At 39.4% G+C, this 64,573-nt stretch overlaps 2 long non-coding RNA genes across 3 annotated transcripts; one reads left to right on the forward strand and one right to left on the reverse strand.

The window, feature by feature from the left end:
- Positions 1 to 4,301: 4,301 nt before the first annotated feature.
- LOC135295618 (uncharacterized) lies at positions 4,302 to 43,319 on the forward strand. The gene is made up of 3 exons (XR_010357747.1): positions 4,302 to 4,395; positions 12,373 to 12,523; positions 43,045 to 43,319. It is a non-coding gene; the product is annotated as an uncharacterized LOC135295618 (long non-coding RNA).
- A 2,951-nt stretch (positions 43,320 to 46,270) lies between these two features.
- Positions 46,271 to 55,472, reverse strand: LOC135295619 (uncharacterized). Of its 2 annotated transcripts, XR_010357749.1 has the most exons (7): positions 55,309 to 55,472; positions 50,543 to 50,586; positions 48,700 to 48,783; positions 47,985 to 48,062; positions 47,307 to 47,416; positions 47,115 to 47,199; positions 46,271 to 46,413 (listed from the first exon to the last, which is right to left on the reverse strand). It is a non-coding gene; the product is annotated as an uncharacterized LOC135295619 (long non-coding RNA). The 2 variants fall into 2 exon arrangements; XR_010357748.1 differs by lacking the exon at positions 50,543 to 50,586.
- Between the last annotated feature and the right edge of the window lie 9,101 nt (positions 55,473 to 64,573).

Genomic DNA, 64,573 nt, shown 5'->3' on the forward strand with positions numbered 1-64,573 from the left:
CTTCAGAGCCAAGACTTTTTAAGACCGACTAGTGATTTGGAGTTCTTATGTTTTATATGCCTGGCTTGAAGCACTGTAGAGGCAATTGATTTTCAGAGGAATAGCACTCAGCACTTTGTAGAAATCCAGGCCCTTCATAGCACTTTCAGAGTTATTGAATACCTCTGAAAACCTGGGCCCAGGTCTTTGAGCTCAGGATCTGACAGGGAAAATCTGGGTGCAGTTTTGCTCCACTGGCTCCCAGGTGAAGCTCTTCAGAGGAGAGAGGTTTTCTTCAGATATCTCTTCACCTTCTCATGCTCCTTTTGTTTCTTGCTCTGCTTGGGAGCTGGGAGGAATTGGCACAGCTTTTTAGAGGAAAATAAAATGTATGATATATGCTCCTTTGGACCCCTGGAAGTATGCTGAAGTTCAACTTGAGATCACAGGTATTTGGGTGGAAAGCAGAATGACAGAGTATTTTGAATTTCTTATCTTGGATAAAATTATAAGTTGATTTATAGAAGAGGAGGAGCTCTGTTTTCTAGCCAGTGCCTTCTTCTTCAAGTCACGAGTCAGAGAACAGGAAGAACTGAAAGCAAGGCCACAAAGCAAAAAGAGTTGTATATGTACACACTCTCCTGGGATACAGCAATCCATCGGGGAGTGCAGGCAGGGAAAGGTGTGTGCTTTCTGCCTCACATCCTGGATCATCAGGAATCACATCTGACTGCTCTGGCTTCCAGCAAGATGGGGCTACAAATGTTTTCAGGCCACAGTGTGGGAATAGCCAGAGAGGAATAAAGTTTAAAAAGATAAACCTGTCTGCACTCCAGTAATTTCTAACAAAGTGAAGCGTTGAGAAAAGAGCAGTACCTACAAAAAGGGGATGATTTTTTTTTTGGTTGGGGGTTTTTTGGGGTTTTTTGTGTTTTTTTAGTTGGTTTTTTTTTTCCCTAATACCTAACAAACAAAGAAATCCTTTCACCAGACAAAACTGTCTCAATTTTTATCAGTAGGGATTATTCCATAATGACTGAACAGGCCTTAAGCTGGTCCATGTCAAGTAGAACAGGCTGAGAGTGAAAAATATAAATGGAGTGAAATAACACAAATCTTCAAGGGGGAGGGTTTCTTCAGGTTAGGAAAGTGTTGACCTTAAATCGGCAAATTAAGCTGTCAGTCTAAGATTGATAGGCATGCTGTGCTATACAAAGCTCAGTCATGGGGTCATGAGACTCTTCTGAGTGGGTTAACTCAGCACCTCAAAACAATCCAGATATCAATTTTATAGTTTTCCCAAGCAAACTTGTGGTGCAAAATGTGAGAGAAGATGAGGAGCACAAATTAAGAGCAGTACATTAATGATGCATCTATAAAATTAGGTAAATACACCAATCAGTTTTGGAAGAAAGGTTATAGAGGAAGTGAATAAGAATTGGGATTTCTCTAAATTTCAAGGGAAAAAGTGTTCTGATTTGTTATTCTCACTGAACTACTTTACTTTTTAGATATAATTATTTCACCCACATGTGCAAATTTGGACAGAATTTGAAAGAAAAAAAAAAACATATGCAAGACACCGTGTGGAAATTTGTGTGACAATCAACTCTACTTTAAACATTCTTCCAAAGAACCACTTCAGAGAGACTTAACTTAATCATAATACAAAGATCAGGACAAGGAATATCTAAATAATCCTAGAATTCTACTTTAAATCATTATAAGCAATAGCTTTCCTTCCTTCTCTCTGCCCCACTGCCATCACAAGAAACAGATTTCAGTATTTTAACATTAGATATTTGTCCCCATGCATAAAATATTTTTTTACAATATAAATCTGAATAATATTTATTGCACTAATATGAAATAATCTCCTTAAACATGCAGCATTGTGAAACTTTAAGTAGATAGAGAAAGTTTAAGAGTTTTCTTAGGAAAACTCTTCTTCTTCTTCTTCTTCTGTTAATCCTCTATCTTACCAACTGTAAGAGAGTAGAATAGAAGAAAAAAAGCAGCAAATCCTGTAATACTCGGTTACTTTTTAACTGTAGTGAACTTTTACTAATTTATTGCCAGAGGAGCTTTGCTTTTGGATGAGAATAAAATTAGTATTTGAAATTCATTATTATCTTCCAATATTATTATAATTATAGAAAATATATTATTACATATATCATGTTGTCCAGTTGCACTTCTAACATTTTACTTGGACATTTTGTTATACACCTGCTATCTTGGCTGTAAGTCCATAAGACAAAAGATCAAGAATTTTTCAAAATATTCCTTTCCTTTCTCAAAAAAACTTCAGTAAGAAAAGCCATGAAATTGCTCACTATGAAAAAACATGACAAACTAAATTTACTGACTTTTTAATGTCACCCTCTATAGGAATGTCTTTGTTCAGACATATATGGTGCTTTTCAAAGTATCAAATCTGGTTTGAAAAACTAAACAAAACACCAGTCCTTCAAAAATGTTGACTTGCAAGTCAGTGAAATTAAAATAGATGAAATAGCAAACTAGACACAAAGGTCTCTCCTACTTAAATCTGAAGGGTTTGCCTCACCAGTCAAATGGAAAAAAGTACAACAATGTCTCAGGCAAAGTATTGTAAGTGTATTTGCATACTAAGGAAGTATTTTTGCCAAACTGATCAACAGCTCAGCAGAGAAATGTTGATTTGACAGGTATTTCAGTACCAAGATTAGCCTTTGGTAAATTCTAAGGAAACATACTCATCTCTACCTCCTCAATTTCTAGTTCAATGCTTCCCATCACGCCATTACATGTAGCTCGTACATGTTGAGGCTGAGAATATTTCTTGAGAAAGACTTGCAAAAATGTATTGCCAAGATCATGTGGCCGAGATGAGGAAGAGGAAAAAGGAAAGGAAAGCACCTCCAGGTGTTCAACAGGATAAAGTAAAATTTGGATTTAAAATATTTTTTGCCAAATTCACACCCTCGAAAATCTTAGTTATGCTCAGCAGAATAGTGGTAAATGCACCTTAAAAAGCCATATGAAAGAGATTGTTAACACCTCAGAATGCTAATAAATTATCTCTTAATTCCACAAAATTTGTTTAGGTTAGATAGCAACAATATTGCTCATGCACAATTTGAAAAGCCAAATGCACATAAATATATTTGGAAGAAACAAAAGCATTTTAAGATTATCATCTCTTCCAAAGCACTTATCCTCTTGATCTGATAAAATCAAGACAAAATAGGCCTGTACATAATTCCAGCAATTTGAAAATTTTAAAAGATAATAGTGAATAAAGCATCACTTTGACATACAAGCAATTTTCTACTTTCTTTTATAAACAAAAATTTTAGAAAAATAGATTATTAAATTTTTCTTCTCTGTTGTGTCACAGAAAAGATAAATTAAACTTTTGAAATAACTATTAAGTAAACTATATGTCATAAATATTATTTAAATATTATATTAAACTTACAAGCCGCCATGATGCACAAAGGACTGGAGTATGTCTCCTGTGAGGAAAGGCTGAGAGAATTGGGATTGTTCAGCCTAGAAAAGGGAAAGCTTCATGGTGACCTGATTGTGGTCTTTCAGGACCTCAAAGGAGCCCACAGGAAAGATGGAGAAAGACTATTTACAAGGGCCTGGAGTGACAGGACAATGGAGAATGGCTTCAAACTGACGGAGAGTAGATTTTTTATGAGATTAGGGAAAAAAATCTTCCCTGTGAGGGTGGTGAGGCCCTGGCAAATGTTTTACAGAGAAGCTGTGGCTGCCCCATTCCTGGGAGTGTTCAAGGCCAGGTTGGATGGAGCTCTGAGCAACCAGGTCCAGTGGAACATGTCCTTGCCCATGGCAGGAGGACAGAACCAGATGACCTGCAAGGTCCCTTCCAACACAGACCATGCTATGATTCTATAATTCTAAGAGATCTGCAGCAAATATATTGTTCTTGATGTGGTCCAGCTAACTGGGCATGACAACAGGAAGAGTTACACTGTCCAACCACTGGGGAGGGGGCAGAAAAAGCCCCTGGCCCCTTTTGCTTACCTTTGCTATTTCCAGTCTGGTCCTAAGGCTTTACAGGAGGGGTTTGCAAAGTCTTCAGTGTAAATGAAGGTGCCAAGGGCCCCATCCCTGCTGAGAGGAGTGGAGGATTTCCTGCCCAGGGAAAGGGAGCACAGACAGAATGTCCATGTCTGCTTTCAGCTGCTCCAGCCACCCAGTGACCTTTAAGGTCCCTTCCAACCCAGGCCCATTCTGTGACTCTGTGATTCCATGGTTCTGTGTCCATAACTGTGTTTGTGCAGCTGCCAGGTGCCAACACAAATTGGAGCATCAGGCAGGTGGGGTGAGAAATTCCGTGCTACCCTGACACGGTTGTGGGTGTGCAAGAAGATTGTCCATGCAGAAGACAAAAACGCACAGGTGTGGCAGCACATTATTCTCTCAGCCTCTATTTCAAGAAATTTAAACGTATCCAAGCTGACTTAGATCTTCTCTTTGTTCTCAGGTCTGACTTGTAATCAATAAGTACTATTAAAATTAAATCACCTCATTGGCCAAATGCCAGGATCCACAGGATTGTGAAAGCAAAATATGCAACTAATATCACTCTCAGGGCTGCTCAAAATTGAAAGTAATAATAAAATATTGACAGTTAAAATGTAAATACTGAATTTATTTTGGAAAATTCAGCTTTAACTGTTCCTGTTTGTTTTCTCAACATTGCTGTTTTCTTTTTTTGTGCTGCTCTCCCTCTTCTATCTCTTATTTCTTATCAAATATTGGAGTCTTACCATTTGCTGTGCTGATGTTCAAGGCCTATTCACAGTGTATGAAAACAGATGCAGTTTGAGGTAATCATCTCATAGAATAGGCAGCAGAATTAACCACCAAAGTTTCCATGAAACATCAGAGTTTCCCTTCTGAATCAGAATTTTTAGCAGTGGGGGGTTTAATTTTTATTTTTTTTTTTCAATGAAGAAAAAAAATCTGTCTTGTATTTTTAATTTCATTCCAAAAACCTGAGAATATAAGAAACTTCTGAAAATGTCCAATTGCCAAAAGTTTTTTTGTGATCAATGTTTAAAAATATTTAGCAGCTCTCAAGCTGAGTAATTCAATTGTAAAATCTCATTTTTTATAATTTTCTTCAGAAAGATGTTAGCCAAACATCCAAAATGTTACAGTGCAATTTTAATGATTAATCACAAGACAGTAACACAAAGTCATCATAAAGGCCATGAATATTAACATTAATTGAGCAAGCAAAAAATGCAATTGATTTGTGTGAACCAGTCTGGTTGGACAATCTGGTAAACAGCAACAAAAAAAGGGGTATAAAATTCTTAGCTGGTATTTCACAAGAATTATTCAGCCAGTTTTTGCACAGAATATGGGCAGGGCTGGAGAAAATGAGGAAGAACAATTAAGCAAATGAATGCCCACCTCTGCAGAGCTGGCTGACCTAGGCAATGGCTCAACCTGGGCACCAATTCCAGTGAGCGCCGCCTTCGGAGGAGGGATACATGCAGCAGCTCTGGCCACTTGCATTTCATCAAGTAAATGCTGCAGGGGGTATAACCAGCAGAATTAATTCAGTTAGACTGTGTGAGAGCCTGCCAAAATCCTGTGCTTGATGGTTCACTTCTTCATGAGCATTTCCAGCAAGTGTGTCTCTAGTGCTAAGTGGCCCGGGTGCTGCTGCATGAGAAGCCACAGGAATATGCTGAGTATTGTAAATGCATCCATTTTGCACAGTCCATGAAATTCATGCTAATTCATCTGAGAGAAAAAGCAGCTCCTGTTCCATCACCATTTCTTCCAAGTGCCTTGTAGGAACCAGCAAAATCAATATGTTTCTGTAAATAAAATGTGAGCTATATCTGTGTGGTTATAAATTTGATAAAAAGTGGTGAAATTTAAACTAATAGCACCTTAATAAAATACGTATCTCTATATTGGCAATTATGTCTCCATGGCCACATTTAACTTGGAAGAAAATAAAAAACCTATGAAAACAAATATTTTGTAATGGGTTGGAAGCAGATGATCTTTAAATTCCAAACCAATATATAATCATTTACTACTAAGAGAAGGTTTTGCTTTTATGTTTGGCTGTTTTCTAAATGCATTTTGGTGTTGTTATTTTAGTTACATTTTAGCCATATTGAAAAAAGGCCTAGGAACCTATGCATGAGCAGGATCACAGGCAGTCACCTGTGGCTGCAGCTGTGGACAGATGTGTCTGGGTTTATTCTATCCCAGGTTGTCCCATGCTACAGGAGTGTGGATTTTTCTGAGCTCAGATCTGCACCCTGAGTCCAGCATTAAGCCAAAGAGCTGCAGCGTTACTGGCCCACATTTTCCATAGGAGAAGCTTAGTCCTTGCGTTCTGGAGTCTTATCCCGTTTTTCCAAGCCCAAAGTTAGTCACGCTCCAGTGGAACACCCTTCCATGTAATGCTGTCAAAAAGCTGCCTGTGGTGTTCAGGCAGTTTATGGGGTGTGTGCTGCCAGTGCCCGGAGCTCTGACCAGACCATCAGCCATGCTGAGCTGTTCACTGCCTCTCTCTGTCCCTGTTCTTGTTGCCACTTTGATTCAAGGCTGATTTTGATTCTTCTTTCTTAACTTCACAAGAAATGCTGCCAGCTCCTCACTAGTGTGTCCAGACAAGAGACGAATGTCTTGCAGCCATGAGGCAACCTATTAAAACACATCTGTTCCTTTGTTGCCCATCATGAAGTACTGTCCTCTCTTAGAAATGAAAAATCCTGTCAGACACTTTTATTTTAGTTTCTCTTATCTATTTTTCACTCTGCAAGAGTCCCCAATGACTCTTCCAGTGTAGCATTCAATTTGCATCCATTTGTAGCCAAAGAAAAAATTATCTCTGTGTTTTCAGTAGATGATAAGTCTGCCAGGTGCCTCTAGACCATGGCATTAATCAGTTTATGGGAAGCCTCAGCTAAGGCTGGCCAGTCACAGATGAAGTTATACAGTTTTTATATAAATGGACAAAGGCCAAAACCACCTCCTTTCCTTGGGCAAGTGGCATTTTGGTTTTGCTCACACCCACTGAAATACAAGCCACCAGTCCTCAGTGTTAACCCTATTTTGTTAAAGCATTGACTCCAAACTGCCCTCTGAATTGTTTTCAGCCAGTTTAATTCCGTGCTTTCTGCTACAGAACTTCAGCACAGTTAAACCCTCAAGCTGTCTATTAAGACTTAAAACCCCTGAACACTGAACAGTTTTACACATCAGTGCTTGTAAGGTACTTTGGTTAGCTGCATCACAGAGAAATAACTTGCTGGCTTCATTTCTCTCCTGTGGCATCTAATTTCCACTACACAGTATTTAAACCTATTTATTCAGTTATGGGTCTGATAGTTTTGGAACTGGGATCTCAGTATCACTCACATTCTCAAAGCCACCAGTTGTTATGTTTTCACTACATTTTCCAGACAGGAAAGCAGATTATTTCTGTATTCATGATGTTCAATCCATGTTATCAGGTTGTTAAGTTTCTCAGTGAAGTAAAAAAGACCAAATGGTAGCTCCTTGAAAAGGTGCTTTCTAAAGAGATTGAAAAAAAATCCTCAACCTGTGTTCTCATTTCAGAGCCCTGGCAATAATTTAGGCAGCAAAAATGGAACAAGCTAAATCCCCAGTAATTTTTTCCCCTGCAAGGAGTGCAGAAATATAGGATAAATTAAGTTGTAGGGTTACTTGGGTTTGGAGCTTATATGGACTAATACCAGCATTAGGAACTATTCTCTTTTGATGTCATCTTTCTTAGAAAAAGTAAAAGAATGCAGAAAAATATTTATAAAGGCATAAATTATGAACTTGTGGTAGGATTATACTTTGTCTGGTATTAGTCCTTTGAAAATTCACCTGTTTCCTGAAAAGTATAAACTTCTCTTCCAGAAGTGCACCTTCTGATCATAAAAAGCAGACAGATACACTTGAACCTGGTTATGTTCAGCTTCTCTCACAATGGTTCTTATTTAATGCCTCTCCAGGATTTTGTCCCATTGTCTATATTTCAGAGAAAGACAATGTTTGTTTTATCTTCCGACCCTGCAATAAAAATAAATTATTTGTAAGCATCACTTTTGGCACCGTCTGCCTTTTTCTGTGCTCAGCATAAATCAGTGAATGCTTCAGGTTTTTTTAAATTTTAATATTAATATGATCAGAGACTCACAAAATCACTTAGGCTGGAAAAGCCTTCAAGATCATCAAGTCCAAAATTTGACCAATCACCACCTTGTCAACTACATCATAGCACTAAGAGCCCAGTCTTGAACACCTCCAGGGGTGATAACTCCCCTACTTCCCTGACAGTTCCAAAGTTTAACAACTCTTTCCATGAAGAAATTCCTTCTGATGTCCAACTTGAACCTCTCCTCGTGCAACCTGAGGCCTATTCTTCTTTTCCTGTCACTTGTTGCATGGGAGAAGAGCCCTGCCCAACTTGGCTACACCCTCTTCTCAGGGAGTTGTAGAGAGGGATAAAGTGTCCCATGGGCCTCCTTTTCTCCAGGATAACTGCCCACAAGAAACACTTTCTCACTTTGCTCCTGCAAAGAATCCCTCAGTTGCTGTCTATGCATCCTACACTGTCTTTGCAAACATTTGCAAAGCAACAAACTGTAATTCTTGTTTTAGCATCTTTATTTGTATGATGCACATAGGCCTGACATTTGCTGTTTTCTACATTCCTCTGCAGGACTCATTTTCATCCTTGCTGCCACACACCTCCTTTATTGGTAGTTGTCTTGTGTCCTGTTTATTGTGGTTTTCCAAAGCCTCATGAGGTTCTGGACAGACCAGGTGGGCTCAGAATTCCCTCAGTAAGTGCAAATAGTGACAGGACAGGAGGGAATGGATTCAGACTGACTGAGAGTAGGTTTAGATTAGATGTTAAGAAAAAAAATCTTTTGTGTGAGAGTAGTGAAGCACTGCAACAGGTTGCCTGGGGAGTTGTGGATGCCTTATCCCTGGAAGTGTTCAGCACAAGGTTGGATGGGGCTCTGAGCAGCCTGGTCTAGAGGAAGTTGTCCCTGTCCACAGCGGAAGGGTTGGAACAAGACAATCTTTGAGGTTCCTTCCAATCCAGACCATTCCATTATGATTCTCTGAGGTTGGAGTTCAGAAATCAGGGCCAGTGTCAGAGAGTGGTGACCTGGTGATGGAGCTCTGCCTCACAAGTAGATATCACAGATGGGATAATCCTGTTGCCTGATGAATTAGAGCACTAATCACTGCCATTAGCATCAGTGTGCCTTCCTTTTCTTGCCAGACTCTAATGGCTTCCTAAGTGATTATTCCTGAACTCTTCCAACAGTTCCTTTAAAGGGGGACTTATCTGGTCAAAGGAGAACACTGCAGCAAAGATATCTACAGCAGTGTTAGTGATTTAGACTGTGCAATTACAGAAAATGCACACTTCTAGGCTGTACTTCAGCTTATTCTAAGTCGGATTCCTTAAATGCTTCTCTCCAATGCTTGTACAAACCATTCAGGGAAACAGCAACAACCTAGGTATCTGAAACCAAACAAGAATTATTAATATTTCCAGATTCCTGTGATGAACTCACAGCAAAATTTGCCTTATATATAGCCTTATATCAGTTGTAAGTTCTTACGTGTTTTCACTTCTCTCAAGTCTTGTATGTTTCAATTTTTTGACATGGGATGCAAAATCCACAAGATTTGTACAATAAGCAGCTTTCCTACCCACTTTAGCTGAAAACAGCTGAACACCTGAGTGTCTTTGCAGGAGGGGTTTGCAAAGTCTTCAGTGTAAGAGAATTGTTTGCAAAGCCATGAAGGCGCCAGGAGCCCCTCCCCTGCTGAGAGGAGTGGAGGATTTCCTGCCCAGGGAAAGGGAGCACAGAAGGGCTGGCCTTTTATTTTTTCTGCTTCACCAGCAAGAGAACAGCAGCCTGGTAACTATCTGCAGCATGAGCAGTCCAACTAACTTCTCACTCTGCTGGAAGCATAAGTAAAGGGGAAGAATGTTCTAGAATACAAAATGAGACAGATGGTCTGTTAAAACAAATTAGCAGCAGCAAATCTCTCTAAAAGGCAGTTGGGGTCTACCCAGAAAGAAACTGAAAGAGCCAGAGGAAGCCAAATTACTGCTGCTGTTCCAATTTTATGGATGCACAGTTGGGTAAGCCTTCAAAATAGAGGGCCAGAGTATTCCCTGCATGTGTTTAGGTAGAAATGCCAGTAGTGAATTTAGCAATCAATCAGCAGTCAAGGCAAGGCACTCCAAATGTAATATTTGTATTGAATTTTCTGGGCAGGGGTAAGATGAGGCTGAGGGTTCTCTCTCTTTCTCTTTTTCTCCTGTCTCAAATTTAACTGTTGGAAGATTCTCAATGTAATACATCTGTGAATAAGGTAAATGTGATGTTGAGAAGTAGAAATGTATTAAAGCTACTGGACTGAGCAGGTAACTGATTAGGAATCCCATCCAAATACTGTTCTTCTCTTTGGCCTGTGATAATGCTGAGACAGGGAGAATTTCCCCATATCTGCAGAACTAACAAGGCCCTGTTTCTGCTTCTAGTGTTTTAATTCCAGTAGTTAAAATCATGTTAACAAGAACAGCAGTTTCTCAAAGGGAAAAAAACCCTGTTGAATTCTGTGACAATGACATTTGCTTCATTGCAATGAGGGACACCATGCCAGTATGTATAAAACAAGCTGCAAATGGCAAAGCTGTCATCCATGCTTGCACAAAGGTCAACTTCCAAACCAGCAGCAAATGGTCAAAATGAGAGCCCTGTGGCCCAGATCAGAGAAGGTGGCACTGGTTGCCAGGGCAGCATGGACAGCATTGAGGGATGGTGGATGAATAGAATACATTGGGGAATTTGGTTACTGCTGGATGAAGAAGAAACTGGGGAAACCTTGTGGAAGGTCACTGAGTCATCAAAGGTGTAATGGGAGTTTTTAGAGGACAGAACTGGGCCCTTTATTGTTTTCAAAAACAACATAGGGTGGAGCATCAAACCAAAGATGCCACAGTCACCTGCTATGATGGTCACAGAATCCCTGAATGGGTCAGGTTGGAAGGAACCACAGAGGCTCATCTGGGTCCCATCCCTCTGCTGAAGCAGGGTCATCCCAGAGCACATGGGACAGGATTCCATCCAGATGGTTCTGGAGTATCTCCAGTGAGGGACACTCCACAGCCTCTCTGAGTGATCTGTTCCATTGTTTAGTCACTTCACAGTGAAGAATTTCTTCCTCATGTTCAGGTGGTGCTTCCTGTGCATCCATTCCTGCCCATTGCCCCTTGTCCCATTGCTGGGCACCACTGAGCAGAGCCTGGTCCCTGATCTGACCCCTCCCTGCAGACACTGACAGACACTGATGAGGTCCCCTCTCAGTCACTGGGTGACAGCAGAAGTCAGGATATGCAGGCACTGGGTCTGCCCAGACAACATGCACAGGACTGCTTTGTGATTACCCTAACTAGAACTCCCCATTTGGATCCAGTGGCCTGTGTAAGTTCTTCTGTGAGTGGCACCTTGGTTATAAGGCCTTTTTGTTTGCCTTTCTAGAGAAGTCTAACCCACCTCACAAAGACACGCTGTTTCTAGAGGAATGCAATCAGGGGAAAGTACCTGCAATTCCCTCTCAACTTCACCAGTTATAAAGAAATTACTGTTTCACATTGCAGACTTCATCACAGCAACCAATCCTCAAAAATAGAGCACCATGTGTGGGATACCTGCTTACCTCAACTGAGAAACTTTAACTGGAGAAGAAGAATTGGGGATGCTGAAGATGAATCTCATAGCAGACAGGGCCAGGGAAGCAATGTTTGGGAAGCTCAGAGGATGGAAAGTGAAACAAGTTGTGGAGATGCAGTGAAACTGATGCTGCTCTAGTAATATTTGCTGACAGACTACTAAATCAATTCATGGCGAACTTGCACTCCCAGCTCATGCATGAGCCAAAGGACAAGGTCCTCACCACCTGAATCCTGTTCCTTAGAAAGTGCCCTGTCCCTCTGGGGATTTTAATATTCACATGTATTCCTGGTGTCAGTATGCTTGCCAAAGAAACTGCATTTTCTTGGACAAGCATCTCTTTACAGTCTTCAATACAAATATGGGGGTCGGGTCACTTTGTGCCAGTTCTTTATTCTTTACTCTGCTGTACCATGCACAGACAAAGACAGAAGCAATAACTCTTTGAAGTTATTAAGCAGCATTTTCTCTGGAAATGTTGACTTAGATTTACAGAGATAGGGCAGGGAACCAACAAAAGCTGCCACAAAGCAGAGTGAGCAGCAGGGCTCAGTAAAATAGGAATGGATAGAGATAGAAGACTGATACAAAACACTCTTTTTTTCTTTCCCTATCCTTCAAGCCTGGCAGGGGAAAAAAGGACACACCAGAGGAAAAGGGAATCTCTCATCTGTCAAGTGCCCTGGGAGAAGTGAGACAAGTCTGGAATTCCTGCCTATGAACCAGGTTGTGATTAGGTCTGCCATTCAGCTGGATTCTGACAAACTTTCCAGGTAAGTGAAACTGAGATCAGAATTGGCTTTATGAGACAAGATCCTGTTTGTGTGGTCTGATACTGGGACCCCATATCTATTCTTTTACTGTTCATGTGAAAAAGAAACCAAGCTTGACCAGCACTGGTAAAAGACAAGTATGCACAGCTACATTCTCCTTTGCTTGTCCCTACAAAACTTGTTCCAGAAGGTGTTTCATCCTGCCATGTAAATATTTTGTACGTCCTTAGGTTAAATTTTGATTCAGAACAATTTTACTGGAACAAAGCTGCCGGATTTCTCTTACAAGTTTTTAATCTCTCCAATTTCATTATAAGAAGACTAAATGTACTTGTCTAAATGTGAAATTCCTAAAGCACTAAAGCAGACTGAAACAGCTTTTGAGACAGAAAGCAGCCATCTGAAAATGCTGATCTACATTTCTGGCTAAGAAGGAGCAATACACCAACTCTGTGCTTTCCCAGCATCAGTTCACTCCAGCACCAGTTCACAGCAGAGGCTGATTTGATTTTCACTGATTGCCAGCAGCCTCCAGGGGCCAGCTGCTTTGGCAGCTGGACACCAGCCAGGAGTAAAGTGGCCCTGGCCACCAGCCCCTGTGCTGATGGCAGGGGAAGGAGGAGCACAAACCACTGCAGCAAGTGCTCCAAGATTCCTGAAATGGGGCAGAAAACCAGCAGCTGCCAGCCACTGTAGTTTTAAGGCCAGCTTTGACCCAGCAAACTGGTGCAAAACTGTCCTCCTTTTTTCATGGATCTTTTCATGGATCTTGCTCCATGTGTGTGAGCTTCTTTACATTTCTTTTTTCCTTATCTTGTTATATTGGAAGCAAAAAGTAGTTGGCAGTAAGGAAAAAAAAAAACCTCAATATATTTTCTTACTTTCTAAAATCAAATAAACTTAAATTTTGTTCGTTTTCTACGTGTATGCTTATCTTCCTCTTGATCAGGGAATAAAGTCAGTAGAAGGGTATTGTAGGGCCTCCTTAACAATACATGAGGTTTTTTTAAGGGTCAAAATGCTTTTCCTTTTGAATGTCACACGTTGGAAGAAAAATAAAAAACCTCTTTTCTAGTATTATAAGCACACTTAAATATTATTTTCCAGTTATTACTAAAAGTGACATTCTCACACTAAAATATGTTACAAAGTAGCTATAGGTCAATACGACAATTAACAGCAGCCTTGCATCAAAACAAAGTTTAAACAGGCACTTGTGTGTACTTCAGCAGATTTAGTAAATCGTCTCATAAATTACACTACTGTAGCTAAGGTGGCAAAAATTGTTTCAAAGATTATTTGTTTAAATGTCATCTTTTTGCAACAAACCTTCTGCAGGCCTCCAGTAAAAACACTTTTTTTGTCTTTTTTTTTCTCAAACTTGTGTATTAAATGTGTTGCTAGAACTCTTGCAAAAAAAAAAAAAAAAGAAAAATGTTACTAAAGATGTAATTTTTAAATGCTGTTATTGTATATTTTGACTTTTTATTTCAAATTCTCATTTTTAGTAAAAATACAATAGCAAGCAGTACAGAACTCTTCTGCAGTATCAACAGTAGAGTATTGCCAGCAGTCTCCAGGGGCTGCCTTCATATGTCTCTAGATAAATACTCCTGAAATAAAGTTTTACCATTATTTGTTATAGGCAAGAGGATTTGCTTGCACCTGAATTTATTTTTGTGATAGTTATTTGTCCTAAGTGAAGAAAAAGCCCCTCTATAAATACAAGATGTGGGGTTTGTCAATGGTTAGTTTGAAGAAGATATTTTCATCCTTTTCAGTGTTCTTATTAAACCTAAATATTTCACACAATAACCTACTCCATTGAAACCTGTTCAGCGTGTGTGCTTTGATAAATACTATAAACTTTCTAAAAAGTTATTCAAAAGAAGAAAATTAAATGCCAGATTTTGTACATTTTCAAATTCTGAATGTTAAAATATGTGTTTTGTTAACCAGAACTGGGTTATGCTGATTCAGGAGTTGGCCCTTGCAGATTTTTTCCAAAAGTGTTGCCATAACTACAAAGATATTGTTAACAAATTCTTAAATGGAAAAACATCAAATTGTAAATAGGTGTCTTCTTTCCTTCACCTATGCCCACACAGAAACAAGGTAAACATGGAAAATGGGCTTTCTAAATACATAAATACACTTAGATGTAAAATCTAGTGCTTTGTCCACCTAGACAGATGAAATCCTGAGCACCTTTGGGATCCTAACATTTCTAAATACCTCTGCTGTCAGAGGAAACCTATGCTTTCGAGCAGCCCTTCACATCAGCCTGTGTGCACTTCAAAGGTTTCTGTCTAGCTTTTGAAGTGCACTATCCATATCCAACTCTAAAGCTTTTCTAAGTGGAGACTGGCAGCTGCAAAAATAGACTGTAAATCTGGTTTCAGCCAGACTGTAAGTAGATGTAAAGACATATTTTAAAAGGTCCTGGGAGCCTGTCTTGATTACGGTGCCAAGAATTTTTACCTTGACATTTTCACTCAGTAACTCCTCTCCCTAGTGGCCCATCAGAAACCTCTCTGCTCCTCATCACCTCCCCTTAATGCTTCTTAAGACAAAACAGGGCTGGAGATAAGTCCCTGATGTATAGTGCTTCCAATGAAAGGCTGGAGCAAATGGTCAAGGCATTATCTGCAGATAAAAACACAAGTATTCTTTCCACATGCTGCTGTGTGGATGGCAACAGGAACAAGATAAACTCTCTGTGCTTGTGTCTGTAATTCTGTTATTGAAAGCAACTGCTGTGGACTGCGTTCTTGCATTCTCACCCAGAAGCTTCCTCTGCTGCTTCTGTGCTCCACACTGGAATCTTCAGCCCACAGCATTTTGAAGGCACAGAACAGCACTAGGAACTTGGGAACCTAAGTCACCTCTTTCTGTACCATTAGATGTCAAAATGCTTTACAAAGGCAGCAGTCACAGGAACTTCAAAATACAGCTGTAAAAATAAAGGTATATCATAGACACACACATTCTCTCTGTGGTTGAAGTGATCTCTTTAAGCCCACCAAGCACACCAGTGTGAGAGCAAAGAACAGGCCCTTGAAGCTCAGGTGCCCAAAAAATCATTACACCAATGAGCCCACAGCATTGTTTTAGTCTATGGCATCTGGTATTCACAAAGAACACAGATTTTTGCTATAGTTGGAAGTTTCTCATTTGAACATCTCAAATATGGGTCTTCTGAACCCAAACATCATACAATAACTGACAGCCTTTTCCATAAAATGAGGCTGTATTACTACATAAACCATTTTGAGTGGGTGTTTTCCTCTGTAGAAGCAGATGGGATTTTTACAAAGCACCTAACAATGACCATCAACAGGAAAAACATATTTATTGAGACTGAAAGAACAAAAGAACTTCTGGATCCCCCTTTCTGGGAATTGGGTTTAATGCTGTATTTAAGTCTGTTATGGTTCTGTATTTGATTGTGATGTTTGGCACAGTTAGAATCAGCATATACTGAAAATGCATAATTATTTTGAGCTAGATCACCTTAACAGACCTTTGAAGGAATGATGTCAGATAACTTTGTAATATATGGAGCCCACTTACATTGAGCATGTCAAAATTTTAAATAGATGAGTGTGTCAGTGCTGGCAGGAGGCTTGCCTTCTTCCTGGAAGAGTATTTTATTTTGGTTTATATAGCAAAAGAGAAGGGAAAGCATGAGAAGAGCAGTTAAGACACTCTGGATAAATCCAATGTGTTTTGAAAATACCCAGGGAGGTTGATAAGATGTTGAAGTGTTGTTGTTTTTTTCTAAGATTAAAGTAAGAAATTATTACTTTTGATACCTCTGCCAGTGGCTTAAAGCTCTTTCTCCTCATTCCTGTCTGATCACTGTTTTAGAGAAACTGTTCTAGTTCCTTCCTGTGCTCTTACTGATTCCTTTTTTGGTAGTGCTCTATAACAGTGCAGGATTTATCCCAAATTAAAGCACTTGTACAGGCAGTGTATTAAACTGACAGAAAATTTGGCTTACATTTCAACATTTACTGAGAGGTTTTAATTTAACTATGGAAAAACAAAGCTGGCTCATTTTTTGTCTTTTATATTTAGTGTTACAAAATCCATACAGTGTTTAGTGCTGTAGTGTTTTCATAGAAAAAAATGCCTCAATATTTTAACAGTACAGAATAACTTACTATAATTAATATTTGCATTTTTAATAAGTAATGTCGATGATGCCCAAGAGTTGATACTGAAAATTAATTCTCAATGAATAAATTATTTACATAAGAATACACTGGAGGAACAGTAACATCTGGCTTAATTATTTGATTGCCATTCCGATAAGGCTGTAAAATCTAATAAAATTAATTTGGAACAAAAACCCAAGCAACATAGCACATTTGGAGAGGTGGAACCTCTACACAAGTAGTGTCTTGTCTAGATCTGCTATCTAGTGTATCTATTGCATTCAAATGTTGATAGTTGATAGTCATGGAGAGGTGGTGTTGCTTTTTACTTTAAAAAAAAAAATTAAGGTCCCTTCCAATCCAAATACTTCTGTGATTCTGTGATTTTCAAGTTCATATCTGGAAATGCACGTGCTCATATATGTGCACATATGTGCAACAAGCTCTGTGTAATTCAGGCAAGTTCCCCTCTCTCAGCTTTGCATTCTCTCTGTAAGGCCTGTGCAGAGCTCAGCAGGCAGAGAGGGGAGGCTGGGGGAGTGGGAGAAGGAAGATGTGGAAAATAACATCAACCATGCATGAGGGATGGGCTGTGATTAGGATTTTACCAAACTCCAGCTGATTTTACCAAATCAAGTGAGCTGTGTCCAGCACATGCCCAGTGCCCTTGTCCTGTAGAACTGGCAATGGAATGAGCTGGGATGTGATCTCCAAAGCCACATTGCTTTGCCAGGGGGGGTTTACTAGAAGTAATAAAATATCACAGCTCTACACCTACTCCAACAAACCAGGGCATATCCATTCTCTTCCATGAACTCCAGACACAACGGACCATAAGGACCAGTCAAAGCCTTGCCCTCTCTTTAGCATGCAATCGATCTACATACTTTTAATAAAAATATGCATTACAGCAAAGGAAGCTCTAAGCTGTTTTTGTTGAATAACAAGCCTGTTAAGGAGATAGGTTTAAGGATGAAGTACACCCTTGGACAGAAAGTAAATGCCTGGTACTTAAGCAATGGTTCACCACAGAGACAGGGAGGGTAGTCTGATGATTTGCACCATCTGAGAAATGTGACTGATACAGCCTGTAATGGACAGACTCTTTGGGGATGGGAATCAAGATCCCTGATCTCCCTATTCCCTGAAGGATGTCTCATAGAAACTTCATACGGTTTTTAAATATCCTTTTCCAGGCTTTGTGCCTGCTGGAAAGCTTTGCTTATTCAGCATCTGGAGGTGTCAGCTTCAAAAACGATGGCTTAGCCCAGGGGCTTAGCAATTAGACCCTGATCCATTAAGATACTCTGTTTAAGAGCTCTCTCAGCCCACTCCTTGCCCCTCCCCAGTGCAGTAGCAAGGAAAGTAACAGGGCTTTCTGTAAGTAGTGTGCATTTCACCTTAATGGCATTTCAAATGAAATATGCAGTTAAGCAGATTTCATATTTGCAGGAATCCTTCATATTTCCATTGGTTTCAAGATTTCCTTCTCTTCTTTAAGTCTTTATTTATTCCTTGTTTTTTGCTATATTTTATAACTAATGTTTTAGTACTACTGTAGAATTGTTTTGAAATTTTCCAATCCTAGTAGGTATTTTTTTGCATTGCACAAAAAACCCATGAACTGTGGACCATTTCCACAAGAGATACACTATCGCATTTCATGATAATTCTGGTATAGCAAGATAACTCAGCAGGCTAGTCCTAGTCAATACATCAGAGAGAATTGATTATAAATATGTGTCATTAATTTATGGTAGTAGAGGGTTTGTTCATTCTGAAAACTGGGATCTCAGACTGGGCTATGTTTTTAATAAGCATAAACAAAATTGTCTCTGTTTTAAAAAATACTCTCACAAGTTCCAGACATGGTGTGATTCTTGGGGTTGTTCTGTGCAGGGCCAAGATCTGGATTTCAAAGGTCCTTGTGGGTTGCCTTTTGACTGAGGATATTCTGTGATTCTCTGATTCTGTGGTAAGGTTTTACAGCTCACAAAGAGAACTCATGACCTTGGGCATAGCCCACAACGCTGGTGCCCCAAATGTTCTTATCTTCAGGTATATCTCACAATCCTTCCTTGAATCCATTCACAAATAAATGTCATAACCTAGAAGGGAAAAATACAATAATTTTATTTTAGTGATGACATTTTTGTTGGTACCTAATGAGAATATGCTGGGTGTGGTAGGCATAGATTGTCTGTTGTTATAGCCAGTATGAGAACACATACTGTGCCTGGAGACACTGATGTTTCCCAAAGTCCCCCACGTGGAAAGATGGCTCAACCTGCTCTGGCTTGAGTGTCATCCTTTTCCCATTCCCTGCTCTTCAGGACAAAAAAGAATCTGTAAACCCAACAAGTGTCTAGAGCAGAATTGAAACAGTCGCCTCTCTGTTGAGACCTCAGTGGGTCACAGAGAGGCAAACACAAAAGTGTTTTAATCTCATTTGCATTTTATGTCATCAAAATGGCTCTAAGGGTGAACACATTGCACTATAACTAATCCTAAAGTGAAAAAAAGTAGGGCAAACCCTGCAAAAATAATCATATTAGAACTGAAGTGATGAGATATTTGCATTTAAGGAGGATCATTCTGACATTCTGAGCTTTTATTCTGCATTCTTTTCATGCTTTGAACTTTTCACTTATAGCCAAGAGGGTTACAATCTTTTTTCTTCCTTTTCTGCTATTATTTTATGCAATATTTGACCCTATAACCTGCAGTTTAAGAAAAAATGTTCTGTATTGCTGGGTACATAATAAAATGGAAGGAAAGATTTTTTTCTAATAAAGCCTTTGTACAAATTAATATTTTTTGAATGCTGCAAAAATAGTACCCATTTATGCATGGATAGGAACGTGTGTACATACATATATGAATGACTAATGACTGCCTGTGTTCACTGGACACTCTGAGTACACACTTGTTTTCTTGAAGTCTCCAAAATTCTCTCATTCATAGCCTAAAGACTATATTTAGAACTTTTGTTCCTGGAGTGCAAAGTGGATTTTCTCAGATTAATATTTTTGGGGTATTTTATTTCATTGACTGGTCTAATACTGAGTACATCCATGAAAGGTTTCTTGCATGTTTTTCTAGTTTGCTTTAGGAGTGTGAAATATAGGTTGAGTAGCCATTGTTCTACTCTATCAGTTTCTAGACTCTGTAATCTTTTAATAGCCTCTTCAACTCTTATCTGTTCTGTTTCTAATTTCACATTTTACTGCCTTGGTAATATGATTCTAGTGCAGAGAAATCTCCACCTTCCTCACTTTTTATAGTCAATGCAACAATAACTTATATTTTGTTATAGTTCATCATTTCCTTTTAGCTAGATTTTTTTTTACTGAACTTTCCTCTGTGCTCAGTTAGAAAAAACATTACACCAGAAACAGCACAATCTGTTGCTAGCCTCTAACCCTACCAAAACCTATTACCAAACCTCAAATGCAGAGTAGGGAAAATTTAGGCTGACCTGTGTCCTCTCAAAGTCCCACAAGTAGTGATTCTCCTGAGTCAGTTCCAGTGCCTCTTTCTAGGGGCCACTGAGCTGAAAACACACCTTTTGGCTGAATATTGCCTATAATCACTAATTGCCCTGTTTGTTAAAGACACCACTGCATCACAACAGTTTTGCTCAGAGTTTCTTTCCTGGTTGTAATCCCGTTCCCTTTTCCCACTAGAGTGTTAGGAAAATGCTGCAATACAATTCCTATTCCTAAAAATTCTTCCAGTTCTAGCAACACACAAATCAGCCACATTTCAGTGGTGCTCCCTGCTCTGACACAGCTGCTGTCCTCCACTCCTCCTGGCCTTTTCAAAGCTGCAGGAAAAGTTCCTCACAGATCTTGACAGGTGCCAATTCCTTGCACTCATTCAGAAACCAACCCCAAATACAGTCAGTGCCAGTGACAAGGAAGATAAAAGCAAGCCCAAGAAAGTTTCTCCTAAAGTTAATGGCCACTGGGACTCAACCCAGTGGGAATTCAATAGGAATTGCTCCACTGATAGCAAGAGGTAATAAATCCAAGGGCTGTGTGAGTTGTGAAGAGCTCAAATCTGTGGAGCACCACAAGTGTCTATGCTTCTTCTCTTGACATAGACAGAGCAGGGGCCTGAAATCACCTGCCAGTCATCTGCTTCAGAAGAGAAATGCTGAAATTCCCCAGAAACCTGTGATCTCTTGGCCCTATTGCAATTTTGTCTAATGTCTGCTGGTATTGTGTTGGTTAGTGCTAGAGATGTGCACAGTACAGACAAACAGAGTTTTGCAACCCGGTAAACATGTCATTTCTGGATTTTGGAAATAACTGATGAAGACCAGGAAAACATCTGGAAATTCTCAGGCCATGATGCTTCTCCATATGCAAGATTTGTAACATTTTCACAGGGTGAGATCAGCTGTGATTTATGAATAAAAACAGTCCTGTTCAGGTTTTGAGGGATTTTTTACATTAGCATGAAAGCTTCTGAACATTTCTAATGATCCTGGATTTTGTTTCACCCATTACAGCTTGTTGTTATCATTGCTTTCTTTAACAACAGGAGCCAAAACCCAAAAATAAAACCACAAATCTGCATTTAAAGATTTTGTTTAGTGGTTGGTCAAGCCTTCATAGTTTCTTTACGGAATGAGCACCTTTTCCTTCCTGTACTGAATTTAGCTGAAGCTAAATGAATTTAACTGAAGCTACAGAATCTGACCAAAATGTAACAGCATGTCTTTACAAGCTACTTACTTGCATCTATTTTAAAAAGTTACCAGTGAACTCCAGTTAAAAATTAGAATAGTTTCAAACAATTTACCAATGCCGGCTTATTTTCAATCCAAAGAACTCCGAGTATTAGTCACTCCTCCATCTGATCAAATTCATCTGCAAATATTGCTCTTCTCCTCTCTGTCAGGTGAGTTTCTGTGATAAATGTCTTTTTCTCTGCTGAAACTTTGGTGTCCAACTCTCTCCTTCTAACAAGGACATATTTTAAGAGGCACGTGTCCCTTCACAAAATGAAATCTGCAGCTGAGATCTCTAGCAATTCATTGTATAGAGCATATACTATTATTCTTCACAAAATCATTGTTTTATGTGTGCATTTTTTTAGCATGTCCCAGGTTTTGTTGTCATTGTTGTTGTCCCTCTGAATTTTCTGGTCAGTATGACAGATACTTGGGCCTGTGAGAGGGTGGGAAGAAAAGCTTCTCTGCTATAGGCTAGTTTATGCCCTGCCCTGGATTCTAGGAAAATAGTTTCATAAGTGTGTCATCCTTACCATTACCCAAGTTTCCCTGGGTTTGATTGCATCGAGAACAATCAGGAAAATGATGTCTTAAAGAAGTTGTTTCAAATCAATCAAGGGGAATGTCTGATAAGAAGCAAATCCTACACAGATGGGGCAATGCTTTTTTGAGGCCAGATTCCCCCTTTTCCCATGAGCCACAGCTGCTGAGAAGCAGGGCCCAATGGCAGTCATATCTCTAGAGGGGACTGTGGACCACCAAGGACCCCAAAGCACCCCCCAAATTTTTGGGAACTCCACCAGATGACTGCACATGCATCCTCTTGTACATGTTCTAATCTTGTACAACATCTAATGTTGTACAAGACCCAAAGAATCTCCTTCCTGAGGAGGCATCTAGATGTTCCTACAATAATTTTAATATATACAGCCAGATGAACTCTTCTTTTCATGGGCCTCCACCCCCAACAAATCAAAACTGTGACCATTAGTCCAACCATAGACATCAAAATTGCAGTGATCAAGTCTTGTCTCTTCACCCATGATTGATGATATCCTTCGCCTCCACTATCTATCTATCTATCTATCTATCTATCTATCTATCATCTATCTCTGTCCTTTCCTTCTTTTTTTTTTTAAACTTGCTTATTTTCTTCATGGTATTCTCATACTTTTCCAGAAAAGAACCAAAACAGCCACTACCTCTTTTCCATTTCAATTAAATTGTTTTAGAACAAACCTGCCTCATTGACACCGGTCAGTTCATGTTGTTTCACTCTAATCAGCTCAAGGGATTAATTAACAGGAAGTTCAGCTGCCCTGTCTCAGAGGCAGGTCATTACACGCAAGAAAATCTTTTGCATTTTAAAGGCCACTGCTGTTTGCTGTTCTCAAAAGGGCAGGACTTCCCACACCAGCAAAAATTCCACATAGAATGTGAGCAAAGTGACTGGGCACCAACCTTTTCCCAGCTAGTTGACATGTGGGATGTGTGAGTATTAAAAGAAGAGAGAAATGATGGCTGTGACAGACAAGGTGCCCTCATCCATGATCCAGCACCTGGCAGAGCCCACACCAGCACACCATTTTACTGGTGTGTCATGGAGCAGGGGGGTATTGGTGGGATTGAGGCCACTTGCTGCTGATCATAAATAAGCTTATAGAAAAACATGGTTGGTGTCAGCATGGTCGTCTCTTACTGAGTACCCCAAGGGAATGAAAGGATTAAAGGAAAAACAAAAAAAGAAATTATCTCAGCCAAGGTTTGAAAGCAGCTGGAGAATCAAGGATGCAGGTGAGAGAATGCTACAATTAAGTTTGCTCATGCAATCTTAATCCACTCATTGTCCATATGTTTCCATAGCTCAGACAGAACCTCTTTCCATAGGTAGTTTCCCCTTTAAATTGTGCAGAATAGATCTCCTGAGTAACAAAGTTATATGCCGTTATGTCTGCAAAATACTGGACAATCTTTCTGCATCTGTTGAAAGGAGTGTAATAAACAGAGCAGACTTCAGGAAGGGAATGAACAATATCCGTCCTAAGTGTTTCTGCATGATGTTCAGTGCATTACTCCAAGGAGTATTTTTACAAGCCTTGACCAGTTGAGACCTTCTCATTTTCCAGCTGGTCAGCTTGCAGTGTGGATATAACCTTTGCAAAATGCTGATCACTCACTTTTGCAACTGTAGTTGGTGGGATAAATAATTTTAATATCAACATACAGAGAAATTAGTGGGATACAGGTCTTAAATGTTAATGGACCATGTCATGCTGACAGCAGTGTGCAACTACATTTCTAACCCTGGGCCTACCTCAGGATGTTATACAGACCTATACACAAAGGGCTTCACAATGCCAAGTTTCCTGAAAAGTCAGGTTATGTATATCATACTGAAAACTAAAATTAACAGTCAATTTCCTCCTCAGTCTCAATTGTCCCATCTAAACAAACCCGAGACTAATAGGAGCACCTTTGCTCATATGAGTAGAATTAAAGTTTTTTAAAGGCTGTGAAACATTCACCAAAATAAATTTTTTAAAAAATTATATAAATGGTGACACTCAGAAATGGAGATAAAATTAGTGATGAGAAAGATTGCTTTAGTTTCAGTGTTCCTGCCTGACTTGCCTTTAGGATCCTGTGGATAAAAAGGTGTACAATGATTTAAAGAGGACAATAGGGTTTTGTGGGAGTGAGTGCTGAGATGGCTCTGATGACTTGTTCCCAACTTGAGGCTTTTTGTTCTTGTCAGGCTTTTACAGGAGCAGACCCACTTTTGGGGAAGAGAAGCATGGAGCAGATTCTGGACATCTCCTCCTCCTTAGATGTCATCAGCATGTACCCCACTGGTACTCTGGGAATGTAGGATGCTTCTTCTTCTTCCTAAAAGTGCTCCTCTCTCTGCTCTGCATAAGCAATTATGAAAATTAAATGGTTTTGTTTTTTCATAGCAGAGACATGAGAAACACATAGGAAAACAACTCTTCCTTTGCCATTTTTTTTTTGATCCTTTCTACTAAAGTATAATTTTCTGGGGATTTTTTTCCTGGTATGCCATTTCTGGTATGGACAGTTCCAGGTAGAAGGGAGCTATTTTATAATTGTCAGCTTAAGTAACTTTTCCATCATTTTTACTATACTTCTGGTATGGTTTCTTTTTTTCTCCACAAATGATACTACTCTCCTTATAGGAGAGTTGGCACATCTTTACAGCACTTCTTGATTTTTTTTTGGTGATATCTGCCAAGCCAAATTTCACAGTATATAGGAGCAATAAATTCTGTCCCCTAATAGATGGTTGGAATTAGGATAGATGTTTCAATTTTAACCTCTACCCCCATCAGCATTAAGAAGTGACTGCTTGCCAATATAAACCCCACAGTTATCACAGCTGTTTTCCTACTCAAATGTTGACTAAAGATGAGCTTCTCAGACAACATTAAAAGGACAAATGATAGTCTGTTAGAGAAATTACTCATTCTGCAGCAGCAGTGTTCCCTTCTGAGCAACTGGTCCCTAAAGCTGGAGCAATAATTAAATCACTGTAAGATCTGTGTATAAGATAGTTCTCATAAATACCCTGGTATTTGCCTGTATGATCAATTTAGCTTTGTCATTGTCATCTCCATGGACCTGCATTCAGGCACATCCTACTGCCCTTGCATCCAGCTGAAGAGAAATGGAAGTCGAGGAGCATTAAGTGTACCTGGTCTCCCCCTCCCTCTTCACCCCAGTTGTGCTATTCCTGCCTTCTCTTAGCCTCTTGAATGGCATTTCTGGTAGGAGACTGCCTTGTATAGGCACAAAGAAACACCAAGAGTATACAACCACTGCAACTGGAAAGATCTCTCTATGTGCTCAGTACCTTAAAATTTGATCCCTTTTTTATCCCTAGTCTGTATTGGCTTCCTGTTCACTTCCTCTGTCCTGATACACAGTTGTACTCCCACACACTCATGCTTCTAGATGTTTCCCAGCATCAGATCTTCATCCTGCTCTGCAGAGAGAACATCTCCTGTGAATAGTCTCCTGGCTGATTTTGCTCCAGGATGTAAACTTCCCACTCATTCACAGCCTCCTCTGCCCACAGTAGCTTTTCACCCCCAAGTCACAATCCGGTGCTGTTCTTAGTCCCAGCTTTTGTGTAACTCAGGGTGCTCTTCTGACCTTTTCCAGGCAGCTTTGGCTGGTCTACTGCTGAGAGATCCAACCAGGTTGCTACTCACCTGTTTTCTGGTAATTCTGTACAGCAACAACTTATACTGTTACCCTTTATTACAGAAACAATTCTCTTTCCTATAAAATCAATAAAAATATGGGGTGACAGGTTAACAGGCCAGGCAATGGAGATGGGATAGAATATCAATATATTTATTAATACATTCCAGATACTCTTGGCTTAGATATTATTCTTAATTGTATATCTTCTGAGGGATCTCTTTGCTTTACCATAGTGGGTATCAAACTCAAATTTACCCATCCCCCATAAATTTGTTGCAAAACTGTAAAATAATTAAAGAGCAAATCTAATGTGTTTACACTTGGATTTAATCCTGTTCCCAACATGGAGATGCTAAATTCTGAAAAGGAGTTTTCAGCTGCAGTCTGTAGGATTTATCTCCAAGTATGTAGGGGATACAATTAGGTGAGAAGTGTTCGTCTCCTCCACTGTGCCATTTAACTCCCAGAAAGTCCTTTTACTTCAAGCACAGCTCTCTGCATAGCTGTCACACACTATGTAGAAGAGCTGTTCAGTCTCTGCCTTTGCTTATTTCATAGGGGTTTGCTGGCAATCAGATTTAGCTGTACAGGCAAAAGCTCCCAATCTCTTGGCATGGTCATCCTGCTTCAGCTTCCTCAATTTTTCAGCCAGCAAGGGCTAGAAATACCAGGGGGAAGGGAAGGTTTGACATAGCACTGCAGCCTTCTGTCCAGCTGAGTTAGCACTGAGAGGTGCCTTGGAGAGCAAATCTCACCTGCCAGAAGATCAGGATGGAAAATACAGGGGTAGAAGCAGAAAGATGCTTTCTTCCTTTGCTGCACAAAGGGGTGTTTCCAGAAATAACTTGCTTTGATTTACTGAAACAGAATGATAAAGCATTTTGGAGGTTTTAAGTCCCACAATAATAAAATACCAATAACCCCTCCAGCTGATAAGACCCGTCTTGTAAACAGGCTTTACATTAATTTAGGCAATGTACAAATTTACACTTTAAAGAAAAAAAATAAGAGAAAAGGGAAATAAACAAAATAAAAATTAAATTGCATAGCCTATTTTAAACTGCAGCACAAAAGATTAATTATATATTACTCCTATTTCTCAGCTCTCTGAGAACTATGGCAGTTGACAATTGAATACATCTTTATGTTTTGCTCAATAAATGGAATTGCTGCCAGTGCTTAAGATTTTGATATGTTCATAAAACATCCAGTCTATTGCACCATGACTTTTTTAATGGAGAAACCCAAACTCTAAAACTCAGAGGCTAAGCAACAAAAAAAACCAAACCAAACACCCTGCAGACATCCATACTTTTAAACGTTTATTTCCTCTATTTTAAAGAAATAATTTCTCATCCTAACTCATAATCTTTCCAAGAATTTAGACAGATTTCAAAAACTTAAATCAAGAGGCTGAATATGAAAATACAAAGCCAACTTGTTACAAATCTTGTCAGATTAACACAGGCAAAATCAGACCCTAAGAATTTTGCTGGGTTCAAAGCAAAGAAATTGGAAACCAAGAGAGGTTTTGGCTCATTAATTATTGCAGTGCAAGCCTGGATTACACTGAACAGCTCTCTGGGAGCCTCAATTCTTGTATGGAGAGATCTGGTGTTTCAGATAGGATGATTCACACTCACATCAGTGATAAGCATCTGCACAGGTAGTAGTGGGCTTCTCACAGTACACTCAGGGCAGGCAGAGTCCATAAATGCCTTCTTTATCTCAGTCGCTTGTACAAATTTCCAAATATGTGACCCTGGTGCTGACGCATCCAAGTAGTTTTCCATTTTCAGTGAAGGAGAGTGTGCTGAAACTTATCTTGTCCATATTGTAGATTGCCCTTTCTATTTATCAAACAATTTACTATTTAAAATTATTATTTAAATATATACAATTCAGCTGGTTCTGGAGACTATCTCCCAACATTTTAGAGACAGAATTAGAAATACATTCAAACAGGCATGGTGCATGGAGAGAAAATTTGAAATCATGACAAACACACTAAAACTAAAATTGAATTTTGCCAATAGACTATGAAAAATTTTCAGGCTTTATTGATGGTTGATATGATATTGAAGGTTAATTTGTATTTCAGGTTTGCCCATTTTTATGTAAATCATGTTCTTGTGCAGGGATTTTGTGATAAATGTAATGTTTGTCAGAAATAGCTAATAACAGTAGGTGCATCACAGGCAGATTTTTCTAGAAAGGCAGCTTGGCTCTGTTGATTTCCATGAGAGTAAAATCCCAAGTTCAGTGAACTTCAGAGTACAATGAATTTCAGCAGGTCTAGACTCTCACCTTGTACATGGAAGAAAGGAGAGGCAAGAGGGAGTGAGGAAGGGAAGAAAAGTGCTAAGCAAAAATACCTGTCATCTCTGCTTATCTCTTATCTCCATAGGGTCAGTAAGTGATAAAGCGGGAGTACAGACCACGTGGGACAAAGAGAAAGAGAGGAGTGAAAAGTATTTTCTTTGGAAGGGCTAGAAAAATCTCACAGAGGGGAGCTACAGATCTGCATATTTAGAGCCTGCATAAAGCAGCAGTTGCACAGGGAAAATGAGCAGCTTTGTGGATCTGCTTGGGAAAAGCAGCAGTCTGGAGGCACCTGAGAGCCCTGTTCCTGAGCCAAGCAGGAGAAAAGCAGCACAGTGGCTGATTGCCCATCCACACACACCCAGAGGTGATGGATGGACCCGCTAGATTTTAGTTTTGTTGTGGAGAAGGCAGAGAGCTGTGCTGCTTTGTCATGAGACACTGCTCCGCCAGGACCTGCGCTGTCTTGTGAGCTAGTTTGATGTTCACTCTGTAACATTTGCCTGATATTGCTTAAAAGTCAGCATTTTCTGATATCAAACACCCTCTAGCAGTTTAAAATGTTGGGGTTAGGATTAATAAATCCCCCTCACTTTTATGTCCACATTTTTTTCTGCTGCCAGAAGTCCATGAATAATTGTATTTAGGCAGTTTCATTGCACTGTTGTGGGCAGAAAGGGTCATTTGCACTGAAAAACCTCTTTTCCTCTATAAAACCAGTTTTACTGCCAAAAATTGAACAATGGCCATTTAGTCCTGCTGAGGGTGGAAATGCACTTTAAAACATGACCTTAATTTTTAATTAATGAAATTACTTCCATATGTCATGGAAATACAAGGGATTCTGCCATCTTCACTACTATAAATATATATATCTATATAAATGAATTAAATTTTCTTTCTGAGGTGAATATGAAGTTAAATATATGAAGCAGAGCAGGTCACTAGCTGACTACTTTCTCTTTTAATTTTGTATAATGCTGCAAAATTTAAATCTCAGTTGGAAATTCAGCAAAGCTTGAAGATCTTCAAAGCTAAGAATTTGGTTTTCATCCCTTTTAAGTTTATAAATAAAAATTTAAGGGAGCTCTCGTTAGGTATTTTGCATAGTTCAAGCCTGGGTCATGTTTTGTATAGAAATATAATGCAAACACCAAATTTGGAAGAATTATAAACAACTGCTTCATTTTGGACGACTTATAAATATAGCCCTTACTTTTTTTTTTGCATTTCAAAGTTATTTGAGATGTGTTCATGATCTACTGTTTCTTACTATAATTAGTAATATATTTAAAGACAAGTTAAGTCATTAAGGTAAATAATATTTTCTTCCAGATGCTGGAATCAGATAAATAGCAGAGACTGGGTAGTGTACAGACTTAGAAGCTGATTGCACTATTAATACTTTACTTGGCATGTTCCAACATGCTGGTTGTATTTTGGTTTTAGGTGAAATTCACTTCCATGACCTGATGTGTACTGTATTTGTGAGGTGTCCCAATGAGGGCAGGAATGATGAATCTGACTCCATGTTCTCAGAAGGCTAATTTATTGTTTTAAGACACTGTATTTTATTACAAAATACTATACTATACCATACTATACTATACTAAAGAATACAGAAAGGATACTTACAGAAGGCTAAAAGATAATAATAAAAACTCGTGACTCTCTCCAGAGTCCAGACACAGCTTGGCCCTGATTGGCCAAAGAGTAAAAACAACGCACACCAGAATCCAATGAAACAATCACCTGTTGGTAAACAATCTCCAACCACATTCCAAATGAGCAAAACACAGGAGAAGCAAATGAGATTATTGTTGTTTTCTTTTTTCTCTGAGGCTTCTCATCTTCCCAGCAGAAAAATCCTGGGCGAAGGGATTTTTCAGAAAATATGAATGTGACAGATGTGATTAATAGATCAATTTAAAAATTGAATTGGTGCAAGTGGAGGTCAGTGAACTAAAGTTTGCAGGACAGAATTGACATATATGGGGCAGGATTGTAGAAAATACATAAAACATTTGTATAATTCAGACTCAGAAATGGACAGTGATATAGCTTTGATGGCAGCATGAAGATTCAGCAACAACATGACCTCAGTGCATAAGACCAGCATGGAGGCCAAATATTCCAGTGGCACTGCACCAAGCTATGTGTTTCTAAATGCTGCTGGCACCCAACACCAACATTTCATGGTGTCAGCCTGGGGAGGAAGCACATTTGGGTCTGGTACCAGCCAGACCACTGCTTCGAGCAACAGTGCCTGGCCATCTGCTGTGGGCCAAGGAGAGGTGAAAAAAAGGTTTCTTGGGTGTAGTGATATTTTTACACATTTCATTAATGATCTTGGATTCTTGTCCAGTTCCTGAAGAGAAAGGACATTTTCTGTCCCCCTGTAGTTAGTGAATTGGTGTCACTTTTGGTCCTTGCCAGTGGAGATGTTGCCTCTCCACTGAACAGCAGTTTCTGACACCTGCAAGAGCCATGGGCACTGCTGGTTCTTTCTCTGAGACAGGTGAGCCAGAGATACAGCATGGCTGGAAGATTAGGTTCAACCTTTTCATCCTCCAGTGCATCATCCAACTTGTGCAGATGGCACATGGTGAAACTCCCATCTGCAACCACTTAGAAGTGAGCATTTCCACTTGAGGGTTGGTTCCTCTCCTGAGGCACCCCAGTGTGTTTTGCACAGCTACAGGCTATCCATGCAAAACATTTATATTGGATTCAGGTTGGCCCTATATGTAACAGGATAACAGTACTGCTGGAAACATTCATGTCAATCTGTAAAGCTTCAATCTTGCCAGGAAATCTTGATTGCTTTCTTTGCCAGAATTATGAAATTAGTAGGGAAGGCAAAGTGTGGCTTTTTCAGCTGAAGACAAGCATTTAATCAGTGTGTCATGATACCCTGTTTTAAGAATTATTTTAATTGCCTTAGATAGGAACAGAATCATGTGGGTCAAGAATTAGCTGAAGGGCTATAAACAAAGGATTGTGTATGAGAAATCATCGTGCTGAATGCAAAGTAGAGAGTGAAGGAGTTTTCCTCTTTGTACAACTCCAGGGTTCAACTCCAGAGCCACCATTTAGTTTCTAAAAAATGGTTCACTCAGGACTTCAGGGAAGGCACTAAGTTAGGGGTTGTGAAACCCTAGAGAAGTGAGAAAGAACTCGCCAGGCCAAGGCTCCAAAAGCCCAGAAAAAGGTGCTCCAATGCTCACCAGTTTCAGTTCGGGCATGTGCTTAATGAAATCCCATTGCCAAGGCTTTTTTCCATCTCTGTCTTCTGAGTCTTGTGGTCCTTTATGTGCTGCACGTTAGAGGGGAGCAAAAGGCTGCTCTCACAGACCTGCTCATCAGGAAAATGGGGAGTTGGAGTGGAAGCTAATGCCAAATGGTTCTCCCTCCTCTTCAAATCCGGCCGTTCCTGCACAACAGTCGACAGTGACAGGCGTGGAGAAATGTGGCCAGCTGGAGGGCAGCAAAACTGGCAAGTGGGGTGGCATTTTCTCAGGCAGGAAATATATTAGAACATAATATTGTTTTTAAGAGCCAGGAAAATGCCACCACAGGAGGAGGATGGTTAAAGAGCAATTAGAAAACCACAGAGAGGCATGGCTTGTCAGAGTTCTCTTTTTAAATTGTGGACTTGTCGCAGTGGGAACAACCTCTTGTATGGGCCAAACACAAAGTTGTGTTTAAAATCAACATCTTTAAGGAGTCAAATTTAAAGTCTCTTCAGATGGAGCCTGCTGTAAAGCAGCTGGAAACCTCAACAGCTTTGTATGAGGTGACCCAGTAGCTACTTTCCTCTCCAGTCTCTTTCACGGAGGTGTGGAGAGGATGGTTTTGAGCCTGCTGTGAATTCCATCCTAGTGACTACTTAGGGTTTGATTGAGAGCTGCTCCACAGAATCTGATTTCTTGGGGGTGTTAGACACATTAAACTGTTTGCTGACCAAGTGGAAAACTGCCCAAAAGAAGTCAAACATTTGTTATCTTTGGACTTTAAAAATGCAAAACAAAACAAGGAATCCCTTCACCACTTCCAATGGATTGGCAGGTGTTCTGCCACCTCCAGGAGAGCAGGGCTCCATCATGACTAAACCAGTCCCTTCTTCCCCCATATTTGTATGTTGAGCACGTCACCATGGGATGTGGAATATCCCTTTGGTCAGCTGGGGTCAGCTGTCAAAAATCCTTGCTGCTGGGGTGCTATGAGAGGCAGAAAATGGCTCTGTGCTGTGCAAGCACTGCTCAGTGAAAATGAAAATATCCCTGTGTTACCAACACTGTTCCAGCACAAATCAAAAACATAGACCCATACCAGTCAATATGAAGAAAATTAACCCTATCCCAGCCAAAACAAGAACAATGTGTTTGCTAGAGGACCAATACCTACCAGAGAATAAAAAGATTTTGGAAACCTAAATCGTTTCCTGGATGATGCATGTCTGGAACTCTAGATTACAAAGTCATAGAATATGTTGAGTTGGAAGAGGCTTACAAAGATCATTGAATCCAACTCTCAGTCCTGCACAGGACAAGAATGACACCATGTACATGGTGTTCATGGTGTACCTGAGAGTGTTGTTCAAATACTTCTTGAACTGTCTCAGGTGTGATGCTGTGGCCACTTTCCTGAGAGCCTGTTCCAGTGCCCAACCACCCTCTGGGTGAGGAACCTTTTCCTGATATCCAAACTAAACCTCCCCTGACACAATTTCAGGCTATTCCCTCAGTTTCACCACTCGTCAACAGAGACTGGTGCCTTCCTCTTCCCCTCACAAGGAAGTTCTAGCTGAAGAGGTCTCCCCTCAGTCTGCTTTTGCTCAGGCAGAACAGACCAAGTGCCCTCAGCTGCTCCTCATATGGGTTCCCCTCAAGGCCCTTCATCATCCTGTGACCCTCCTTTGACACTCTCTAACAGTTTAATATCTTTCACCAGCACTCGAGGTGAGGCTGCCCCAGTGCAGAGCAAAGCAGGACAATGCCCTCCCTTGCCTGGCTGGAGGTGCTGTCCCTGATGCCCCCAGGACACGCCTGGCCCTCCTGGCTGCCAGGGCACTGCTGGCTCACATTCAGCTTTCCATAGGCCAGGAAAGGCCCCCAGGTCCCCTTCCATGGTGCTGCTCTTCAGACACTCGTTCCCCAGACTGTGCACACAACCAGGATTGCCCTGTCCCAAATGCAGAATCTGGCACTTTCACTTGTTGAACTTCACATGGCTGGTGATTGCCCTTCTCTCTAATTTGTCAAGATCTTTTTTCAGGGCCTCTCTGCCTTGGACAGAGTCAACAGCTCCTCACAGTTTTGTATCATCTGTAAACTTGCACAGTATCCCTTCCAGTTCTGTGACCAGGTCATTTATGATGATGTTGAAGAGCACAGGGCTGAGGATAGAATTCCACCAGTGACAGGTCGCCAGTCTGATGTCCCCTCAGTCACTGTAACCCTGTGTGCCCAACCTGTGAGCCATTTCCCACCCGTCCCATGCTGAGTTTATCCAGCTCTGGGATTTTACCCAGAAGGATCCTGGGAGAGAGTCAAAACTTTACTGAAACCCAGAAAGATCACATTAACTGTCTTCCCTTGGTCAGCCGGGTGGTTACCTTGCCACAAAAGGAAACCAGGCTTGATAAGCAGGACTTCCCCCTCGTGAAGCTGTGCCGGCTGTGACCAAGGGCTGTGTTGTATTACAGGTGTTTTTCAGTACTTCCCAGAATAATCTCCTGCAAAACTTTATCAGGCCAGTGGGAGACTGACAGCCTGTAGTTTCTGGAATAATGCATGAGGTAATGGATTTCAATCTAAACCATTAAGCACACCAGCTTTGTTCTATCTCCTACCATATGAAAGTCACTTCAGTACTTAGAAAGCTTGTTAGTGATGTAGTGGATGTTAATCAAATCTAATATACAGCTTCAAGTGACAATGTTACCATGGGCTGGGTCTTTCATTTTCAGGTTTATGCGACAATTTGACTACTTTGAGTTGCTTGTTGCTCAGTCTCTAAGGGAGATTCCAGTTTTTGCACCTTTTTTAGAGACTATACCTCTCAACAAAAGCCCACTAATACACTAGTGAATGTTTGGTTTTTTCCTGTGAAAAAGGTGACTGAGCATCCCCACAAGTACCACTACAACCTTTAGACCATTTGCATTTTGTGCTACTGCAGGATTCTCTTCTGCTGAAAACAAATGCATTGATGGCACTGTTTAGATGAAAGATAAAACTGTTTCATTTCACGCCAGTTTAATAATGTGAATAATCTGAATGTAAGTCAGTTATGGGTGTTGGATCTAGCTTCTTCCTTCTTTTTTTTTATTTTTTTGCCTTGGGTATGCTAGCAATGAGCAGCTTTGCATGACCAAATAAAAGCTGTTTTGCCACCTCTCTGTAGCAAGGGACATACTGGAAGAGTGGCATACACAACCTTTCTCCACTTGTGCATCCATCCTGAGCAAGCAACAATCTGTCCCTCAAGATTATAGTGGCAGCCTTGGAGACTAATGTAGCGCCTAATGTGTCATCTGGCCTGCAAATGGATATTATTTAAACAAAGCAGAAAACAGCCCACAGCAGATTTTCACGTATTTGGGCAGGCAGGGAGGAGGGGAGAACCAAGTCATCCTGTGAGCATTAAAACTAATGATGCCTGATGGGTTTTTATCTCGAAGTCTCTCCGCTACGGTGCTGTGATGCCTGTTGAAGGGTGAGCTCATGCCTAAGCCTTTTCCTCAGCAGGGTTACTGATTGTAGACAAGGAGCATCTCTTGCCCCTATTCGGCCACTTGTAGGAACTTAATAGCTTAATATCTTCTTGTCTGTCATATTTGATCAAAATTGGACAGGAGATTCTGAAGATATTTAAAAAGAGAGTAGTAATAGGCACACATATGCCTGCACACATAGAGTAATCACATAAATGTCATTTCCTTATTATACCAGAATAAAACCAGTCATCACTGTAAAAAACTGCATATAAGGCATATCTCATCTGCTTCTGCTTCAAATCTAGGGCTTGCAGAAAGATTTTCCAATATGTTTAGGTACCTTCTTAATTCTATTAGAAGTCAATATTTAGTATTCTTATGCTCTCCAAGATTTTACCATCACATGTAACACAATACATAAAGCTACACCTTATAGCTTTAGAAGACATTTTTGCTTGTATTGTTTTATTTTTTCTAATACTTACAACAAAGAATAAGGAAATATGTTTAGGATGTTCTTATAAGTATAATAAGTAGATGCTATGTTGTTTTATTAAAACTTTAAATATCACTAATAAACAGCTACCTACCTTAGACAAGATGCAACCACTTTTGCTAGTTCTGTTAGACATAAAAAATGTCCAGTGTTCCTGTCTGAAACAGTTTTTGGTAAGCAGTATATGATGCAATTTCATTATATTCCTTCATATGTGTTAGAAGGGTTAAATGGTGTCTGGGACAGGCCTTTCCAGCTGGACCTGCCTTTGAAGGTGGGACACTAATTCTCTCTCTTTGGTGGCAATTCCCATGATTTACCTCTGAAACGTTCCTTTCTGAGTGCATTTTGTAAGGTCTTGGACACTAGAGCCAAAAAGTTCGAATGAGAATTTTGGATTTTGTTTGAAATTATGAAAGTTTCCATTCCTCATACTTATCAGAAAAAGCTTGATGCTAGTATAAACCCAAAAGAGGGATTTGCCTGTGTTTTTGACCAGGAAAACAAAAGGGTTTCCACCTGCTTTCACTATTGGAGGAACTTATTACTTTCTTAATACTTTTGGCAGCATTTCCTTCACCAGGGACAAATACCTGCATCATAATATCTCCATAAAGTCTAGAGTAAAAACCATCCCTTCCTTCCTGAGCAATTATTTTGTCCTGCACCTACAAGCAGATGCATTCCCCATTAGATTGCCACCCCACCATGGCTCAGCCCCTCCTGGGGGTCAGTCACACGAATGCTCCATCAGCATTTGCTCATCCCACAGGACTGCCTCCACGGCTCCAGCTCCAGGGAAAACACACAGGGTTTCTGGGTTTGCACGTGAGCTCCTCTGGGCAGCTGGAATTTGATGCAGGGTGTCTGAAGAGCTGTCTCCTGACTCAGGGTGGGGGTGTGTGCATGTCACAAATAATGACTGCTCTGAAGTTGGAGAGGATGTGATGCTTCTACTGTGGTTTGGAAAAAAATTAGCTGAAGTCCAACACTCCCAAAGCAGTAGGCTTTAGGATAGCACCTGGAGGCTTGAAGTGGAATCAGTTCCCTCCAGAACTAGGCACTGTTCAAGCCCACAGTAAATTGTAGTCCTTCTGACATTGCTCAAAGCCTAAAGGCAAGCACCTTATTCAATTGTACCTTTCTACAGAGAAAAACACTAAAATTAATGGCAGAATAGCAACAATATATAACAGGAAAGTATTAAAGTATTAAAGGGACTTGATAAAATCTTTCCTATCCAGAGGTTCTTAAACTATTATCACACCCTACAGAAGGCTTGCATATGCTGACACCAAATTGTCGGAAAAGACATTGCTCTCATTATAAAATACATAAAATTGGCTCTTCATAACACTTTTACAAAGAAGCAATAATGTGCAGTTTATGAGAAGTAATGTAAATTATACCTGCAACCCATTAAGCTCCCTTTTGTTAAGAAGCTCTGAAGTGCTGATATAGTTTTGCTATCAGCAAGTCTGCCATTTTATTGCAGTTATTCATTGCCCACAGCAATTCAACAGAAAATTAATTAGCATCAGCCCACTATAAATCTCAACAGTATTAACTAAAATGCCAGTTCTGTAATCACTTTTCATTAAAGCCAAAAATACTAATTAAAATTGATTTTTGCCTGTGCTTTGGTAAACTGCTGCCAGTGTAAGGATCTCAGCAGTAATGCTGGATGAAGGGAGACCTTTGCTAAAGTGGATTTTATATATTGTCTTATCCCCTTTATAAAGATAACAATGTGTGAAAGGATAAGAGCTTTGAGAGCAGAAGCTGACAGGTTCCATGGAGAAGGGGAAAAATGTGAAATCACTAGTGAGTGTAACCTTATTAAAACTGCAATATGCTATATTTTCAATCTAGACTTTGTCTGTCTTTCAGGCAAGTGGCTATTAATACACCTCAATCAATAAACAGTGAAGTTTTTTTTTGATTAATAGTTCTAGCCATTTCAGTTGAAATTGAACAGAGATATGCCAAGTATTTTTGCCTCAGTATAGTCACCTTCTAGAGGGTTTTTATATATCATGGAAATCTCAGGGCTGAAGTTTACATATGTTTTTGGAGATTAATTTGTAAGATTCAAACTTCTCTGCAATGTAGAGTATGTGCAAGTGTGTGAGAGCAGCAGCTTGTTATTAATGGCAAATTTAAAACAAATTCCCCTTTTGAGCAGCACTTTAATACCTGCGTACTAAGCAAAAACCTTCTCATGCACAGATTTATGCCACTCGAGACAGTAGAGTAAGACTCAGTGGCAGTCAGTTTATCCTGTGAGTAACCATTTACCTCAACAGAGGGTTTTAGTGATACTCCCTGGGATCTGAAAGTTGCTGAGATATGGGGATATCGTATCTCTGTATCTCTGCCTGTTGTCAGTTAGGAAATGTGCTAAAATAAAGTTAGCTTAAAGAAAAGTGAAGGATATATGTCATATGGAAGAAGAGCACATATTTAGTTTTCTGATAAATCTGTTTTTGTAGTTAACAGACCTGCTTTACCAAGTTTCCGCCTCCCTGGACTTGATCGCTTCTTTATTTTCCCTTTCAGGTCGCCACTCTCCTAATTCCGCCCCTTACATAACTCTGTGTTTCAAATCTGTTTGGCTTAATACTAATTTTTTTTTTCCCTGTAGCCTCAGTCTTCCAGCCCTGCTTGTGGTCCAAACCATAATTTCAGACAGGTTTAGCACAGCCAGTTCAGCCTGTGTTCCTTTCCCCACACATTCTTGCTCATCTCAGCTCCTCATGCACCATCGCTCCTGGATTCTGCTGCCATACCCAAGCTCCCAGCAGTACTGTTCCTCTACTCCCTTCTCCCTCATCCTCACCAAAAAATTACTCTCTGGCCAGTTTCTTATGCTTGTTTATGTCTCCATCTTCCCTAGGCTGTATCATTCCTGACGGGAGCTCCTTCTTCTGGAATTGCTTTGTCTGTTCCTGCTCAAGTATTTCCCCCTGTGGGCTGCTGATCCCTCACAAGTTTTCATCTCAGATATTCCTGCTCTAACATTCCCCATCTCCCCTGAGGCTGTATTTGTTCACAAATCCATCCCCTGATGTTACAGAAGTAAAATTTTGTCCTTTTCAGTGTTTTGTTTGGAGCTGGTTGCTATGGACATGCAGCAGATACATTTCCCTTTAAAGGCTCAAAAACTCTGAAGGCATTGCCTGAAAAGAACTTGTTTTCATGAGAAATGTAAAATGTTAAAGGTATTGTCACTATTTCAGATGTTGGAACAAGGGTATTATAATGAATGTAGTGGACATTATCACATCTCTGTATAGTTCTTCTTTGCATAATTTCTCTTTCTTACTGCAGCATGAGCAATATTCCAGATCTGCTGTTTCTGCTCTAGTTATTGTAACTCAGATATGCTAAATGTGTAATCATAGCCTGGAAACAAACATAAGAAGTGTCAATGCCAAGGATTTAATTATAAAATACATCAAACAAAACTATTTTAATTTTTTTTCTGAAATGGGTCATGATAAATTAAGTGCTTAGACTAATAATAAGAAAAATCTGCAATGCATTAGACAAGCAGGAGAGATTGCTTCAATTCCAACCCAGTGCATTTTCTAAATTTCCAATACTTGTAATGAAAAATAAAAAAAGAGTCATATTTTCTTATAACTGTGCCATAAATTGTGGATATAATCTCATCATGCATCTGCTCCATTTGCCATCAATTAGTTTGATGAAAACAGGCTAAAGATGTGCAGTGATTAGCAGCAGAGATTAAATACACTTCAGTTTTGATTATGCTTCTTGCCTTACCCATCCAACCACTGGCTATGGGGCACCACTACCATTTGTTACAGCTCTGATAAATTTTTAATGCTTATCATTTCCATTTTCAAGAATGTGTTATACTGTAATTTTTTCCATGTAATACTTCTTTTCAATACATGAGGAGAAGACTAAAAATATGTCTATCACTGATCAAAAAAGTATTAAAAAGTGTGGGCAAAAATTTAATTCTTTATAAAAAGTTAAAAGTTAAAAATTGTAATTAATTAAGAGCATGGTCATCTCACTAAAGCACAGTTTTCTACATGAGATATTATTTTATGTTCAGAATATTCTACTGAAATTATTAATATTTTTTCATACCAACCTAAAATGAACCTTGCATTGCCATCAAAACATCTCAGAAAATTAATAGAAATCTCAGGTTGCATTGATGCAGTACAGCTAAGAAAAATAATAAGAAAAAAAAATGAAATTAAGAAAAAAGTCATTTCAATATTGTAAGTAACATCAGTTCCTGTTTTCAGCCATATAGGAATTTTTCCTGAATTGAAATATTGTAGTGACTTTTAGAATTATTTGAAGACTATTTCTCACTGTTCCAGTTGTTGATCAGCAGCATACAGAAGAAGTTCATACTAAAACTGCAATTAAGGCATATCCAAGGTGAATATCTTTGCACAACAAAGCCTGTGAGGTCTAATAAAAAAATGTATATTTTCAGCCATTTTCAGGCTGTTTTCCTCTTTCCTTTTGGTTTTTTGTTTGCTTTTTCTTTTGGTTGGGATACATATACATATATATATATATATACACACACACATACGTGTATATAAATATGGCTCCAGCTGTGATTCAGTAGTTATTGAACCTGGCACTCTGACTTCATGAATCATGTGCCTTCTCTCAATGTGACTCATAGAATCCTAAAATAGAATGGGCTGGAGGAAACCTTTAAACATCATCTTGTAACAGCCCCCCTGCCACGGGCAGGGACACCTCCCACTATCCCATCTTGCTCAGAGCCCAATCCAGCCTGGCCTTGAACACTTCCAGGGATGGGGCAGTCTCAGCTGCTCTGAGCAACCTGTGCCTGTGCCTCACCACCCCCACAGGAAAGAATTTTTCCTAATATACAGTCTAAACCTACTCTTTGTCAGTTTGGAGCCATTCTCCCTCATCCTGTCACTCCAGGCACTTGTAAATATCCTCTCTCCATCTTTCTTGTGGGCTCCCTTCAGGAAGTGGAAGGCTGCTACAAGGTCTCCCCAGAGCCTTCTCTTCTCCAGGCTTATTTAAGTAGTTACAGCACAAGAAAATATGCTCTTTCTTTAATATATTTTATGTTAAAAGGCAAAGCTTTGAGGCTACATAGAGTTATACAGTTAAATATTAAAACCACTCCAATTTAAATGTATAAATCGCCATCATCTGGAGTCGAAAATATCAAATTGCTCTTTCAAGCTGCAGTTGCTCCTATTCAAACATATTTAATTGGCCCTGCACTTTAACACATCCTTAATACAGTAATGATAAATTTTATTCTTTATAATTTCATGGATTTCCGTTGTTTCTAAGAGCTGGGAAAAGCCTTCCTGAATGAGATCAACCATTGCACAAAACCTCTTAGTAAGAAAACAATACCAATCCACTGCCAAGACCTTAAGTATCTGCTATTAACTCCTCGTCAGATTTGAAAGCACACATTATTTTGCATCCAAAAAAAAAAAAAAAGTGGAAATGGTCCAAATTCACCTCAGAAGTCAGTTCATTGGCTTCATCAAAGATTTGTCCAGCCATTATGGCAAACAAATTAATAGCTTTTCCAGCTCAGCCAGCATTTTGTACTTCAGTTCAAATATTCTGCAGTTATTTTAACTTTGGGTTGAAAAAAATAAAAATCTTGTCTCATCTTTCTAGCACTTATTTTAAAAGGAAGGAATGAGGTACTGTGAGAGAAGTGAATCCCTATCTAGAACATTGGTTAAATATACATTAGGAAGTTAAAAACTGGTGATCAAAACCACAAGATTCTTCTTTATGTCTGTATTTTCAATATGATATTCAGTGATGGAATTCTTTCTTGTCATGTCCTTGTCAGTTTCTTATATTCTTGTTCTTGTTCTTATTCTTATTCTTATTCTTATTCTGATTCTTATTTATTGTATTATATTCTTATTCTTATGTTAAAATTCAGTTTTGCTGAAGATGATGAGGATGTTTATGGCCCTGAAGAAGTTCAGTCCACAGGACTGAGCTGGCCCTCCAGAAGAATTTTGCATCCTGAAAAGGTGGATTCTCACTCTTTTTGTAGGACATGCTCTTGTGAGAGGAACCTGTCACATCACAGACAGCTCATAGAATTCTGACAGATTTTGCATGTTGTATTTGTGGGAAGCAACACAACATCAGGTATTGAGAAGAAACACTAAAATATTCCACATTGGTCACAGTTTCATGCAGTACTGGGGGTTTCTTATAAATTTTTCATAGCTTTAGACCACACAAAATTAATTAATTAAATCAATAAATAATTTAGTCTAAACTGTTTCAGAATGGTGCTGCATGTCTGAAACAATTTAAAATGAGAGAAAGTATTATTCATATATAATGCTATGCAGCCTTAGTACCCACTGTGAATATGAAGCTGTTTCTATAAAAAAACAAATTTCAACATTTTTAAAAACTCTTCTGAATCTTTCTCTTGACTCACTCAGAATTATCTCAGTCATGGTGATGGATTTCCATTCATCCTTGGACAGTTCCCATCCAAATAATGAAAAAAAGATCACTTTCTAAGACTCAGACAACAAAAGGCCAATAATGTAGACTTGGTTGCCCTTCACTACTTCTTAAATTTTACATTCTCCATAGGTTTTCATCTATTTTCTGCTGTAGTCAGAGGCCCTACCACTCCTCTCAGGTGAAATGGCATTATCTAATGGCCTTCAGAAAGAAATATTTCAAGAAATCAAAAATGATGAGAGGAAATGTCTGCCCTCTGCACACCGACAGCTGAGGTCATCTATCACTGCCAGTAAAGCTTTTTATTTTTTGTGTTCTGGCCCAAATCCAGACTGTGCCAGGTCTGCAAGATTAGTTTTGATTAGATGATATTATAGTTGGCCTTCAGTTAACTTCCCTTCTTGCTCTTCTTTAGCAACCAAAAATCAGAAGTGTGGTTGCAAAAGCATAAGATTGGTTATTACTACTTATATTTTTTGACGTTCACTTTGGTCAAGCTTACATTAAAAAAAAAAAAGATAAAAAAGAAAATAGAAAACATCTAGTCACATGACTTTGGACTCTCTTCTGGAAGAAGTTAATTAATTACAATTAGAATCAGGAAAAATACTTCAACATTGGTGTGACAGAATGAATCTTCCATGGCTATAGCTTCTGAAATCCTGCTTTCAGTGTTGCTTGTGAACAGAAGCCTAGATACACTTGAGGAAGGATTACTGTAACATTTCTCATCTGCTTGTATGGAAAAAAAAAGTAACAAAAGTAGATTTATTAGATATCAGATATCCAAATCAAATAAACTGGAGAAATCCACAAAATAATGTGTATCTTGTTCCTCTCATGGAAGTTCATCCTTTTATAACTGGACTTTGACATTAATCAATTTTGTCATTCCTACCTTTTATATAATCTTTATGACTCAGATCTTAAGATCAGACTGAAAATAAAATACAAAAAAGCATTAAAGGGTACCCACAGATAGTAAATATTTGAATAAATGGATAAGTCCTCTGAAACTAAAACTCTCCAGTGAAACAAAGATGTTTCTTTTAGCTATGAAAAGGCTAAAGAACATTACTTTTTTCAACACAGACACCAAAACAGTGTCTATGTCTGTGTCTGTCTGGGTGTGTTTTCTCCTTAACATACATCCTATTCTTGCTGTCTAAAAGGCTTCTGGGTGGGTCAACAAAGAATGAAAAAATTAATAAACATTGAGCACCTGTGAGGAACAATATATCCAGAAAGGCATCAGTTCACCTCACTTCATGTACAATTAGAGAAGCAACAGTTAAAATAGTATTGGTTTCCAAGAGATGGCAAACATTGGCCTTTTTTTGCTGTTTTCAGAGAGGTTGATGTTAGGAGAAAACCCAGAGAAGCCAAATCCTCAGTGTGCAGCTGCAGTGTCCTTGTCCCTGGCCAGGGCCACGTGTGCATGCAGGGGGGAAGGAGGATGAGGAGCTGAAGGCTGCAGTACTCCCAAAGCACCTGGCTAACAGGATTTACTGCCACCCCCGAGCGTGATCAGCAAAATTCAGGTTGGTGTTACAGAGAGGTGAAATGGAAACAAGGAGCCCTGTCAGCCTGCGTCCCACAGCAGCCAGTTGGTCATGGATGTTTCATGGGTGTGTCACTTTCATTTCAAATAAGAGCACAGAGAATGTTTCCAAGCACCTGTCAGTTGACAAGAACCAGCATGAAGAGATTGGAAATTGATTGTACTGATAAAAAGCCTCTACAGGGAAATGGAAAGTAAAAAACTTTGTTGTAAAGAGCATTTCTCCCCACCATCTTTGGTCTAAAAACATAAAGAATGAGGATTTTACACTTAAAGAGCAAACATTCAGACAGTTTATGCTTATGGTTCAAATTATTTTGTAGTTTGAATTGGAAATAGTTCTGTTAGTAAGGGGTGCAGAAAACTGATGTAGAGGGGAATGATGCTGAGCTCTCAGGGAGGTGATGGATGCTCTCAGGTCACTGCAGACCACCCAGAGGACCCGGCTTGAGGAGCAGGATGCAAAGGGCACACAAACCTCCCACTCTAGGTGTCAGCAAACAGCCTGAGTGTGGTCTGGCCTGTCAATATGAAAGTGAATGTACCAACTGAATTGCTTGGATTTTGTCTCATACTTGTGCCCTGCTGTCCTTTCAGAAACAGTGGAGCAATTTGTTCTTTCCGATTTATCAACTCCAGATCCTTTCAAGCTTAAAGGATGTGATTCAATTATTAAGGTCATAAAATGCTGCAGTTTCAAAGAGGCTTGCTCAGATTATGTTTGCTGGAAACACAAGACAGGTTGTAAGTTGGTGTCAGCTGCTCAAAAGGTTCACTCACCACAAGGATTGGTTGCTTTGTCACAAAAAAGTGTAGATGTGAAGGGATGTGTCCATGCTAGAATGCTATGAAATCCAGGAGCTACAGGGAAAAGAAAAACTACACCATGTAATGAAGGAAAAGGAGGAGATATATGGTAGCAGTCATTCCAACTGTTGTTAAAGGAACATTTTATTTAATGACAAACCATTTTTTAACTTTCATTAAAAAAATTCAGAACTAAATGAAAATATTTAGAGAAAATATGCTGTGTCAAACAGTTATGGAGTTTTCCATTTTCCATCATTTTCCAAAAGATGATTAACAAATCAAGATAAAACACCATTTTCCAAAATGAAAATAATATTTTTTAAAATATCAACCAGCTTTTTCATCAAAATGTCACAAAAATCAACCATTATCTTTCACAGGAATTCAATCTCAGTCCTCTCTGTCCTCTCTGAAGAAACAGAGATTTTGGTTCTGTTCCAGTGACAAAACCATCTCCTTCTATATTATACTGCTGGACTGCATGTTTGACAGCAGAATGTTGGACAAATCTAACCTCTGCTTGACACCACAGACCACAGGAGAATGCAGTAGGTCTTTTCAGCTTCATGGGTTCAATAAATCTTGGTTTGTTGCATTAATAATATTTGTTCAAATTGATCTGAACTTCCATGTAGACTGCGCTTGGGAATTCTCTGACAATGTAGATGACTCTTTTATTTTATTTCAAGGATATGTACCAAAATTTACAGCATATTAAAATAATACTAATGGTTTCCAAATGAGAGTAACAGTAACAGGACAGAAAACAGGTATCTGAAAGTCAAATGAGGACTTTCTCAATATATGTAACTGATTTTTCATTTTCACTATTTCTCTCTCTTTACAGCCATTGTGGTCAAACAGGGAACCACCCCCAAGAGCAGAACACAGTGCATCAACTATGTCATTTCAACCTTAACTCCACATTTCCTGACTCTGATGAACTGTAGGAAATCATACCCTTAGTCTAATTTCAGCCAATTTTCATCATAAGAACATGCCTTTACATTCTGCTTAAGCATGGAACAGTAGAAAAAAGTAGAATAAAAGTGCTCTAAATGAGTGTGAATTATTAACAAATGGGGCTGAAATACACAGAGATTTCTCATTTCAACAATCATAGAGATTTTATTACGTTAATCCCACTGTCCACTGTGAACATTGCATAGATGAATCATTTTGATTCTGAGGTTGTGCTAATTTCTGGCTCGTTTGGGTTTGATGATCCTGGAAACCCTGAGACTGGAGGTGCTTAACAGCTCCCTGCAGAGCCCAGTGTCATTGCAAAAGACAAACCTTGGTGAACATCACATTTTCTTGTTACCTCTGGGTTTCATAGGAAAAGAGTTACCCTGTGCAATTTAATATTATTACCGTTCTTTTCTTAAGCCAGTTTGGCAGAGATTCATCTCACTAGCTTTAGACATCTGAAGGTGCACTGAAAATTAGAGAACATGAGTTCTCTGGGCTCCCTTGAGAGCCTGTGGAAAGTCAGGAACCTCTCAGCAGCACTTCATCACATCTGTATCACATACTTACCTTGGCAAGGGATGAATCACCTGCCGGAGGTGCATGTACCTCTTGACAGTGATTCATTTTAGCCCTGAACAGGCTGAAAAACGATCTACAACCAGGTGTTTAACTTCTGGACAAGCTAAAGTAAGGTTGATTAATCCCATCTGAAAGCCCTAAGTAGCCTTTGCTGTTTATTTCACTTTATTTCAAGTCATAGGGAGAAGGAGAGTTTATTCAGCTAAGACCCCATCTGGCCGTTGTCTCTGGTGACTCCACTTGATGTGCAAGTTATATATTTACCCACTTCTATTAATGGTGCTGGTACAAGCAGGATGACACAGAGGCCCAGAGAACATATATATTGTACCTTTACACTGGAAGGGGTCTGAGACAGTGCCTCAAGCTGCCTCTGACATTTATCCCATTCAGCTGGATATTGCACATCATATGATCCTAAAAATGTAGCTGAAGTTCATTATGATAGTCAAATTAGCTTAAAACTGGTTTCTTCTCTCTTGCCATATTCCATGGCTTTGATGTCAGTTCCAGTGCCTTGTAATGCCAGGACAAAGAATTTTCTTGTGCATAAATGTACAGGTTTTGGTAGATATGTTAGATGTGTTCAGTCACAGCGAGCATCAGCAAAAAGGTACGTAGCATTCCACTGTACCCAAAAGACAAGGAGCAAAATTTACAGACAATCAAACTTTAATTATGCTGCTTAGCAGTAATTCCCCTTTTTTCTTTGTCTTAATATGAGTGGAGGGAAAACAAAAGGTAGAGCAAAGGAGCACTTGAAGAACATAAAATAACAAGAGCTTCCTTGAAAGGATCTGTTAAGAAATGGACATGAAAAAGGAACATGAGACTGAAGGCTTCATATTTAATTTATAAAACATAAAGACTTTTTTTTCATTTACATGTAACACAAAAGAAATGCAAAAAACATATCCCACAATACCAACATATCCCAAAAAAACATTATAATGGCAATATTCTGACTTAATCAAGTAGAAAAGTCACATTATTGGGAAGGTGTCAGAGTATTGTGTGTCAGAGTATTATTGTGCTTATAGGGTGTCTGAATTTCATTCCATACATTTAGATTTAGTGGTCTTATGATCAGTCAGATTCAGTGACCAAATTCTAGCAAAGTCAAAAAGTTTCCAAGACCCAGACTCAGCTGGATTTGTTTGAAAACTGCAGCTCTCTGTCTCTTAGAGCAAGAAAACAGAAGCAATATACCTTCATTAGAAGAGGAAAATTCTGTTAGGACATAAAATTGAATCCTAGCAATGAAGGAGTTGGGATGGCTGCTTGGAGAGATTTCTTTCTCATGAAATGATGAAGAATAAAACCTTCTTGTCTATAATCAATATGATTGTCCTACTAAATCAATTTTTACTTTTTGAATAAAATTAATAGAGTCAGAGACACTGACTCTAATACTAAGTCAAAGCAAATAGGATTTGTCCTTTTCAGCATTACTGTCTGAGCAAAAGCAGTGTTATTCATGATCCTCCCATCCACTCACTGCTTGCAGAGGCCTGGGCACCAGTCAGTGCCTTCCAGATCCATCACCTGCAAGTACCAAGCGCTTCTGGATGTCATGAGCTGTACTAAAGGACACACAGATGAAAGAATGTGACTCAAATTATCACAGAGGCAAACCCTAAAAAACTAAAAAATGATTAATGATGTTTAGATAGGGGCTGGGTTTTCTTACAGCCAAGGGCTTCTCTTGCCATGGAAGCTGGGCTGGATGGGTTTTCCATTTGATTTTTCTTGCAAGCAGTAGGTTTCCTCAGCTTCAAGAACTTCTGCACATCTCTGGGCCTGGTAGCAATAGCAAATTAATTCACTCTCAGCACAGAGCCAGTGAAAGTCTACTTAAGCTTTCATAATAGAGGCTCTTAAATGCTTTGCAGATAAGCTATTAAGTGCTTTGTAGATAAATTAAAAAATGGGGATAAAAAAAAAAATAAAAGGCTCTAAGAATGGGTTGTATTTAAGTCTTAGCTCTTCTTGTCTCTATAACCACAATTAGTTTATAGGTTAATTACTTTCAAGGGAGTGAAAATTAGACTGTGATACCGATTCAACACATTCACAACTAAATGTGGACCATTCTTCCACACTTTTATAGACATGCCTTTTAGTTTTCTCTTTCCTTCCTCTCTGCAATAAGCATTACTGCAGACATTTCTCTTTGCTCTTAAAGTATTCGGAAAAATTGGTTCTTGCAATTTGCACTCTTTCTTTTGTCGCCTCTATTCCCATAAAAATTGAAGCAAGATGGCTGAGACAAAACAGGATAGTTTCATGTAATCATCAGCCTGAAAATCATTCAGATAATTTTCCCTAATCCTTTCTTTTACCCAGAATTAGTTTGTTTCAAATATACCTGTTTCATGACGCTTTCTCAAATTGCTCCTTCACACCATCTCCCAAGAAAAGAAGCAGCATCAGAGTTCCCAGATTTCTAAGAAATTGTCACATATCAGACTGAATACAGAAGAGAAGCTCTGTCATGCACATACACAATGGCAAAATAGCAAGAAAAGTAAATTAGAGTGAGGGTTCAAGGGCCTGCTCTGGATCAGACAATTCAAGTGTTTAGGGGCTCAGGACTGGGAAATCCATTTGCATTATCAATTCCCTTTTCCACCACAACACAACACACAGTTAAGCCACAAGAGCACCTACTGCATGCATATTTTGCAGCATCCCTGAGGATGAAAACTAAAGCTTACTAGTACAAAGCAGAAAGATTAATGAACAACTGAATACACAGAAGGAGATCTGAAGACACCCAAGACATCACTTACATTTCTGTGATATCACAGCATTTCTTAAAGTCATCTGGCCTACTTCACCTAGCAAATTCAACACACCAGAGATATTTATTTTGAGCAAATCAGGCCCTTAGGCTATGTCTGTACTAGTACAGTCCCAGGTTGAAGCTCTGGCCTGCGATTATCCAGATTATCCAGACTGCTCCCTGTCTCTGTTCTCCCCTGCTCAGCCTCTGCCAGCTGGCACTCTCCCAGACAGTGGGAGAGATATTTGGGAAATACACACCCCAAGGCCTTATTTCCAACACAAAGCACCAGGTATACCTGATTTGGGTCCCTCCATCTGCCACAGCCTTCCAACATTATTCCATTAGGCTTTGCACCTTTTATTTGCCCTTTTGTTTCATCCTGTGGCAGACAAATTTTATTAGCATCATGCAAAAAACCAGTGCTACATTATTCCAGACACTTGAGGATGAGAAAACATCATTGTACTGTGGTTAAGGGGTCTGTGTTAGCATAACTCTTACCTTCTCAAGCCCATTAATTTGCAGTTACACAATTAATTCAGTGTAGTACATTTGAGTTGAACAGTCCTAATTTCATTTTAAATTCATGTCAATACCAAGCTGACATTCCCATCTCCAATATTTATACTATTATTTGCTCTCTCATTGTTAACCTAATTTAAGAGTGTGAGATGCATAAAATTATTGTAGTGCTCACTTAATATTTACACTAGCAATAAAAGAGTACTCTACAGAAAAGGATCCAGCAGTCTCTGATACTTTAAATGTCATTTTTCCAGGAGAGGAAACTGTGGCTCTCTGCCACCTCTGGAAGAGGGTCCTAGTGATATACTCCCTGCTGCTCAGTAGAGTCACTGTTCCAGCCCACCACAGTATTTGTAAGACATGCAAACATGTTTTTAGGTCCCCTTTTTTCCACTGGTCAAGCAAAGCTATAAAGGCAACTAAATGGCTTTATTCAGCACATGCTCCAGCTCAAAACCAGAAGACATCACCTTACCTGTCAATGTTCTTACATAAAACTATTGGTGGAAAACCTGGATGCCAAGAACACTGTTTCTCATTTTGTGCCATACAAATGGCACACTTTTAATGGATTCCTAAATATTATCTCATATCTTCATTTTCATTGTAGGAAATTTGTACACTATGACTGCAAATTCAAATCCAAGCTTAAGACAGCGTTGCATTGTAAAAGTCAATATATGTGTAATGGTAGGAAGGAAGTAAAGAATATAAGTAGTATCTGTAAGTTTCTTAAATTAAATCATATCTCATGCTTTCCAGATGGAAGCAAGACAATAATTCCCACCTGGTTATAATTTTTATCTATTGAATATCATTAAAAGAACCTCAAAATAATGTGTATACTCCAGGCACAAGTGAGGAAATTAAACTGTTAGGTGATTCTTATTTTTCAGCAAGAAACTGCCTCCTTTTCTGACATCCACTCCAACAGAAGTATTTTTAGGCTAAAGTATATATATATATAATTGTTGCAATAAGAAATAGGCTGAAAAATTGCCTTTGATATTGTAATTGTAAATAAAAGATCAGCATTTTTCTTGCAGAATACTTGGAGCATTATGAATTGTACTTATCTGCAGTCCAGACTTACACTTTTGTACCCTTGAGAGTAAGATAATTTATGACTAATAAACCTGCTTAGGTCAATTCACTTGCAATTTAAAATTAATAGTATATATTGACAAAAATTTGGATTAATTATCCTTATTATGCCTTTTCTACTCTTTAGGTAAAGAAATAACCAAAGCAAAACAAAGTCAGATCTCAAGAAGAGCTCGAAGTTTTGAAGTAAATATGATATACCTCCAAAATGTTGTTTCTTCCAAAGAAAGGTTGACATCAAATGATTACAAATTTAAGAGTACATTCCAAAGGAAGAAAATTGTAGCAGGAGCCATGTCTGTTCATCCAGAGTTAGACAGATAGGTTGAGGAGAAGAGAAAGGTTCACTTATCTGAGCATCCCCATCCAGGACAGGTGAAGTCTCAACAGGCCTTTCAAAGGTCAATCAAATTTTGTCTCACAGCCACGGATTTTTTTTTGAGGACATCAGAACAATCAGATGTTATAACAGCAATCACCATGCCCCAAAATCTTTCTGTGGTACTTACTGGTTTTCATTACAACAGTGAGCAATTAAAGCTGATAACCAAAACTGTAAAAAAAAAGCATAAAATAAAGGAGCATGGGGAAATTAAAAAATGAAACAGACAGCTCCAATGTATATCAAAGTGAGTGACTTAAAGTAAATAATAAAGGCAATAAAATCAGCAGTACAACTTTTCCATTAAAGTTATAATTGAAATAAAGGAATAGTTTGTGGTACTTAATCTTAAATGTAATTAACATTAGTTGGCAAGGGCTGGCTGAATGATTGGTGTTTATCAATGTGCCTCTAAAAATGGAAGTGACAGAAAAATGAGTCTTTGTGGGCTTAATGGTCTGTCTGGGAGAATGAGCGTGGGAGAATGAGCGTGGCCCACTGGTGGGAATGGATTCCACATTAGGATCTGTGCCTGGGGATCAGCCTTGCTGAAAGGGACCTGGGTCCTGCTGGACAAGCTGCAGATGATTCAGCCCTGCAGCAACAGAGGTGAAACACGTCCCAGGCTGCATCTGCAGGGGCACTGCCAGCAGGGACAGGGATGGGATCATCCCAACCCACCCAGCACTTGTCAGGCCACACCTGGAACACTGTGTCCACTTCCCATCCCCAAAATTTAAGAAAGACGGGGACAGATTGGAGAGGGTTCAGAGGAGTGAAGATGATATCAGAATTTTTAATACAATGAGAACAGTCAGTCACTGGGACAGCCTGCCCAAAGACATGGTAGAGTCCCCATTACTGCAGGTTTCCAAAAAGTGGCTGGACAGGGTGCTAGATACTGTCATTGAAGATCCCCTTCCCATGAAAGATTGGACCAGAGGAAATTTCAAGGTTCTTTCCAACCTGGGCAGTTCTATAATTCTATGATTCTGTTATTTGGAAGCCTAACCCAAAATGAATCCTAACCCAAAATCCCAAAATGTTATCAGATAGAGCATATATCTGAATTACATTGTGAAAATAATGCTGCAAAGCAATGATAAAAACAATCCTGCTGCAGTAAGAGCACAGTACTCACAAATATTTAACAAAAATTATTTATTCAGTTTGAGGTGAAAATGTGAATAGTTTATAGGTACACTGGTCCTGAACAAAAACTACCATGTAGAAGGTTACTCATTGTGTCTCACAGTGGCAGTTTTTTTCTGGGTTGTATGTTTTTGGAAAATCATTTAAATAGCTAACCACTGAATCTTTTGAAATATCTGTGCACTTTTCTGAAGGATAACTGTTTATATAATCTAGCATGAGCAATATGAACATATTTAAAGGTAGCACATGTGTTCACTCGATGAATATTGGCTATTAAAAGGATTTTAATTTTTCTAATATGCTGCTGTTAGTTTTACAGTTCTGAGTAGGCTGAAGTCTCTTTATTTAACTTTATCTCATAGGAAAAGATTATCATCTCCCTATTTTCTGCTAACTAAAAGTAGAAAGAATATGAAAGAAACTGTGCTTTGGGGTAAAAGTGACCCTTTTTTGACCAAATCTTCCTTCCTTTCTTAAAGAATTTTGCTGATGCCAAGTCTGATGTGACGGTGTTTGTAGCACAAAGCTATTTTTAAAGCTGGAGGGAATCTGGAGAAGCGATTTCATGCTATTGCTAAGAAAAGATTTGTCTTTTCTCGTTCATATGACAAATGCCTAACAGATGTGAGAGGATTTTTCCCTTAGATTAAAAATGTCGATGCTCCCTCATAACTCATAAAATAATAGGATGGTTGAATGAAACCCAAAATACATCTGTGTAGTATTTCTCCCCCTTTCTGGTGCCAGCATATCAGGCAGGAGGCTCACACTCAATTATCACCTCAGCAGAGCCCCAGCCCTGGCAGGTGGCTGGGCAGGGAGGGCTTCAGGCTTCATTTGCAGCTCCTTTCTTCTTTCTGCTGAGTTACCCTTCAGAACCTGGCACGCACAGGCCTACTGGGATATTTTCTGGCATTTCCTTCCTCAGAATCATTTACAGTGCTAATCAGCAGCCCCTGACTTTCAAGGACCTATCTACTATTCACTTCAGGAGTTCTATCCTTTTATACAAAAGCACAAGCAGGTTTTTAGAGCTCTATACCTAGTTCCTCAAACTTGCATGATCTAATACATTAATTGACTTTTAAGATCTTACTTTTCTGATCATAAGAGAATAAAAATTTGACATCAATTGCATTTTGGTATTAAAAACAAAAGAGAGAGTAGCTGAAAAAAACCTGAAGACTACATGGCAGCTCAGCAACGTTTATTTTGTGTGATTGTTTCTCTCAAATACTATTGCATATAACAAGACTCCTAATCACAACTCATTATAATGTTAACTTTGCCCAGTGCCATCTATGAAATGTCTCTTCCTTATATATGTTTCCTCCTATTTTCATTCTTGTTCATGTTGTCTGCTCACCAAAGCACAAAAAAATACTAATTTTGAAAGTTCAGGTTTTAGGTGATTTCCAATTACCCACCTAGAAAGGCTGTTTTATAATGAAGGAAAGACAACAGCGCTCTAATGGCTGAAGTTTTTATCACACATGGGAGCTGATCTGTAAAATGCTAAAATGCTAAAATCAGAATCCTCCAGCTTGGGGCATCAAGGGTCCATCCCCATGATGCAATGGAGAACAGACACAAAATCTCTCAGAACTCTGAGATGGCCTCTACCTGCAAAAACATTTCTACAGGCTGTGCCCCACACAATGCCAGGCAGATGTATTAGCCTGACTTGTAAGCTGTTTAATTGCATCCATTAGGGCAAGTATTTTGTCTAATGAACTCAGTTAAATTGTTTCCTGTTTCAAAATTAGCTTAATCATTACCAGTTTGATGATCTGTGCACAGCTCTTAAACTCGGCGCAGATACACCTTAAAAACTACATCCTGAAAGGCATTTAGGGACTTAATTCCTATTTGGAAATATTGTGCAAGTCAAGCTCTTTTTTTGTTAGTTTGATGTGTTAATACTGCTGAAATGTTCACCTGAAGGGCTACAGTCAGGGTCTGTAGCTGATTTTCAGCATCAGACACTGAGGGGGTGGAAAGCAGCCAGGAACACTATGTTCAATGTACTTGCTGGAAAAGCTCAAAATATTGTCCAGTGCATGTGTAGTAAAAAAAAAAAAAAAAAAAAAAAAAAAAAAAAAAAAAAAAAAAGAGGAAGAGGGAAGAATTATTTTTTCTCAAAATACAGCGTTCTACTGCTGGAAAATAAACCACAGGTACAGCAAGGATGACCTGGTAGCTCAAAATGGAGGAAGTGAATGTGAACAGAAGAAAGAAAAGCACCAGAACCACCTTCTCTATGGTCACTGCTGTACATCCAGGCAGAAACAACCTCAGCACCCTGGAACACACCCCATATTTTGGGGAACTCCTTTCTTTAACTGGCACAGGTACAACACTGTCTAGAAACTTCAGGATGACTCAGCCTGATTCCTATGGACTGTTCCACTTCTGTAAACTACAGCAACATCTTAAATCAGATTATAAAATGGGCCTTGGAACAGGAATGCTGAATTTGCCCCAGTAAATCAGCTCTGACATCTATCTGGTCTGACAGCCATCAGTATCAGGCATTCTGGAGAAAAGGAGGGATCACCTGTAGGTCAGTTCTCATGACCTTATATCATTTACTCCTACTTCTATCATCACAATTTCTGCTGATTCAATATTAGTTTGCTTGCTGATGCACGAGGTTGAACATCCTTTTGAATTTGTTAATTTTTTTTAATTGCAACAATATTAGAGATACACGGGAAGAGTTTTCCCACGAAGTCCTTTTAAAGCCACCTAAACAGCAGATTTTGCAGAAATGTGTTGGCTTTATGTATTAAAAAGACCACGTCCAAACATGCCTAAATCAACCCACACCCACCCAGCCCATCGCTACCCAGGACTATCACAATGCTGGCGCTGAAAGATGCGGATACAAAAGCTATATGCTTCCAGCAGAATGTATAAAAGGGCCTGGAAAACCCCGAGATTTTCGGGATGCTCGGGAGCAGGGATGCTCCTCCCGCCAGGAGCGGCTGCCGAGCGCGGTGTCCTGCTGCCCTCCTGCGGGCCTGCGGGACAAACCCGGGAAAAACATCCAAGAAAGCACATTTTCACAGGGAAACCTGACAGGCAGAACATATCGAATGTGGGGAAGTATTCTCTGCTCTCCTGAGCATGATATCGCCTGTATACAATAAGTGAGTTATGAAAAACAAACGAAAAACAAACAAAACAGTCCCCCAAGCCCCCAGGCAAACACAAGGTATGTTTTAGCTGTGTTCCTGTCTCAGAAAGGTTCAAGATCTCTTGTGTCATTGATAGGAAAAAGCTATGCATTTTGTTTTCACACCTATTAACGGAGCAGCATCTTTTAAATGACAAAATCCTAGTATTGTAGAGTCCTTGAGGATGGAAAATACCCTTAAGATCACCTAGTTAAATGATAACACAAAGGTTTGGCAGTGTTGTGGAAATAAGCATCCCAGACTAAATGTGAGCTAGTGAGGTGCTGTTGGGCTACTTGACAAAATAAACTTAATTGTATCTGCCTCCTTAGATGCACTTTAAATAATTGTCTCTTCTTCATAAAGCAGAGACCTTGGAGAGAGCTGTAATAGGAAGAATTAGACCATGAAACACAGAATAAATTGTTTAAGGCCAAAAGAAGTGCAGACTTGCTAATTCTTCAGTGTTTTCTGTGTCTCTTTCCTGCTCTGTATGCATTGGTATCTCTCTGGGCATCTAATTCTTCTCATGCATCACAGAGGAATCCTAAAATCCTACCTCTGGACTGTGATTTTCCTGGGGGAGAGCAGGTGCCCTCAAGGTTACAGGTAGCACAACTACATACAGTACAGTCAGATGCACTTTTATGTTGCTAGCTTTTAACTTCCTTGAAGTCATAATAGAACTGAAGCCTTGAGAGGCTGACCTGGAACAGAGGCTGGACAGAGTTAAAAGAATAAAGCAGGTATTTATTAAAAGGCCTTCAAAGGATACACCTTGGGCAGTACAAGAGCCTGGGCAGGGCTCTGTCCAAGATTGATCCAAGTTGGACGACTTGTCACGAGTTTTCACACTTTTGTAAATTTTACATATTGGGGTTAATTGTCTTATTGCGGCTTCAGGTCATGAAGTTCCATCCTCCCAGTTTGCTCTCCTCAACTTGCTGTTGTTTAAAGTTTTGTGCCTGAAGCTGCAGCAATGTCCTTAGCTCTCTCTTTGAAAAGGACTGTTTTGTCTAACTAGACTATGGACAGAACTTGCTAACACTTCATATGAAGTTCAGAGTCACACACTAAGGCAGTAAAGAATCGGGAAAATATGAAAGCTAAAATTAAGGCAATAATAATAATAATAATAATAATAATAATAATAATAATAACAACAACAACACAAAGAAGATGCCAGGTTTTATTACATGAACTTACATGGCTAGGGAAGAAAAGGCCAAAAATCCAGTTCCTTAGGTTCTCCAGTCTAACATATTCCTGCTCCTTATAAATATTGAGGAATATATTCTTAGCAATAGTGCATTTTTACCAGGAGATTCAGAATGGATCTAAAAAAAAAGACATTTATCATTCTTTTTTAAGCTGGGCACAGACAGGTCCTCCCCTAGAACTTAGCTTTATCACATTCCTGTATGCTGCAACATATCCTCTCTTATGAGATCTGGTACTGGAGAAAAGGCACTTTGCTTTTGCTGTCAGGTATACAATAGTTAATCCCTCCTAGAGAGGTCTTGCATTTCTCTGCAGATTACCATTACCTGGAATGTGCTGCAAGGTAACTCACAGTGCAGAAATAATGTACCTGAATGGCCAGGATATAATTTAGTTATGTCTACAGCAAGAGCACAATGCTCAACTCCAAGAGGGCATGCTCCAAAAGTACTACACAGCACAAAATAATTCTGTGTATAGTTTGTATAAAGCTCTGCTTCCATTTGCATCATTTTTGCAGTGGTGACATCTTTGCATGAGCACAAGTCAAGCCAGATTCACATATTGTCTGTGAGGTGATTAGAAATAAATAAACTGAGTTGGGTATTATCATTGTGCTTTTATTCATCAGATGCCTCTGAAGGAACATTTGCATTCATGCAAAGATCTTTGCTTGAATGAAAAATTATCCCCACTGGAATCAAACAAGGCTCTTTGACATCAGTACAGAAATCAATTTAGTATCTCCCTCTGCCAAGGGACTCTGGGCCTAGGCCTGCTGCTGTTGAACTCATCAGATAGATAGGGCTCATTATCCTTGCAGGGGATTAAGGACCACTCCTACAGTCCTGCAGAAGGCTTCTAATCAGCACTAAGACCTAAATGTCTCCCTAAGTGACTTTCATTCCTGCCCAGGCATAAGGCTGCAAACACCTCTAGTGGTATTTCCAATAGCAGAGAAAAATCCTGCCCTCAGACTTTTGGGCTATGGGGTCATGCTGTGGCTGTATGAGGAGGGTTTATCCTCAGTATGAAATTTTTCTTTTCCCACAATTTTGGTGAGGAGAAGTTGCAATTAATATACTTCAATTTCAAAAGAGAAAAAAAGTAATTACAAAAATTATAGTAATTGGGGCATTCATCGCCACTTCAATTTCTTTAGCATCCTTGCTGAAAAGTGCTTTCAGATTTACTAGAGAAATGTCCTCCCCCCCATCATTAGTCTTCTTTAGAAATGAATCCTAAACAAATATTATGGAATGAGTAAGAAGTCGCTGAAATCAAAGTATATAAGTCAATGACTCTGTTATATTGAAAAGTCCTTGATCTTAAGGGGAAAAAAACCCCAAGAAATTACTAAAAATTGCATCCATACAGTCGATATTGTGAATGGAAATATGCTTGAGCTTTGGACAATGCCCTCAGGCACATGGTAGGATTCTTGAGCTGTCCTGCACAGGGCCAGGAGTTGGACTTGTGATCCTGATGGGTCCCTTCCAACTCAGGATAATTTATGGTTCTAGATATTCTATCTATCTAGATAAAATTGCAGGCATACCATAGAAAGACAAACAAGGACAAAAAGCATGGGCATAGCCACCTGGTCATTAGAGACGTTGCTGCTGCATCTAAAATACATGTAAACTAAGCACCAGGCAGGCCAGGAAAAGTTTAAACTAAACAAATTTGACAAGTCTTCATCCTGAGGTCTTGCAAAATCAGTACAAATCAGTACAAATCCTGTGACCAGTTACTAGCAGTTTTTACCAAGCTGCTACACTGCAGTACAGTCACTGAAAACTTTTGTCTTTAGAGAACAAGGTAAGGGGGAGAAAAGGAAGCAGTCTGTAGCAGTGAAACAGCAGCCAAAAGCCTGCAGAATCCTGAATCCTGACCGGAGCCTACAGGAACCGTGAGAAAGCTGACAGCTCTTCGTGAGAACAGCTCTGCAGCAGTAAAAAGCAACTTGTTTTTCCTGAGAAAGAGTTCTAAGACTGTAGAAAACAACCTGCTTTCCCTGAGAAAGAATTCTAAAACTGTTATAAACACTAACCACCTATATAAACTGTTTTTACACTGCTAGATAAAAAATAAAACTATCTCTCACAAACAAGTTTTCCCAGCACCTTTGCACTGAGGCTTTGAGTGACCAATCACACAGAGTAACAACTAGTTACTGATCAATTAAGGATAAACAAGAGATGTTCTTAAAAAAAAACTATAAAAGAAAACATATGAAATAAACCAAAATCAATCCTTTATTCTTACACCATAAAACATATCCTACATCGTTCTTTATTGAACATCACAATAATGCAGTTAACTTCCCTTGCAAGTTGTCTCTTTTCTTTACTATAGTTCTATACTTTCATTTGTTCTATATATCTTCCATTTGTAAGTGTCTTTCTGGGGGAAAAAAAAAAGAAAAGAAAATAAAAAGAAAATTAAAAAAAAGAAAAAAACCCCCAATATTTAAAATGTTGGCACAGGTAGGAAGCCAACCTGAGTACAAAAGAGAAAACAATGTCTAAAAGAGGCCTCAGAGGCATAGAAATGAGACATAAACCAGCCAGAAGTCGCTGCAGCCCTTCTCACTTTTCCTTACATTCAGTGTTGTCTGGTTCCCGGTCAGCAGTTCCTTTGTTTCACCTGCAGGTGCTGCTCCCTGGTTTCACAGGGAGCCACAAAACATTGAAGAGTTCCCATGGGAAGTGCAGAATTTACTGGGCTCCCACCCAGCCTAACTTCCCAGATTTATACAGGGAGCAGCTGAGGTCTCGGTTTGTTCAGCCTGGAGAAGAGAAGATTGAGGGGACACCTCACTGGGGTTTTCAGCTTCCTCACAAGGGGAAGAGGAGGCACAGGCACTGATCTCTTCTCTCTGGTAATCAGTGACAGGACCCAAGGGAATGGCCTGAAGCTGTGTCAGGGGAGGTTTAGGTTGGATATCAGGAAAAGGTTTTTCAACCAGAGGGTGGTTGGACACTGGAACAGGCTCCCAGAGAAGTGGTCACAGCATCAAACCTGACAAAATTCAAGAAGCTTTTGCAAAATCTCTCAGCACATGGTGGGACTCTTGGGTTGTCCTGTGTAGGGCCAGGAGTTGAACTTTGGTAATTCTTATGGGTGTCTTCCAACTAAGGATATTCTATGATTCTATGATCCCATTTTTCACGTGTTCCTTTATAACCTGGACCAAATGGGTCATGTCCAAGCCTGAAAGACAGCCGACATTGCAGGATAACCAGGGAAGAGACAGCAGGAAAAGCCATGAGCTGTCCCTGGAGTGCTTTAGGACTGCAGGCAGGCGACTGCAGCCCAGAAAAAGCTATGGGGGCTCAGGGGTGCCTAGAGGGGTTTGGAAGCACAGCCCTTGTACATAGTCCCTCTCAATGTCATGGTCCAGCACCCTGGGTACTGCCAGGTGGGTATGACAAAGGGAGGCACCAGCATGCAAAAGCCATGGGCAAAACATTCCCCAGAGGCTCAGCCCTTGAAGAGACCTTTGAATTTGGAGAGCATTGCAACTGCATCCTGCTGATCCCATTTCCACAAGTGAGAGACAGATCTGTTGCCCCTTAATATGGATTTTATATTATTAGTCTTTGCTAATCCTTTGCAAAGACCAAGGCAGTAGCACAAGCACTTTAGGAAGATGAGGGCAAAGGAACTGCTCTGTGGGAGATCCCTAGCAGAAAAAAGCTGTGTGCTTCCTTGGCACTTATTTAATTTCCTACCTGGAATGTATTTAAGGACTAATAAGAAATAAACATAGTTATGAGAAGGAGCAGTTGACTGTGAAAACGTTTAAAAGTAATAGACATGGCTTTCCATGGCCTTTTGTAAGATGTGAATAACATTGTTGAGTCTTCCTGTATTCTCCATTTAGACTAAGAGCGAGCTCCCTGCAGTTTTATGGACTCGAAAACCTCATCTCTAAAACTGGTGAACTACCAATTAAAAGCAGTAATGGCAACTGCAGCAAAGAAGTCATGACAGGTAGTAATAAGATCTTTTCTGTTTAAAGAAGACAATGAAAAGTGCATTTGCTTTCAAGAAACGATGATCCTTGTAAGACACTAAGAACAGCTTACCTCAATCTCTACATGGAGTAGAAGGAAAGAAAAATAACACTTGAGATTTGAGAATGAGTCTCCTGTGGGGCTGGTTCACTGAAAGATCTCGTTCATTATCTGTGGAAATGCAAATCTTATGTCACCACCAGGGGGGGAAAATGGAGTGAACTTCTGTTTTAAAAGACAAAGCCTTGCATTTTCTTTAATTTAGCTGCAGTAAAATTAGTTGCAATCTTAATTCCCTCTTATAAAGTGGTGCTACAAAATCTATGTTTTTATCTAAACCAGCAGATTACATTTCTGCATCTCTGCTGTGAAGAAAGTCTCAAAATGTCACCTTACCTAAACTCATAGCCTATCACTCTCCTTAAGCAGCAAATTATTTGAAAAAACAAAGTCTATTTCTGGTTCTACTGATGTTTTTTCACAATGCTGAGGGGTTGTAAAGGTTCCCCAAAGAGCAAGGACATGGTCTGTGCACAGATGATTTCCTGTTTTGACCTCTGCTGTTTTCTGCTGACTTTCCCTCCATCACCTGTGCCTGCTGCAGAACTAAAGCACAGTGCACAACAACAAAGCTGCTTCCAGGGGACCACAAGAATTTCTTTAGCAAATAGGTATCACTAACCACACCACTGTAAACATTTCCTGTACATAAAATATTAATTGAAATAAGATTTAGATGTTCTTGTCTCTTGCTGTAGTTCTTTTGCCCCAAAATTATTTACTACAGTCTGCACTTCAGAATAGCTTCAGAACAAAATAAAGATTTGTGCTGGTCTGTGTATTCTTGTAACTTATGCTACAAATTACAGGGCAGTTAAGGGGAAGTTAATGACTGATTTTGAAAGTCAATAATCACTTCTTCGGTGCTCTTATTTTTGTTCATTCTGTTGTGCATAAAATATGTTTTTATGAATTTGTATATATACAAATTTATAATACATCATTTTCACGGGTAATTTGATGTAAATTTACCACTGTAAAGTAGAAATTATCAAATAAAATGAATTGCTGTATTAAAATTCAGCTCAGAATTTCCTGATGACCATTTACTTTAAATTCCCTTTATAATAAGCTTTTTCTGTTTAATTACATGTGATGGCACTTAGGCAATTAATTTTAATTTCTCCAAGAAGGTCATATTCATAAAAGGATATTTATTACATCCCTAACCTGGTGCCATGCAGAACTGGAGGAAGACAGTGTAAGTGACAATTGCAGTGTTATGCTTACAGGAAAACACTATAAATAGAACAGCTAAACTTAGGGACACACCTGCTGTGCTCTCAGAATTTAATCCTCACACAAGGTGCTGAGTACTGTGGAGCAAAAAGCTTATGGGAATCACTAGGCATTAAGATGATCCATCCACTGCAGAGTGGGGTATGGGTGACAGAAATGCCAGTGTTGCTGCAAAGCCCCTGTAATATGTCATTTTGAAGCATATTGAAACACTGTGTGCAGGACTTTCATGGCATGGATACATGCTAAAAAATGTAAGACCAGAAGATGACTGCTGAGCCACACCATCATCTCCAGTGTAATGTAAGAGGTGCATAAATGTGAATTTCTGCCACAGCGCTTCCAAAAGCATCAGCTCTTCCCAAGAGTAAGCTCCCTTGGTAACTGCCTGGGAGGAAATTCCCTCAAAACCAACATTTAAAGCCACTATCTAGATCTTTGCAGGAAAATCCCCATCTAGGTACCTTCAGCAGTTCCACATCTTTTTTTCTTGCCTGACAGTTTTTCAACCAGTGCAGTGCACTCCTGCTCTTAATGGATTTGTAAACCTGTCCTTTAGATAAAAGAAAAAACCAATGTCATATACATCCCAGGAACGGGGAATTAAATAAAAATGTTGGGTGGTGTGAAAAAAGGGAAGCTGAAATGTGAAAAACTGGTGAAAGGGAAACATATATTGCCTGCACTGTAGTTTCATCTCCATTTGTGTGTTTTATATGTGTACACCATGATCATAGACTCATAGAATGGCCTGGGCTGGAAGGATCCATAATGATCATCTCATTCCAGCCCCCTGCAGGAACACCTGCCAGTATCCCAGCTTGCTCAGAGCCCCATCCAAGCTGGCCTTGAACATTCCCAGGGATGGGGCATCCACAGCTGCTCCAGGCAACCTGTGCCAGGGCCTCAACACCCTCAGAGGGAAGAATTTTTTCCTAATCTAAACTACTTTCTGTCAGTTTGATGCCATTCACCCTTGCCCTGTCACTCCAAATCCTTGTAAATAGTCTCTCTCCATCTTTCCTCTGGGCTCCCTTCAGGTACTGGAAGGCCACAATTAGGTCACCCCAAAGCCTTCTCTTTTCCAGGATGAACAATTCTAATTTCTCTCAGCCTTTCCTCCCAGCAGAGCTGCTCCATACCTCTGATGACCTTGTTGCCCTCCTCTGGACTGGCTCCAACAGGTCCATGTCCTTCCATGATAATATTAAATGGACAAAGGACCTCAGAATTAAGACAGGAATGGAAAATTTCAGTCCCTTAGTCCAACATGGTGCTCTCACAGATATTAATTAAACTACTAAACTTGAGAAACTCGCATATGAAAGCTGTCTAGATTTCTCATCACAGTGCTTCAAGAACGTTATCCTTCCTGATTACTAGATCATTTTGCTAGGTTTCAAAATGAACTGTGCCAGCTTATACACATTTGTTTCTATATCCCCACCATTCTTCAGTGTCTGAGCTTTTTCCATGCCATTCATTTGTTCAGTATACTAAAACAGAGCAATCATATCCCTTTGGGCCTTCCTGCTACAAGCTGAACAGAACAAAAGCTTACCTTCATACTTATAGAGAAAGGAATAAATAGGAAAAGAGATGCATAGGGTAAAATCACAACTCTGCCTGGAAAAATGACAAAACTATTGTCTATTTATCCATCACAGTCAGAGCAGTGGTCCATAAAGCACTTCTAGGTCACATAATCAAAGAGGGACAAACCAGAGAGAATGTTAAACACAGTGTAACATCTTAGTCTCATTATGAGGTTGTGTTTAGTCATTTCTAGTTCTGTGAAAGAGGACTTTTCTGCTAAGTCAGAAGCTAAAACTACATGAACCACACAAGTTGAAGGGGCTGCCAATGCTTTGTGTACTTTTTTCCCAGGATGGAAGCAGGGTTGCAACTTTTTTATTTTCAAAAGAAGATAAGGGATGGGTACAGGTGGTTCTGTGTGGAAAACATGGGTTGCCAACAAGTGTGTGGCACACAACAACCATTACAGTCTTAGGTTCTCCTGAAGCTTGAGCTACAGGCAATGTAAATGCACTGAGCTCATGACCAGTTCCAAATACTTGCTTTATTTTCTGTTATTTTTATTTTAAAAGCACACAATTTTCAATAACTTATAGTTTTTGCTTTGCAAAACAAAAAGAGCAGCTGAAAAACGTCTTACATATGCTATAAACAGAGGGTGGCATGCTCCAAACAGTTGATGAATTACAGCATGCAATTGTTCCATAAATAATTATGGCAGCTTTCCAAATCTAGTTTTCTTTTCTTCCAGTTCCACTGGTCTTTATTGCAGTAATGAAGATTGTCACTAGGAACTGTAGATTCACTCAGGAGCTAAAGAGTGTCTGAGAGTTTTGCAGTATTGATTGGAGGGATGCTATGTGGCAATCACTAGTATATCAACCCAAACAGCTATTACCCCTTCCATGAGTCCCATGAAACCTACCTGGAAGTTTATGGAGTTCTTATTTCCCACAATGGAAGAAATTGCATTTAGAAGAAACTCTCAGGGGACTTCTAAAGTCAAGAAAATAGCACATGTCAAACAGTTAAAAAATAAAGCAGGAAAAGGTGGCCATAAATAAAAAGTTGTTGGCAGACCTGGGTTCTCTGGTGCTCCACTGAGAACTTCCCAGGGAGAGATAATTTTGCAGGGCAGGTCAGAGTTGAAGGAGGAAGACAAGCAGGGTTCCTCAGGCTGTCATCCCATGAGTGAGCACGTGTCGTTTCAATTTAAAATTAACATCATTTGGGGAGATTAACTTGTAAGTTACACAGTGCTTTATACGAATCAAAATATGTGAAGTAAATTAACACAAAGCCTTCAGTTCTCCTCAAGGGAAACACTTTTTAGCATTGTTTCCAGTTGATTTAGCCTTTAAATGAGCAAGGTTATAATTGGTAATTAAGCTTGCTGCATTTTGGGCATACAAATGAAGACAAAAAGTGAAGTTGCAGCTTCTGAGGGGAAAATGAGAGCAAGCATATGGGAAGCAAATGAGGCTAATATGACACGATTCACAGCTTCATTTACATCAGCATGCAAGTCAGGCAGGCTCCCTTGGATTAGTTAACACTTCACTTGCTGAACTTCAGCATCAGGTGTTCTGTAACAAGCCTAAAGACAGTAAAGAGTAAAACACTGTTATGAGATGAGAAAGTGATGAAACACAAAATACCCTCAAGCCTCACTCGTGCTCTTAAATGTAAAGATATGCCAGAATGACTCTACTGGGTGTGGAAGAGGGTCTGGAGCTCTCCCTAACT

The sequence above is a fragment of the Passer domesticus genome, chromosome 2 (assembly GCF_036417665.1).
Source record: "Passer domesticus isolate bPasDom1 chromosome 2, bPasDom1.hap1, whole genome shotgun sequence".
NCBI classification, from domain to species: domain Eukaryota; kingdom Metazoa; phylum Chordata; class Aves; order Passeriformes; family Passeridae; genus Passer; species Passer domesticus.